Source organism: Ruditapes philippinarum, unplaced genomic scaffold, assembly GCF_026571515.1.
Source record: "Ruditapes philippinarum isolate M1 unplaced genomic scaffold, ASM2657151v2 ctg575_1_1_1_1, whole genome shotgun sequence".
Lineage (NCBI taxonomy): Eukaryota > Metazoa > Mollusca > Bivalvia > Venerida > Veneridae > Ruditapes > Ruditapes philippinarum.
In genome coordinates, this window is record NW_026857358.1 from 515,363 (window position 1) to 577,600 (window position 62,238).

At 32.1% G+C, this 62,238-nt stretch overlaps 1 protein-coding gene across 26 annotated transcripts; it reads left to right on the forward strand.

Annotated features, from left to right (window-relative positions):
- The first annotated feature begins 272 nt into the window (after positions 1-272).
- On the forward strand, positions 273-52,231 carry LOC132749497 (cyclin-dependent kinase-like 4). 26 transcript variants are annotated; one of them, XM_060739262.1, is made up of 16 exons: positions 273-428; positions 8,717-8,920; positions 15,122-15,316; positions 17,458-17,636; positions 18,081-18,193; positions 21,087-21,226; positions 21,659-21,967; positions 24,394-25,058; positions 26,311-26,337; positions 28,109-28,225; positions 32,036-32,095; positions 37,717-37,782; positions 39,598-39,821; positions 40,384-40,487; positions 49,064-49,194; positions 50,623-52,231. In XM_060739262.1, exons 2-16 carry the CDS (start codon positions 8,753-8,755, stop codon positions 50,804-50,806), a joined length of 2,682 nt encoding a protein of 893 aa, XP_060595245.1. In that variant the 5' UTR covers positions 273-428; positions 8,717-8,752; the 3' UTR covers positions 50,807-52,231. The 26 variants fall into 26 exon arrangements, with proteins under 26 accessions (XP_060595245.1, XP_060595250.1, XP_060595268.1 ...); XM_060739267.1 differs by having other exon boundaries at positions 37,717-37,758; XM_060739266.1 differs by having other exon boundaries at positions 303-384.
- The last annotated feature ends 10,007 nt before the right edge of the window (positions 52,232-62,238 follow it).

Here is a 62,238-nt window from a genome sequence, read left to right on the forward strand (position 1 = left end):
GACGGACGGAAGTTCTCACAGGACAGTAATTATGTGGCTACTCTATTGTTCTCTTTTTTGTTCTTTTTAGCCACACAAAAGAAAGTAACCACATAAAAGCATTACTGAATGAATGGCATCAAAGAGAAAGAACAGTTACCTATTGTCCCTCTAGCCACATAATTATTGTCCTGTGAGTGCGGACGGACGCCAGGGGGTATAACATAATATGCCCGAAATTCTTTCGGGCATATAAAAATTATCATTAAATATATTGCGAAGAAGACACCACAGTTAAGGCCCTTTAATATACGCGACGGCAACGATATCTATTTGGGGATGACAGCGATATTTTATTAACATTCGCGCACCTACTCACTCTAAGAATGAGCCATTTCAGGATAAGTAAAAACAACCTTTTGCAGCACTTATAAACTTAAAATACCACTGTGAGTAACAATATTTACATATAAATATAATGATATTGATAAGTTCTTTGTTCGAACTTTACGTTTTAATGAGTTCTCCTATTTCATTTTGTACGACCAATTCATGGAAGAGCAAGATGGCGGACAAAGTTTGTTGTCACTAGATACACGAAAATTTTACCATAGATTTTTCTTTAATGCTTGGATATATAAAGGTGACGTAAAAATTTTATAAATGCAATAATGAATTGATATTCTGGCACTTTTTATCATATAACAGGGGTGAAAAAGAATTGTGTTTTTAGGACATATCTACTTTTTATGAGCCTTGATCCTTCATCTACGGAAAACCTCAACAAGGCTCAATTTATCTGCTTCCTTTCATAATATTATGACACTAAATTGACTAATAAAGTTAGGAAAATGCTACAGTAACAGGTATACCAAAAAGTATATAGAAGAATAATTAAGTAATTGATACATTATTGCCCTTATTTATATTGTCGAACCCACAAATAGAGGAACAGTAACTAGGATGGTACCCTATGGTACCATTGGTCTTATTATTTCCAGCAAATTTACAAATAAAAAGAACTTGTGTTTACCATATGATCAAATTGGGTTTAAGTGTCGCATCTTGACTTTAAAATACACATTTCATTATGAACCGCGTTAAAATGACGTCGTTTTAGAAGGGAAATATGTCTTAGGATGACGTCATTTCGCCGTTGTTATTTAAGTTGTAAGTTCATACGATATTGTAAGAAAATAGTTATGGATGAAATGACTTTAATTTCCATGAACATATATCATATTGAGGTAAACCATTTTAAATATGAAATAATATGGCAGAATATGCAAGAAAAAATATCTTTCATATGTTTGCGGTTCGGATCGGAATATCCGTCCCTCGGGAACCCGCCCATGGGCGGTAACTCGGCAAGCCACGTTACTGCCCAATGGGCGGGTCCCCTCGGGACGGATATTCCGGTCCGAACCGCAACATATGACAGATTAATAATGTCCTGTTTGATTTACAATATCCCCTATACGTTTTGTTTGATTTACAATATTCCCTTAACGTTTTGTTTGATTTATAATTTCCCCTATATGTCCTGTTTGATTTACAATATCCCCTATACGTTTTGTTTGCTTTACAATTTCCTCTATATGTTTTATTTGATTTACAATATCCCGTCCATTCTTGTTATCACCATTACATTTATGATAGTAATATTCATCATTAAAACTGATGTAAATTGATAGAATTTGGATAATTATTATGAATTAAAGAACTTTTCTTCGAAATTAATTGCATTTAAAAGTTAGAGTCAGAAACTGTTGAACCTAAAAAAAAAAAAAAAAATGTTGTGTTGATGTAATGTTGTGTTGATGTAAATCAAATGCTGAAATAAACTTTGAGCAACTAGTACTTCATTAAATATCATCATAAAACATTTGTTTATTTTCTCACTTCTCCCTAAATTTTCAGTCCAAGGTTGTCCCTGGCATTATTTTAAAGTTAAACAAAAGAATCAAGGTGAAATGACTTGACGTTTGGTAGTTGGGAGAAGTTAATTCATGTGCATATATTTCATAACTAACAGCAAATTTGCCATAACAAAAACATACATTTCTTTTCAAATATGTATTTTATAATAATCTTAACATTAAAATAGAAATTAGCATGGTTTACTTGCTTAATAAGTTGTTTTTATGTGTGACCTACACAGCCACGTTCATGTATTTACATTTTCGACTGCACTCTCCAGAGAGAGGCTGGGGTGCAAGATCCCAGATTATGTCTTATCCTGTTGAAAACATGCCTGTTCAATGAAACACAAATGAAAACTGAAAAAATTCATATAAATTTTCAAGAAAAAATGAAAAATGAGAAAGTGTGCGGAACCAGGTCCTGTGCGGAACCGGGTACACTGACTCTAGAGTATGATACCGTGGTATGTAAATGAATGACCCTTTCTGGCTTCAGAAGAATTTATTTAACAGAATAGGATGTCACTGCAGTTTAAGCAGACAACATTCACTTGTCAAAACATGAAATTATCAGTTAAACTGTAAAATATGGGGTAAAATAAAGAAGTATTTTCAACACATGCGGGCAGCTTTGGATTTTCCTATCAATGACAGAAATGTATTTGAAATGAAAATATTTCTTACAATTACTATCCAAATTCAAAAAAGCAGCACTTCCACTTTCACTTTAATGGTGGAAACAGTCAATTGGTGGCGTTCAGAACACATTTTGTGATTACACCAGAGTAAGCAAGGACGCCGTACCGGCGGGGATTACTATATGTAAAGTCTATGGATAGAGCAATGAACTGTTAGGATGTGGGTTAATTGGTGAGATAATCTTTCAACTCCACAGTTGCAAATGTTTGTCTGGATCTGCAGTCATGCCTGACAGGTTTGACATTAATTTGAAAACAAATAGCTGTTGTAAAACTGAAAAATCATCAAGCACGTACGAGGGTTTGAAACAATTACACGTTTTGTTTAGGCCAAAAATCTACCATATGAGTTTGCTAAAGGGTTACCCAAAAAGCAAGACTGTTGGAAGTGGCCTTTACCATTTATAACTTTATTTTTGAAAGGCAATCTTACTCTGTGAAACTTCAGAAAACAAAGTTTAATCCTGATGAGCAGACATGTGATATCCAGAGGGGATCACAAAAATCCAGACATTTCTACCCAAATCCTGATTTTCTCTGTAAAATCAATTTCTATTTCGTCATTGAATAATGCATAATTTAAAAAAAAGCTCATGAAACTCGGTCGGACCTATTTTCAAATATGAGCAGTAGATTTTTACCTTGACACCAGGAATGAAAAATTCCTAATTTCATTGCAAATTTATAAAATTGTCACTTTTTATAGTAAAAACTGATAATATAATGTAGCCAGGGTTAGTTCGTAGTAATTTTTTGATTGATTTAACAAAACATTATCTTATAATTTGATTTTTGAATGGTGATGTACTATGCCAGATCACGGCCAGTAGATAACCCAATCACGTGACTCAACCGAGACATCTTTTTTCTTAGAATTGGTTCGACTCCAGGCCATTCTATTTGAAAGACCCTGCTTTCAGTTAAAAATAAGAACAAGTTTCTTTCAAATTTGACAGTATTGCAGAGATTTGCCACCTCATCGACAGGATAACTGGATTAAGACAGGGGATATTTAAATCTGTTATGATTTATCGCATAAACATAGAATAACATAGATAACATAGATATTCTTACATGTAGCTATTCCTATTATGATAGTTACAACAATTTTGTATCCCAAAGTCATCAAATGCATAGCTTTATAAACTTAAAGAAATAAGGTGGTTTTTTACAAGTTTGATCATCCTTAAGTACAGTTTTAAAAAGGCTTGTTTGTCCCATGAAATGAGAAAAGTTATTCAAACACTTGTTGTCAATTAATCTTGAATATATCGCTGGAAATGTTGACAGTATTGCAGAGATTTACCACCTCATCGACAGGATAACTGGATTAAGACAGGGGATATTTAAATCTGTTATGATTTATCTCAAATATTGACTTTGGCTACAGGAAACTCTTGATAACATTTTCATAAGTAGTCGATACAGTTAAAATAAACTTTGAAAATAGAAGAGTAGTTGCCTTAAACCCTCACGAAGGACCCCCTACCCTAAAGTTACAGACAATTTTATAGTTTCTATGGAGTATTTATTGCTATTGCCTGATCTTGACTTGGATATTATGTTTAATGATTAGGCATTTGAAAATCAGAATATTAAAATCTGCAGGAAATTAAAAAGCAACATCAGAATTGTTTCAGAGCAAAGTTAGGGTTTAGTTGTTTTTAGTATATTTTTATTTGTAAGAGATGAATTATTATACTAGTTTAAGGAAAGTCAAAATTAATTAAATTTTGAGATAAGTGCATGTACTTGAACTGCATGTTTGAATATGCATTGTTTCAGATTTTTACATGGTTTCATCTCCTGTTGAAATAAAATTTTGTGTCTATCTTTGGCAAAGGTATTGAATGTACAATGAAACTATCATGAGTCATGTATTTAACTCTGGTATCATAGTTTGGAGACCTTTCTGTGGTTAAATCGTATACATATACATGCACCGTGCGTTAACTGGAGTGCGGGTATTAGTTACCCGCACTCCAGAGCATGCCCATTGATTGGCACATTTTTGCTGGGGTTTACATATTGTGACGGCAGAGAAAGGGAAAGCGACAGAAATGTCATATTCAGATGTTCGTTCATTGGTTCATTTTTGCCGGGGTTTCATATTGTGACAACAGGGAACGTGCTTTTATGTTTGACTATGATACAAAAGAGAAAGAACACCAAAACACTCGGCAATCTGATTAATACTCGGGGGGCTACGCCTCCGCGTACAAATCAGATAGCCTCGTGTTTCGGTGCTCTTTCTATTACTGGTCAGCACTTTTCTATAGCTTTATGTATATGATGTTTTAGTTTAACACTACCTGCTAGAACCAAAGTTGAGTAGCCTTGGCCCCTAATGCAGTCTGACCAGGCTCTATACAGTTCCTGTTGGTTGACTAACTTTAGATTTTCATCTTAACAACCAAAAAAAATTGATAATGGACAATTTCAGAAATGGATGCTGGGCAATTAAAGAAATTTAGCAAGCCAAGGGTGAAAAAGACAACTAAAACTTTGAAAGTAAAATAAAATGTAAATTTGTAAAATGTTATTTAAAAGTAAGCATAAATCTAACTTAGTAGCAAGAAAAATAGCGAGCTGTTTGGAAATAGTATTTCATGCTTGTCGAAACTATATTACAAGTAAAATATAATGTAAACTTTTGATAGGTGATGAGACATACCAGGAAATTTGAAAATCAGAAAAATTATTCTTACAACCTCCAGGGAGATATAAGTTTATAACTGAATGTACAAGTGGTATTACTAAATGAATGTGCTGCTTTAGAAGATGATAACTGAAGAATGAAAATATATTTACTTTTTTGCAGTGAATTATAGATTTGTGTTTATGATACCTCCATGAACCCCATACATGTATAAATAATAGAATATGATTGGTGTCTTTGAACTAAAGCTTAGACTCTTATTTTATCTCTGAAGTAACTTCATTAACAATTGATTTGACAGTATGATCAAATAGTTTATTAATGAGGTAAAGGCATAGTTTACAGAAAGGCTTGAGAGGTTTAAGTCAACTACTTAACATGCTTAAACTGAAAGTAACTAGCCTTTACCACCAGTCAGCAACATGCTTAAACTGAAAGTAACTAGCCTTTACCACCAGTCAGCCAGCACCGGCAGACTGCCTTGTATGATTCTACTGTTAGTTGACACTTCACTTTAAATGTTTGTCTTGAAATCATCAAATTTACTATTGGACAGTTCCAAAAATAGAAGCTGGACATGTCCATTTATGAAATTCAGCAGGATAATGGTCAATTAATGTGTAAAATTTCTGGTGCAAGTAAACCAGTCTGTTATAATTTATCTACAATGTTGCAGCATGCCCCAGTTAAGTTTGTAGGTGTCTCAAGATTCACTGCAAAATGATCAATGCTATATATAAATTTTAAAATAGATTAATCGAAGATAAATGTTGGCACAATTGTGCGTATTGAATAGCAAATTTTACAAAAGATTGGCTGGATTAAAGTGATATGTAAATAGCTTTAATCTCTGTGCAATGAACTTGTAAACTCGATCGTTACTTGGATAATCATCTATAAATGTTTGATACATGTTTAAATTTTTAATCAAGCTTTTCAAGTGCGTGTCAGCCTAAACTTAATTACCTCTGTTTACAGTGGATGGTGATTTTTTTTTGTATTGTGTAGCATTGGAGAAAAAAATTAGTGAATATTCAGAGAGAATTATAAAAAGCAAGTTTGAATGGTGATTATTTCTTATGGTATAGTGATATAAAAAATATTTGGTGAAAGGATAATTAAGGAAGATTAGGTATATATATGTATAATATAGTTAATTAATTATTTTGTGTTATCTATGAAATTGCAACAAATATAGAAGTACATTCAAAAGAACATGGAAAAAAAGATTAAGAAAATTATTTTTAAAGTATTATATTGTAAGCAGTCCAAATCTTATCGATTGACCATATTACTGCTTGTTTATAACTATGATTTATTTTGTTAAATAAAGCATAGAGTTCTTAACAATGGACAAAAGATTAACCTTTTTTTATAAATTGAATATAAAAATCAATGAATGAATATGAACCACCATTGATAGATATAATTACACGAGAACATGAAGATGTCGTCAACATGAAAAGTGTAGTGATCATATTAACAGGAAAGATCTTATTCTTTAATATTTGTTCAAGATTTATAAACCATATTAATAAAAGGAAAGCAAAATAAAAAAAAACATTCAATATTCCATTTAACTGAGATGAAGGTTTGGCAATTTCAATTAATTTTTTATGATCTTGATTAATTTGTTGTTTTAACCAGTATTGTATAAAAATCATAAAAACAAATCATATTTAAGTGTTAAAATGCATACTAATATTCCATTAGGCATTTTTTATAAAAGTATTTATCAAAACAAATTTTCTAACATACTTTTTTTTTTTAACTTTTAGGAAATGGTGCTAATTATTTGTCTTCTTCCCCATATATGAAATTTTATATATTTTCCCATTAGCTGATGGCACTAGAAATTTCATACTTTCTGACAATACTTCTCAATTATTTTCTTATTTTAGTCATAGATAGAATGTATTGATTACTTTTACAATTAAGTCTCCTACTATTTTATTTATGAAGAGAATCATTCCTGATTAGATACACTGATTGTATGATTTGTTTACAACAAATTTTCACAATAGTCTAAAGTTCTCCCATACATCAGAGAACTGGTCTGAGACAATTTAGTTCTTCCATATTTGTATGACTTATATAATCTGTTCTGGTCAGATAACCATGTATGTATTTGTGCAGTCTGTTAACAGATAAACTGTGTGACAGATTAATTACATGCAATTTCTTTATTGATTGTATTAATCAGTGTTATGGAAATTCTGTATTGTTTTTATTTGTTTGTGTCGTCAGACCAAACAAATAATGGTAGCGATATTTCTGACTCTAATGCTGTTAATTGCAATTGCCGAAAGTAGTCCGCTTTTTTGAAGCGGTTACTTCCCTTTATATGTACACTAACGCCGAAAAATTCAGGGGAGATCACTGCGTAAAGATGGTCAAATGACAGGCGCGTTAATTTTCAAGCAAAATAATTCCCGAATGGTCGAAGATTTCTAATATTGTTTTAATCTTTATAGATATACATGCTTATAGTAAGCACCATGATTATTTACACAAGTGTTAAACAACAGTTAGGGTCGTTACAAACCCTAATTTAGAATAACATGGTTTTCTTCAGGCCGTTAACAATAAAAAATTCACCGTGGCCGAGGGGTTTGCGCGCTCGCTTAGGAAGCGAAAGGTCTGGAGTTCAAATCCCAGTTAATGCAACTCATTTTTTTTTCAAACTGTTTAAGTCAAATAAACATTGGATTGAATATCAGTGTTGCAATTAGTCTTATAGCCAATTTGCTACAATTAAAATGCTGAAAAGCATTGGAGGCACTATACAAAAACAAATTGGTTTAGAATCTCACAACCTTCACCTTTCTGACATTCTAAGACCCAAACAAATTCAGCGCCTTCTTTGCTTTGATTTTTTCATGATGTAGGTTACAAAATTTACAATCATTTTTCCCCCTGATTAATGATGTCATTGATGATAGTAATTATGACATCAGTTGTGATGTCAGTAAACTTAATAATGTCAGTACCTTCATGGCAAAGTGATTAACCTTGCTACCTGTCAATCATTTGCCTTCTTACTGCTGTCAGTTTGAATCCAGTCAGTGACTTTGGACGTGAGGAAGCTATCCAGATAGCTTACATTAAGATCATTGATTGTACTCCAGTTGCTAGCTTGTGCCTGATGCATGTAGGTCCACCTGAGGTCTTTCTCCACCAATAAAGTTGGAAAGTTGCCATACAACCTTAACTGAAAACCCAACAAACAAAAGAGAAAAGAATAAATCAATACTTCTACATGCAGTATAGCTTTCATGAAATTGTTAAAAAAGATATGGATTTTATTTTAGAATACAATATTTTTTAATATTATGTAGGAATACTACATTGTATATGCAAGAAATTTATTATATTTTAAGTAATTTAAAGTTGCGAAAAAACTCACTACAATTTTCCAAAAAGCCAGAAATGAAAATGTTTTACATTATATATTACAGGTAGAGAGGTGTGGGTGAGTGTGAGGTGGTACTAAGATGGAGAAGTACGAGAACCAGGGGCTGGTTGGTGAGGGCAGCTATGGGATGGTGCTCAAATGTCGTCACAAAGATACTGGACAACTTGTGGCAATAAAAAAGTTCTTAGAGAGTGAAGATGACAAAATGGTGAAGAAAATTGCCCTTAGGGAGGTCAGGATGCTCAAGGTGAGAACTTCATAGTTCAAAATTATTAATTGAATTTTTAGTTTTTGTGGCTCACCTGAGCATGTAGTACATGAGTGTGAACTTTTAAGAATGGTCATTTGTTCATATTCTATGGTCCACATTTTGGAATTTACAACACTATAGAGATCACAGTTTTAATTTGATCGCTTAAGAAAAAAACACAATGAAACATTGAATAAATTTGAATACAGGACATTCAAATATTGAAATTAGTCACCGAATCTTTTCAAACTGTTTGTTTCAATAAAATCAAAGGCATTTTGATCAAGTCTGGATGACAATCAGTATATTTAATTTTCTCATAGATAGATAATTCATTTGTCTATTCTCTACTAAGCATGTTACAATCGTTACAGAGGTGACTGATGTTAGGGAGCTTTTACTGATAAATTGTCTGTATTAACACAGTAGATAAACAAAATCACTGTATCCTTCTATTTTATAAGTACCATGTCTTACGAGCCTAAACAATTCAATAACTACCATGTCTTACAGGCCTAAACAATTCAATAAGTACCATGTCTTACGGGCCTAAACAATTCAATAAGTACCATGTCTTACGGGCCTAAACAATTCAATAAGTACCATGTCTTACAGGCCTAAACAATTCAATAAGTACCATGTCTTACAGGCCTAAGCAATTCAATTACTAGTATTTACTACCATGTCTTACAGGCCTAAACAGGTCAATAACTACCATGTCTTACAGGCCTAAACAATTCAATAAGTACCATGTCTTACAAGCCTAAACAATTCAATAACTACCATGTCTTACGGGCCTAAACAATTCAATAAGTACCATGTCTTACAGGCCTAAACAATTCAATAAGTACCATGTCTTACAGGCCTAAGCAATTCAATTACTACCATGTCTTACGGGCCTAAACAGTTCAATAACTACCATGTCTTACGGGCCTAAACAATTCAATAAGTACCATGTCTTACGGGCCTAAACAATTCAATAAGTACCATGTCTTACAGGCCTAAACAATTCAGTAAGTATCATGTCTTACAGGCCTAAACAATTCAATTAGTACCATGTCTTACAGGCCTAAACAATTCAATAAGTACCATGTCTTACAGGCCTAAACAATTCAATAAGAAGTAACATGTCTTACAGGCCTAAACAATTCAATAAGTACAATGTCTTATAAGCCTAAACAATTCAATAAGTACCATGTCTTGCGGGCCTAAACAATTCAATAAGTACCATGTCTTACAAGCCTAAACAATTCAATAAGTACCATGTCTTACAGGCCTAAACAATTCAATAAGTACCATGTCTTACAGGCCTAAACAATTCAATAAGTATCATGTCTTACAGGCCTAAACAATTCAATAAGTACCATGTCTTACAGGCCTAAACAATTCAATACAAACCATGTCTTACAAGCCTAAACAATTCAATAAGTACCATGTCTTACGGGCCTAAACAATTCAATAAGTACCATGTCTTACGGGCCTAAACAATTCAATAAGTACCATGTCTTACAGGCCTAAACAATTCAATAAGTACCATGTCTTACAGGCCTAAACAATTCAATAAGTACCATGTCTTACAGGCCTAAGCAATTCAATTACTAGTATTTACTACCATGTCTTACGGGCCTAAACAGGTCAATAACTACCATGTCTTACGGGCCTAAACAATTCAATAAGTACCATGTCTTACGGGCCTAAACAATTCAATAAGTACCATGTCTTACAGGCCTAAACAATTCAATAAGTATCATGTCTTACAGGCCTAAACAATTCAATAAGTACCATGTCTTACAGGCCTAAACAATTCAATAAGTACCATGTCTTACAGGCCTAAACAATTCAAGAAGTACCATGTCTTACAGGCCTAAACAATTCAATAAGTACCATGTCTTATAAGCCTAAACAATTCAATAAGTACCATGTCTTGCGGCCCTAAACAATTCAATAAGTACCATGTCTTACAGGCCTAAACAATTCAATAAGTATCATGTCTTACAGGCCTAAACAATTCAATAAGTACCATGTCTTACGGGCCTAAACAATTCAATAAGTACCATGTCTTACAAGCCTAAACAATTCAATAAGTACCATGTCTTACGGGCCTAAACAATTCAATAAGTACCATGTCTCACGGGCCTAAACAGTTCAATAACTACCATGTCTTACAGGCCTAAACAATTCAATAAGTACCATGTCTTACAGGCCTAAACAATTCAATAAGTACCATGTCTTACAGGCCTAAACAATTCAATAAGTATCATGTCTTACAGGCCTAACTAATTCAGTAAGTATCATGTCTTACAATCCTAAATAGTTCAATAAGTACCATGTCTTACGGGCTGAAACAATTCAATAAGTACCATGTCTTACAGGCCTAAACAAATCAATAAGTACCATGTCTTACGGGCCTAAACAATTCAATAAGTACCATGTCTTACAAGCCTAAACAATTCAATAAGTACCATGTCTTACCGTTTACGGGCCTAAACAATTCAATAAGTACCATGTCTTACAGGCCTAAACAATTCAATAAGTACCATGTCTCAAATGTTTTGTTACTTCAATCACTGTATCTTACTAAAATACTTGGGAGCCTTTATTTTATAATTTGAAACCTTATTGCGATAACAGGAAATAGACATGTTTATATAATTATTGTGATTTAGAAAAACTGAATACATTTCAGCATTTATTTACAACATGGCTAAATGGGAACCATTCTTTTTAATAGATAATGATATTTAGATTTTTCTTAGACATTTTACCACAAGTAATAACATCAAACACAGAAAAACTAAATATTTCTTTATTCTGCCAGTATCTTAAAGCAGTTGTTTTTCAGTTATACATGTACCTTTTTTCCAACACACCTGGTGTAGAATGATCCATTCTGACAGTATATTTTAGACCTTTTGTGTCTTATTTTAGACCTTTTGACAATTTTAAGCCATAATAATTGGTTCATACTTTTAATTTAGAAAATTGTTTTCTGATTTGAAAGTTCATTCTTTATAGACTAACTTGTGAACGGCTTTCTTTAATCCTGTATTAAGCTGTAAACAATGTTGTTATATTTCTTTCAATAGACGTTTTATAATGGTAACAGGGAAAGTAGTGTATGATTGTAATCCCCCTTAAATGACTGGTAAAGTGCTACTTTTGTTTACTGTTGATGTAATAAGGTGCACTGTTCAGAGTTCACTTCCCTTATAAAGTGTTTTAACAGTAGAAATTACTTAATTTGATATCAACAGAACAAATTGAAATTTAGAAGAAAAAAAAAGATCAGTATTTGGCCTTTGAATGCTGCATTTTTAGCTCACCTGAGCATATGCTCAGGGTGAGCTATTAGGATCACTCTTCGTCCGTCGTCCGTCGTACGTCGTCCGTTGTCCGTTCACACTTTTCAAACGACATCTCCTCTGAAACCATAAGGCAGATCATAATGAAACTTCACAGGGATGTTCCCTGTGTGAAGCCTTAACAAAGTTGTTCAAAAAATTCCATTCCATGCAGAACTCTGGTTGCCATGGCAACCAAAAGAAAAAACTTTAAACATCTTCTTCTAAAAAACCGAAAGAGCTAGAGCTTAGATAGTTGGCATGAAACATCTTCTAGTGAGTGTCTACCAAGATTGTTCAAATAAAAGCCCTGGGGTCAAAATTGGCCCCGCCCCAGGGGGTCATTGATTTTCCCTATATGCATATAGTAAAAACTTAAAAAAATCTTCTTTTAAAGAACCCAAAGAGCTAGACCTAAGATATTAAGCATGAAACATCTTCTAATGAGTGTCTACCAAGATTGTTCAAATAAAAGCCCTGGGGTCAAAATTGGCCCCGCCCCAGGGTGTCATTGATTTTCCCTATATGCATATAGTAAAAACTTTAAAAAATCTTCTGTTAAAGAACCCAAAGACCTAGAGCTAAGATATTTGGCATGAAACATGTTCTATGGATGTCTACCAAGTTTGTTCAAATAAAAACCCTGGGGTCAAAATTGGCCCCGCCCAAGGGGGTCATTGATTTTCCCTATATGCATATAGTAAAAACTTTAAAAAATCTTCTTTTAAAGAACCCAAAAAGCTAGAGCTAAGATATTTAGCATGAAACATCTTCTAATGGATGTCTACCAAGTTTGTTCAAATAAAAACCCTGGGGTCAAAATTGGCCCCGCCCCAGGGGGTCTTTGATTTTCCCTATATGCATATAGTAAAAACTTTAAAAAATCTTCTTTTAAAGAACCCAAAAAGCTAGAGCTAAGATATTTAGCATGAAACAACTTCTAATGAGTGTCTACCAAGTTTGTTCAAATAAAAGCCCTGGGGTCAAAATTGGCCCAGCCCCAGGGGTTATTGATTTTGCCTATATATATAGAGTAAAAACTTTAAAATCCTCTGTTAAAGAACCCAAAGAGCTAGAGCTAAGATATTTAGCATGACACATCTTCTAATAGGTGTCTACCAAATTTGTTCAAATAAAAGCCCTGGGGTCAAAATTGGCCCCGCCCCAGGGGTCATTGATTTTCCCTATATACATAGAGTAAAAACTTCAAAATCTTGTATTAAAGAACCCAAAGAGCTAGAGCTAAGATATTTAGCATGAAACATGTTCTAATGGATGTTTACCAAGTTTGTTCAAATAAAAGCCCTTGGGTCAAAATTGGCCCCGCCCTAGGGGGTCATTGATTTTCCCTATATTGCATATAGTAATTAAAAACTTAGAAATCTTCTTTTAAAGAACCCAAAGAGCTAGAGCTAAGATATTTAGCATGAAACATGTTCTAATGGGTGTCTACCAAGTTTGTTCAAATAAAAGCCCTTGGGTTAAAATTGGCCCTGCCAGGGGAAGGGGGGGCAAAAGTCATTGTTTTTCATTATTTGTGTATAGTAAAAACTTAACATCATGAAACATCTTGTAATGGGTGTCTTCCAAGTTTGTTCAAATAAAAGCCCTTTGGTTTAAACTGGCCCCGCCCTGGGGGCCTATGTTCAGGTGAGTGACCCCAGGGCCATCATGGCCCTCTTGTTTTTTATAAAATAATTATTGTATTTGTTGTAAAAAGGAAAAAAAATGTTGTGTCCATTAAGTATTTTAGATTTAATAAAAATGAGTAACAAAGATGGTAAGTTTGAGAGATTTTTTATTGTAGTAACTCTCGCAGGGTTTGAAAATGAATTACATTATATTAGAATCACCATTTTTTCTTAGTTATTTTCTGCTTTTTATGACAGAACAAAATTTTAATGTCACGTTACCATTTCAAAAAGTATAATAATATGAGCTTATTTTACAATATTGGTACAATACTGAATTCTGTTTGACTCATACACAGCCCTTAAACCTATATTGGATAGGGTGCTATAGAGAAAATACATTAAATTAAAGGAAACGTGAAAAGTCAACTAGGTTTTTGTGAGATATTAAAATATAAATACAGCTGATAATATACTACACTTATTATGCTCCCAGAAATATTTCGGGGGAGCATATAGTTGCCAGTTTGTCCGTCCGTCAGTCCGTCCGTCCGTCCGTACATCCGTCCCATATTCGTATCTGGCCCATAACTTGGTTATTTGAAGTTGGATTTTACAACTATTTCATAGAAATGATCACCATATTGAGATGACGTGTCATGCACAACATTTGAGTTGCTACCTTGAAGGTCAAGGTCACAGCATGACCTTGCAGCAAAATCGTGTCCGGCCCATAACTTTGTTATTTGAAGTGGGATTTTACAACCATTTCATAGAAATGATCACCATATTGAGATGATGTGTCGCACACAAGTTGGTAGATAGATCTACTCAAGTAGAAGTTCAGTGCAAAGAACAGTAACTCTGCATTGCCTAAGTTTGGAATTATCACACTTTGAACTTTGTCTGGGACATAACTCTGAAACTACAAAAGATATACTTTTCTGTGTCCAAATCCAAGTTGGGGAGCATCACCCGGTACAGGCTCTTGTTAATTAATAATATACAGAAAATATTGAGTACAATATGCATTTGATATTGAATTTTTGGACACAATATAGATGGCATTAAATATGGATTTGTAGAAGTTTTTTGGACTGAAAGGCAAAATCATTTGATAAGATTTTATCCATATTGATATATTATAAGACCATATGTTACAAATGCTGGTAAGTCATTGGTTATTTTTATAAAGTTTGAAATAATGATTTTTATCATATTTACAGCAACTGCGACACGACAATCTTGTAAACTTGTTGGAAGTATTTCGGAGGAAGAAAAGATTGTATCTTGTGTTTGAGTTTGTTGATCACACGGTACTTGATGAGTTAGAAAAATGTCCTAATGGTCTCGATGAAACCACTTGCAGGAAAATACTCTGGCAGGTTCTTAAAGGCATAGAATTTTGTCATGCTAATCATGTAAGTATTTCTGTCAGAATGGAATTTTACTATGCTATAAAGTTCATGAAATTCATTTACTATGTTAAGAATGTTTATAGTTAGCACTGTCAGTGTGCAGTCCTTCAGTACAGAACTTATCTTATACAATGTACAATATACCCTGATTGATGAGTCTTGTTGTGCACATTCTTTAATCTTAAAGAAAATCTTCATTAATCTTTGCTGAATGACAATGCTGTCTTTGATATAGCCACACTGGATAGAAAAATAGAAATGTTTATTGCAAACTGACTTATGTTGTCAAATATGACTTATGACTTTATGATATTAGTGACGAATTAATATTTATTTCAAAATATTTTAAAATCAGAATTATCTGTTTACACGACCTCTCTGTTATGGTTGTCAATAGCAGATTTTTTTAAAAGCTTTCACGTATTGTATTACAGGTCTGTATGAAAAGTAAATAGCACTGACAATAACTTTCATTTGGGTTTCACCTTATTGAAAAATTGCTCATGTTATTCTGATAAAATAATTGCTAGTTTTAAATATGAAATTACCACTTTGTGGACCATTCTATTATGTACTGGTTAAGTATCAGGTAGTTTACAAAATCATTTTTCCATTTAAATCCATAAAAGTATTGGTAATATAGATTTCTCTGTATAGAAAATGGATGTATATAAATCATTTTAACAAAAAACATGTACTTTTGGTGAAGTACAAAATAAAAATGAAATGTAAAGCTTAAATTGATGACTTGTTAATGCAGAGACAACACAGACATTTAGTTCCTGTAGTAAAAGACATTCATCATTTCAAAATGAAATGTTTTATAACTTTTCTTATCTTTATATACAGTGCTATATTACAAAACATCTCAATTTGCAGACATCATTTTGTAGGTTTAATGTATGCAGGGTTTATTCAACTAAATATTGCATACATTTCTGGTTTTACAATTAATTATATCTGCTTGACATGGTTAAATAAAAAATAACGTATAAAAAAGATATATGAAATAACCAGTAAAATAGATATATGAAAGAACTATAATAAAAATATGATAAACCCATAAAATGGTTTTTGATTATGAGAAAACATTTCAGGAAGAAAATGATGAATTGGGCAGGTTCTTTGTTTAATCTCTGATGTTTTATTTATATTGATCCATCTTAAAGCGATTTAAGTATCTACTAATGGTTTTAATGGTCTACATGTTCATAATGAGCATGTTAGAGTAATATATAATGTATAATAATGGGACAGACATAGTGTTTGACGTTATTGGCTGCCTGACAATGGGAATATCTATGGTCTTTTGTGGATATCTGTAGTTATCTATGAGCTCGGGTCTGCTCTAATATAATAGGGCAATATGAGATGCCAAGATACAATCTAAAAGTCACAATTATTAATGATTAGCTTTGTTTAAGATATAGACTCCCAAAATAAAGTAAATAGTGGCATTGTTTAGCTGAATATTGTGTTCAGTGAAGAGGTATTTCATACAAAGTGATAACCTGGATACACAGGTTTTCATTCATACACATTTTATGCATTACATGCTTTGATTAATCTTACAGAGCAGTTCTGTTGATGTAATGCTGCTTTAAAACTGACATTTCATGATTGAATCCCAAATCATTAATGTGTAAAACAGTATTTTTGTTAATGAAGATCCAAATTCTGTTGTCAGGAGAGCTTGTTGAAATAATAAATTCTACTGAAATTAAAGAAGTTTCATATTCTGATCTGACAACCCATGATAAAAACAATAACAAAACTTGTAGAAATCTTGCTTGACCTTACATATGTAAGAATATATATATAATATAATAGAGTGGACTCTATGGCAAAAAAAAGTTTAAGTTTCTAAAATCAAAGTCACACCTTGTTGCTGTGGCTCTTAATACATGTATTACAAATAATAATTCATTGTTTAAAACTGTATCTGGTGTTTATTTTTCTAACTTATGTTTTTTTACAAGTGTATGGTAAAGCAAGTAGCATACATTGGGTCATTTGTGATGTTCCTCCATCGCGAATGTTGGAATGTTAAGACTTTTTAAGAGAATATGTAAGATGTGCAACTCAAGTAAATCTGTGTGTATTTTATATGATACCAATAACTAATGTTAATTTTCTGTTTTTAGATTATTCACAGAGACATTAAGCCAGAGAATATTTTAGTCAGTAAGAATGGCGTAGTGAAGTTGTGTGATTTTGGATTTGCACGCACCTTGGCACAGCCTGGTGAGATTTATACAGACTATGTTGCCACTCGCTGGTACAGAGCACCAGAATTACTGGTGGGAGATACTAAATATGGAAAGTAAGATGTTTCTAAAATAAGTATTATATTATAAGAAAGTACCACACCAACACTTTACATTTGAATATGTTTATGTCATGTGTCAACACTTGCTTGGGACCTTCATCAGTACAAAATGACATAATTATATAAAAACAAAGAGAAATGACATCAAATTGTAAAACATATATACATATATTAAGTTATTGTATTATTATGTTAGCCTACATCAGAGCAGCAACGCATAGTAAAATCACATGGGATAAAAAGTCTTCTTCTTTTCGCAAGCAATGTACAAGTTAAAATATATTGGCTCCGAAGAAAGGTACAGTAATCAGAATTAGCAGGTGCTTGTATACACATTTGATTGTAGAGGCTTGCAAGATATGATACAGTGTTTGAGTTTATCCATTGTAAAAATTGAAAACTTACATATGGTAGAAGTACATAGATAATTTGTTACAGAGCTGTAGACATATGGGCTGTGGGATGCCTTCTTGTGGAGATGTTGACAGGGGAACCACTGTTTCCCGGCGACTCAGATATTGATCAGCTCTATCATATTGTTAAAGTATTTGGTAAGATATGAAACTTTCTTATAAATTATCCACCAGAAATGTTGCATTATTTTACTGCTTTCTAATTGAATTGAAACCTTTTTATCCCCCGCCAAAAAATTTCGGCGGAGGATATAGAAATAGTCTCCGTCCGTCCAACCTTCCGTACGTCCGTCCGTCCTTCCGTCCGACATTTTTGTCCGGAGCATATCTCTAAAAGTATTTGAGTTATCAACTTGAAACTTCATAGGTGAATAGACCTCATTGAGGAGGAGTGCAGTGCACAAGAATGATAACTCTACCTTGCATGATTTTTGAGTTATTGCCCTTTGTTATTTTTCAAAATTGATTTTTGTCCAGAGCATAACTCCAAAAGCCTATGAGATATTAACATGAAACTTCATAGGTGCATAGATCTCACTCAGGAGGTGTGCAGTGCACAAGAATGATAACTCTACCTTTCATAATTTTTGAGTTATTGCCCTTTGTTATTTTTCATACCTAATTTTTCACCTGAGTGGAGCATAACTCGAAAAGTGTTTGAGATATCAACATGAAATGTCATAGGTGGATAGATCTTATTGAGGAGGATTGTTGTGCACAAGAATGATAACTCTTCCCTATACAATTTTTGAGTTATTGCCCTTTGTTTTTTTTCATGCTATTTTGTCCAGAGCTTATCTCAAAAAGTATTTGAGGTATCAACTTGAAACTTCATAGGTGGATTGATCTCATTGAGGAGGAGTGCAGTGCTTAAGAATGATAACTCTACCCTGCATTATTTTTGAGTTATGCCCTTTGAGTTATTGCCCTTTGTTATTTTTCAAAATTAATTTTTGTCCAGAGCATAACTCAAAAAGCCTTTGAGATATCAAAATGAAACTTCATAGGTGCATAGATCTCACTCAGGAGGTGTGCACTGCACAAGAATGATAACTCTACCTTTTATAATTTTTTAGTTATTGCCCTTTGTTCTTTTTCATACCTAATTTTTCACCTGAGTGGAGCATAACTCGAAAAGTGTTTGAGATATCAACATGAAAAGTCATAGGTGGATAGATCTTATTGAGGAGGATTGTTGTGCACAAGAATGATAACTCTTCCCTATACAATTTTTGAGTTATTGCCCTTTGTTTTTTTTCATGCTATTTTGTCCAGAGCTTATCTCAAAAAGTATTTGAGGTATCAACTTGAAACTTCATAGGTGGATGGATCTCATTGAGGAGGAGTGCAGTGCTTAAGAATGATAACTCTACCCTGCATTATTTTTTGAGTTATTGCCCTTTGTTATTTTTTTTCAAAATTAAATTTTTGTCCAGAGCATAACTAAAAAAAAAACCTTTGAGATATCAAAATGAAACTTCAATAGGTGCATATATCTCACTCAGGAGGTGTGCACTGCACAAGAATGATAACTCTACCTTTTATAATTTTTGAGTTATTGCCTTTGTTCTTTTTCATACTTAATTTTTCAATTCAATTTTTATCTCAAAAAGTATTTGAGGTATCAACTTGAAACTTCATAGGTGGATAGATTTTACTGAGGAGGGATGCAGCACACAAGAATGATAACCTACCCTGCATTATTTTTCAGTAATTGCCCTTTGTTATTTTCAGCCATCAGTATTCACATAGGTTTCAAATCTGTAATCACTATAGCCATCAGTTTTCATTACCAAAAGACCTCTTAAAATGGAATTATTCCGCTCTACTACATATACATTCTTCCAATGAGCAAACACATTCGGCGGGGGATGGCCATGTTGACATGGCTCTTGTTCAATTTAATTATATGATTTTATTTTAGCTCGACTATTCGAAGAATATGGAGAGCTATTGCAGTCGCATCTGCGTCTGCGTTGGTTACAGTTTTTTGTAAAGTCAAATATCTCAATTATTGCATGAGATATTCAATTGAAACTTACAATACTTATTTATAGTAACAATGTACATCAGATTGACAAGTTGGATAACTCTGCCTACAATATTTACAGAATTATGCCCCTTTTAAACTTAGAAATTTTGGTTAAAATTTTTTCTGAAGTCAAATATCTCAGTTATTGCTTGAGATATTCAATTGAAATTTACAATACTTTTTTATAGTAACAATGTACATCAGTTTGCAAAGTTGCATACTTCTGTCTGCAATATTTGCAGAATTATGCCCCTTTGAAACTTAGAAATTTTGGTTAAAGGTCTTAAGAACTATCAAAGATATTTACTTGAAACTTTACACATGTACTTAGGGTCATGACTGAAGGTCACATCTCAAGATCCATTACTCTGCCATGTATTTTGGCTGAATTATGCTCCCTTTTGTACTAAAAAAATCTCCTTTTCTTGGTTAAGTTTTACATGCAAGTTTTGCATATCTCTGAAACTATTAAAGATACAAACTTGAAACTTCATATGTATATGAATATAGTGGCAACAATTTTCGTAACACAGGTGATAATAATTGAAGTCACAGATGATAAGATAGCGACTTACAGGATAATCTCGGGTTGAACATAAAAAGATTTATTTGTGCATTAAGGATTTTAAAAAAGTGCATGCTGTGTACTGAACATATCTCTTGATTTGTCAATAAGTTATTTAGTTGATTGCCTCAGACTGTTCAAAGTTTCGATTGATCTGATAAAATCAAGAAATAACCCTTGAAATGGGTAAAAAAACGACTCAACTCTCGTATCAGTATAAAAACTCCGGTATCAAAAGAATGTATAAACATTAAAAATCTTTATATAGACTTTTCTAACTGTGTGGGAAATTAAACATTCATTGGTTTCTAAGTATAAAGTAGAGTATAGATTATTTATTATTGAACTGTTGTTTTTTTCTTCTAGTTAATTATTTCTTTTAATTTTGGTTTAATTATGCGTTGAGAATCAATGAATTAATTATCTTTATTCAGGTAATTTAACGGCACGCCACAAAGAAGTGTTCATGAGAAATCCATTATTTGTCGGTATGCGTCTGCCTGAAGTAAGGGAGGTCACTCCACTAGAAAAGAAATTTTCCAGAATGTCCAATTTTTCATTAGCTCTTATAAAGGTATACTGTTATATCTGGTGTGAGTTATTCAATGTTTTATAACAATATTTTGAAATAAGTTAACATAATGTTAACTAGATTTTATGAACTTTATTGTTTAAAGCCCTATCCTTTATAATTGGTATGTGATAAAAAAAATACAACCGTTAAGGCGTTTGTATGTGGTAAAGAAAACCAATAGTTTTATGTGTTACAAATACCAACTTTTTAGTGTTACACTGGCAGACATTGTAAGTATGGATCAAAGAAAACTTATTTCAAGATAATCAAGATAATTTGGGTGACAATTCAGTTTGACAGTTTGAGGTCCATAAATAACATGAATTTACGAAAATTTCTTGAATTAATTTGATTGACTGTTGTTGGTAATGGTTTATGGCTTTTGATTTATTGGTAAATCTTGATTGTCACAGATCTTTTACTTATTTTCAGGACTGTTTGAAATTAGACCCTGATGATCGGCCAACATGTTCACAACTTCTGAAACATGAATTTTTCACGAGGGACGGTTTTGCTCAAAAGTTTTCACATGATTTGAAAGCTAAGTTAACAAAGGAACAAGAGAAAAATGCATTGTTAAACTCTATAGTTCATGATGATGATAAGGAAGGGGCTGATAGTAATAAAACTACAACAAAGAAAAAGAAAAAACTTCCTCTAATGAAAAAGGATTCTAAAGCCGATACTGACCACAATAAAAGTCTTAGTAAAGATGGCAATAAAGCTAGTACTAAAGATGTGGTAAGGATAAGATTATATTTTAATTACTGTAAAACAAGTCTCTTAAGGCCGGTCTTAAAAGTTAAGAAGTGGACTTCTATTTCTATACACAAGTGGTCAAGATTGTTATATCTGAGTCAATCTGACTAAAGTTCAGATCTACCTATTTCTGTTATGTAGATCTGATTACGACCGTATATGTTTCGCCTCCTTTATAATTCAGATTTCCCAAGAAAAAGCTATTTTAAGCCATGCAATCAAATCTGTTTTTACATAGGCATTAGAAGAAGTAACAAAATACCGTTATCCTTGGAAGTTAAACAAATTGTTGATTTTTGTTAGAAAAAAGAATGTTTGAAGTAATATTTAACAAATTAAATTGAAATAATAGAGTCAATTTTTTAATTGGCAAGATTGTTTTGCCAGTTTACCTGTCGGCTTTATGGACAACGGCAAGTTTGCTCTCGAAATCGTGACAATTTCCTACTCAGTTTTCCCAGGGTTAAAATTAGAAACCACATCACTTTCAAAATTATTAAAACTCGCCGATGATTGGCTATGTGAAAGATTACCAAAAATAACTACGTAATTGGTCACTGTTAGATCTAAAAGGGGAGCGTTATTTAGAGCTAATTTTAATCAGATTGTATCTGAGTTATGTTACTCTAACCCACTTGCACTTTATAACTATAACTAAAATTTTTATGTGAGAAAGCTATATGCCTAGCTTACATAATGTCTATGGCTCTACTTTGATATGGATTCCAGCCTGTAATAATGTGTCATGATGTACTTGGTGGTCTTCCTCCACCAGCAGAAGCCATAAACACCTTATGTCCAGTGGTTACAGAGATTTTCATGGTGAAATGTTTTGTCCTTTGAATAAGAAAACATATCTCTGTAGCTTATCATACCCTTACATTTATATGACAGACAGACAGATACTGGTGGTATGATAGCTTAGGCAATAGAAAATAAATAACTAGATTCTCATCCAAATTTTGGAAAAAAATGGGGCGGGTGGGTGGATTTTATTTTCCATTTTTTATTTTCCATTCTCGGTCTGGAAATTACATGCGAGGAGGTCAATATTTGGGAATTAGTTCTATCATAAGCTATTTAACTGCTAATATTATGTGTATGTAAAATATATAGATTCAGATTGAGAATAGAAGCAACATGATAATATATCTTAATTGTTATGATCTGTTTTATTGAACCTTTCATATTCTGACATCAAACAAATTGATGTTTGGACAAAATAATAACCAAATACATACATGTATTGTTACAAAATAAGACTTTTTTCTGGAGTGAAGTCTGTTAAAAATTAATTAATCAACAAATGAAGCTACACAAAAAGAAAGTTCTATTTATTTATCACATAGCAAAAATGATAACATATAACCTATTGAAAATTTGGCAAAGAAAGTACAGAGATTTACCTATTAAAAATTGGCATCGCGAAAATATGTGACAAATGAAAAAAATGTCTGTTTCCTGCACAACCATTCACAATTCTAGTTGTTGTTGATTTTGATTTTATCAGATTAAATATTTTATGATTATTCATTCTCTATTTTAAAAAGGTATTGTAAAAAATAAATCCAAATTTGAAATTTACGGCAAAATTTACCGATGTTGTTTATGAAGAAATTAGCTCACAGCTGTTTATCTGACTTTTCCAAAATTGGTCTTCTGTGGGTCAATACCTTTACAGTTCTTTAACAAATTTTGATTTCACTGTCAAAACTGGTTATCTTTAGCTCTTTAAAATTTTATTAGGACCCAAGGATTGGCAGTAAGATTATCTCGGATAGCATGATCCAAATTTTTTTCAGCCAGGACAGAGACCGACAGACTTTCGGCCATCATGCACTTATCCTCGGCATTTGTACACGTAAATCAAATGTTAAGTTCTAGACATAAACTATTTTTTCTTTTTTTCTTTCTTCTGTTTTTCCTTTCTTCTTTTTTTTTTTTTTTTTTTGAAAACAAAAATCATTCGGGCGGAGCAATTTTTGTCGGGCGTGCGGGGATGAGAATCTGGGAATTTATTTTATATTGCCTTATAAGAATTAATATAAAAATAATCAGTGGTTGAAAGTTTTAAACTTATGTTTGACTGTATATTAGGTAGGCGCTATATCAAGCAATCAAAAGTTAGAATTTCTCATAATATAGCTAAAGTCATCAAATTTTAGTAAAAATTTGATTATAATCATAAATGGTGAAATGAAAATACATTTCTTACCAATGATTTGATCAATAACCATTCTTCTTTACAGACAGATATGGAGTGTGGAATCAAAGATTCTAAGATTTCAAATCATTAAATTTGTTTAAGAAAAAAATTAATTGATCTATCATCATTTCAATTCTAATCTATTTTATCTCCCTTGTGGATGTACTTATCAAAATATTTTATTTATCATTTCTATTTCTAGGAGTCAAAAAATAGTTCAGAGGACAAATCAAAACGAAAAGTGGCAGATCCCCCAGATAAAGGTGGTAGTAAGAAAACTCCACCCACCACTACTGTCACTCCAAATAAGGACAATCATTCTGATGCTAAAAATAAAACTAACACTAGTAATACACCAGTAGATAGTTCACAAGACAAAGGTCATAGAACAGATAAGATAGACAAAAGTGATAAACATGAAAAAGTAGATGTTAAAGTTTTTAAACCACATAAAGGTGATATAAAACACGAAAAGGCAGAAATTAAAACAAAAGAAAGAAACTCTGGAGAAAAGAATGACCACAAAGTGGAAAAGGACAAAGTTAAACCTGAAAAATCAGAGAAAAGTGATAGAGAAAAAGATTCAGAGTCTAGATCTGACAGTAGATTAGAAAACAGTATTGATAGAGTAGATAGAGCTAAGGGTACCGAGTCTAAGACAGAATACAGTAAAGAAAAGGGTGATATTAAACAGGAGAAAGAGAAGCGTGATAAATTGGAGAAGTTAGAGGCAGAGAAGGATGAGAATCATGAGCAGGAGAACACTGTATCATATAAAGATTCATCGTATATTCCACCTATACATCAGTCAGGATATAACCTACAGAATTCCAATACCACAACGCCATCTATACCATCTCTAAGCAGGTATATTATCTAAATAACATCACTCTTTACGTTTTACAATCTTATTTTGTTATTCAGTGTCAGTATGTTATGAGTTCTGCTTGTTTTGTTTTATTCTTCTTGAAGTATACAGTGCCATATTTATATAAAGATTAATTTGATACCTGTCCTCATCACTTTAATACAGGTTATTTTCTGTTTCACTAAAAATTAATGATTTATGTGATTAATGGAACAATTGAATTGAAATGTCATTATAGATAGATTGATATTAAAACACAATTCATGTGCTGAAAAGGAGTTAACCTTCTAGAGATCACATACACTGTATTTGACTTAAATGGGGGCTAAATTATTTTTCTAGTACCAAAATAATTGTAGATTTGGTTAATGAATTTATCATAAGTACAACAATATGCATGATCTCCTGCAATATTATAGGACATATTCCAAAAAAGACTTCAAACTATGAATACAGTTTAAAAGATCAACTGTTAAAATTTTACTATGAAACTTGTTTTCTAGCTTTTATCAGCATGAAAACTTGCATTGAATGTTGTCAGACTCAGAAAAAAGGTTACATTTCAACAGTCAGTATGATTGAAATAAGGTGAGAGATGGTGCACTTTGTGATCATAGCCTTGTAATATTTGGCACTGATCAAGTAAAGAGGGAATACACTAAAACTTATACATAATTTTTTTCTTGTTATGTTGTTGTTGTGATGTGTTTGTTGTTGTTGTTGTCGTTACTTTTATGTTTTGAAGTGTTTGGTGTGTAGAAACCTTGTCTTGCTTTGTTTTGTTATGTTTTATTAAGATATGTGATTGATTGAACTTATTTTTAGACACACATTATGTGCAGGAGTGTATTATGATGTAGTTTGTACATTAAAAAGGAATATTTTCTTTGAAAAAGACTGGAATTCTTACTTTTGGAATAATGCATACTGTTGTTGTAAAGAGTAATTGATCTACAGTGGTCAGTCTGCAACCAGTATTAATTGATTCCACTTTATTGAATCATGGAGTTCTTCTTTTAATAAATATTTGACATTAAATTAATTATGAATTTTGTTGTTTAATTTTGTTTCATTTGTAAATTTTCAAAGAAAATGTTCCTTACCTTATCTTGATATCATGAATATGTTTAAATGTAATATATTTATGTATTATAATGTAACAGGAGATTTCAACTGCCAAATATCTTCAAAAGCTGTAAGATGTAGTTTTTACATTAATTATTCATTTATTTCTCCTTTTTTTATTCTCAGAATATCAATCATTTTAAACAACGCCAGGTGAATACTATAGATTTTTTTTTATTTATTTTTTATATTCTTTTTCAAAGATATATTGTTGCTCTTATACTAATAACACAACACACCTGATCAAGCATATAGGTGGGTGGTGAATGGTGATTAGTAATGCAATGAAACTTTTTAGTCCACAGGTTAAGAGTTTGATTCTTTGCCCAAGCACTATATATTTCAGAAATCTTCTTATTAAAGGTCATTAATTCTGTAAATAAACCTGGTCATAATTGCTAGAGGTCAGTTAGCTTAGTATACTTATTATATAAATGTATGATATACTGTACATGTATATAGTATTACTTTACTACTACGACCAATAATGATTTGTCTATGTTTGCACTGAAGACCCAGGCCACTCAGCACATCCATACAGTCTGACTGTTGTCTGTCCAATTTTATCATTTTTATATTGAAATCCCCAAACAGTACACTGAACCATTCCAAATTTATAGGAGGACAAGTCCATTACTTAAACCCAGCAAGATAAGGGTTAAAAACAAGAGCAAACTTGAAGCAAATTTCAACAGACATGTCTGATATGGATCAATTTTGTCAACTGTTACCATTTTTATATACCTGTACATGCTAAATCTTATACCCACCACCAAGCCACCCATCTACATTTAAGTGTTTTAAGTGCCTTTCAAAATTTGTCATATACATCAGAGCAATAATGTATTACATGTAATATTTATTGTGGGGGAAATGGGTCATTTATTTATTATTTAACATTTCATCCCATAATCTCAGCAAAATACCATTTCTCATTACATTATAAAGTAGTAGTTGTCCTATCTTGTAATTATAGAATTAGCATCTTACTAAATCATTAGTTGTTAATGTGAGAAGTGAATCTTTGTCGCATCATATAATATAGTTAATGTATATTATATATATGAATAATAATCTTAACTAGGAAATATAGGATTTAATTTGTGTTGTCAATTTCAAAAAAAATATAATTATCTTCTTCAGTGGTACAAGCTTTTTGTAGGGCAAATTTAATATAATTCTATACAAAATAACTCTTTTTATAATATTATATTAATTACAAAGCTAGAAACAACTGAAAATAGAAAAAATAATGTGATGAGCAATGTTAATGTGGTGTTATGATGTCTTATGTATAAAAGACCTGTCAAGAGTGAAAGATATACTGGTTGGTCACTTTAAGTTCTAGAAGGTTAAAGAATAACAGAAAGAAATGTTAAATTGTTTTATTATATTGAAAACAAGCAACATCATGTGATAAAGATATTGTTTGCAAAATACAGTCTTAAAATGTAACAACCTGTACGATACAAACTTCTTAAATGGTAACATTATATAATACTGGTAAAATACCTGTTTTCTTGAAAAATCTGCACCAAATTTCTTGTCACTCTTTTATCATGTAACATAGTTTGTTAGTTTTGCAAACAATAGACTAAATAAAGTAAAAGACTAAATAAGTAGTCAAAAGAAAAATAACTTTGATGAAATCAGTTGATATAAAGTATATTATTGTGAATATATATCTAAAAAAAATTTAAAAAAATAGTTATCAATAATTTTGTCACAACACAAAAAGGTTGACTTAACTAGTTAAGTACAAAGTCATAGTCATGTTCATTACTCTATTTGAAAAATATTTTTATTGTTTTTACATTCATTATTAATCATTAAAATCATTTAAGAACAAACATCTTGCAAACATGATCAATGAGCTATTAAACATGATATATTTAAAGTGAATGCATGCTGATTAATTTTCCAGTCCTAATATGGTAGCGAACCATTCCCCCCATATATTTGCTCCTCCTGTAAACAACATGGCTGCCATGCAGAGCCCGCGGGCAAACATTAGTTATACTCCCGGGGCAATGCCTATGAGGTAAGATCATGTACAAAATATAACCACACTGTATCGTCTCTTGTCCTTCAGACTGCAATTCTATATACAACAATTTTATACATGCAGAAAAAAAACAAGGGCTCTTAATTAAGGGTTTTAATTCCATTTTCTGAGGTACAGATGCTGGAAATATTTGTTTCCCAACATATGTTTATAAAAACCAGTCATGCTTTGAGAATTGGAATCAAGAAGTGATTAAATTCACCAAATTTTAAATTTAAAGTTAGTTCATGGGGTGTTGCCCTTAAGTGACACATAGGCAGTGTTTCGTTCAATCCCTTAGTCAACTTTAATTATAGAAAACATGTTTTGTTTGTTTAAAAAGTCAGCATTACAAAATCATTCTATTTCTTTCTAATGATCCAGTAAGATAAGTTTCTGTTTATTCAGATGTTATTTGTGAGGCAAAAGTGAAAACCTATGCCATTTATATGGTAGGATAAAGGGCAAAATGGGGAATATGTAGAATTGTGGTCCGCTATATTTATCGTCCTGTATTTTATTTTCTTCAACTAAAACTCCAAAGCTTATCTAAAAATTTATCAATATGTAATCATGCTTCTAAACATCCTTTGTTCTCCAAGAAATATAATATTTTTAGATAATATTGTCACATTGTATTTTGTATTAGCACAATGTTAAATTATATTTTATGTGTTTTTATAATACATGTATCTTGTGCATATAACCCTTTTTTGCTAACTTTTTCTTATATATACAAAATAAAACCAATTGTAAATCAGAACAAATTATTCACAGGAATGATGACAATGATGATGAAATACAGCAATGTTGTAATCTAGTCTGTACAAACTATAACAATTGTAATTCCAGTCTTTATAACATTGATGTGAAATTACAACATTTTTGTAATTCCAGTCTGAATAACATTGATGGGCAAATTACAGCATTCTTTTACATGTGGTTAATTCCAGTAAAGACAAACCATATTCCAGTCTTAATGAAGTTGATGGGCAAATTATGACATTGTAACTAAAGTTTCCATGATGTGAATGAACAAATTACCACATTTTTGTAATTCATAAAAGATTTCAATGGAAACATAGCAACATTGTTATCAATGATGTTAATAGGCAAATTATGACATTGTAATCCCAATCTCAATGACATTTATGGACAAATTATGGCATTGTAATCTCAATCTCAATGACAATTATGGACAAATAATGACATTGTAATCCCAATCTCAATGACATTTATGGACAAATTATGACATTGTTATCCCAATCTCAATGACATTTATGGACAAATTATGGCATTGTAATCCCAATCTCAATGACATTTATGGACAAATTATGACATTGTAATCCCAATCTCAATGACATTTATGGACAAATTATGACATTGTTATCCCAATCTCAATGACATTTATGGACAAATTATGACATTGTTATCCCAATCTCAATGACATTTATGGACAAATTATGACATTGTTATCCCAATCTCAATGACATTTATGGACAAATTATGACATTGCTAAAATTCAAGTTTCAATGACATTTATGGACAAATTATGACATTGTTTAAATTTCAGTCTCATTGACATTTTGGATAAACTCAAGTTTTTAAAGATGTTAAGTAAAAGAAAGAGCATCGAAACACGAGGCTATCTGATTTATACAAGCCAAGTATAAATCAGATTGCCAAGTGTTTTGATGTTCTTTCTCTTTTGTATCATAGTCAAACATAAAAACACGTTTCCTGATACCACAATATGAAACCCCACAAAAAAGTAATCAATGAACGAGCATCTGAATATGATATTTCCATTGCAATCCGTTTCTCTGTCGTCACAAAATGTAAACCCCGGACAAAATGAACCAATCAATGGGCATGCTCTGGAGTGCTGGTAACTAATTCCTGCACTCCAGTTAACGCATTGTGCATGTATATGTATATGATTTAACTCTGTCACATTTTCAACAGAAATGTCCGCGAACTATGATACAATCGACAAGTTAAGGCACTGTTATAACTCAAGTCTCAGACAAGTGAATGTACTTGTACAATGATCATAACAAACTAGTAACAACCCCTGTTTTGAATGATCTGACAAATTAACAATATGACTGTTGTAATTTACCATTTGACATAGGACTTCCCATTTGCTCATGTAGAAAAAGTGAAAACTTGTGTATATAATTGTATTAAATTACTATTATTTGTTTGTTGTTTCAGCTAGCATTTAGATATCCTATTTATTTTTTCATGAAAGTAAGAAAGATTTTAGTTATTGAAGATGAACTGATAGTAAATGTTTGTTGTTTGACGAAGTGGTTGATGATTGGATGCCATTTTTCACCAGATCCTTTTTATTGCACTTAGAAATATATGAATATATAACAACAGAAATCATTCAGAAGGTTTGGTACTGATATATTGTATCAGGATAGAGATAGCCAACATTTAACTGTCAGCCTATATCTTATATCATCTTTCATGATTGAATCACATTAAGGCTTCCTAATGCTTTATTAAAAAATAATTCAGATTGATTTTTTATGCCCCCACAAGGTGGGAGCATATAGCGTTGCACTTGTCCGTCCGTCCGTACGTCTGTCTGTCCGTACGTCCCGAAATCTTGTGAACGCAACTCCTCTTAAACCGGATGGCAGATTTTGCTTAAACTTACAGGGAAGAACAACCTTAATGTGTAGATGGTAGTAAAGGAAGGAATTTTTGCTGCGATCAAATTTAACAGAATTATAGCCCTTTGTTAATTTTTTCACTCTATACCATATAGAAATTTTGTGAACGCAACTCCTCTTAAACCGGATGGCAGATTTTGCTTAAACTTACAGGGAAGAACAACCTTAATGTGTAGATGGTAGTAAAGGAAGGAATTTTTGCTGCGATCAAATTTAACAGAATTATGGCCCTTTGTTAATTTTTTCACTATATACCATAAAGAAATTTTGTGAACGCAACTCCTCTTAAACCGGATGGCAGATTTTGCTTAAACTTCCAGGGATGAACAACCTTAATGTGTAGATGGTAGTAAAGGAAGGAATTTTTGCTGTGACCAAATTTTACAGAATTATGGCCCTTTGTTGATTTTTAGTTTTCAACTTGTGGCACATGTAGTCTAAAAAATATTTGACCTAGAATCATAAGATTGACAGAACAGTGGCGTGTGGGGGCATCAGTGTCCTATGGACACATTTCTAGTTTCTCTTTATTTTAAGATCATTAGAATTTGACAGCCAGTCACTAGAAGCAGATTATTATACTTGATTTTGTTTTGATGTACTGAATAAGTATTACATGCTTTAGCAGTATAATTTATTTGAGCTTTATGGTATACTTGTTGGCGTATGTACATGTATAATCCTAAAACACAGAGACACTGTGGTATCATCAAAAATGTGGTAATGTAACACCTGTCTGTGGCATTAAATGGTGGAGATCTACTTTGTAAAGTATAAATGATGTCAGATATTTTTATTTATGCTACATTTTAGCAAAATTTAAGTTGATTTTCTGAAGAAAATAAGGATTATTATTTAGAATAATGATTAGTTTGTGCTTCATGGCTTTTTCTAGCCATTTACTGCTACAAGTTTGTGTTACATGTACTTTATTATTGGAGATACAAAGGTATGTATGATATAAAATGATACAATCAGATTGGTGAAGAATGTCTCAATTTTTATTATCGTCTTTTTTCTGAAATATGTTTCCATGTATAACTCAGGTGAGGGATGTAAGGTTATAATAGTCGTTTTATTCTCACTTTAATGTAGCCATATTTGTATCATTTTCAAACAGTTCTAGAAAACATCAAAGTAGCTTCGACATTGGAAAGATATCACCGTTCAAGAATAATCAGTAAGCTAGCAGTTGAAATGTTTCACATGCTGTGATCACTGACAATCCTCATTTTTTATATATATATATATAGAACACTAATTATGACATACAGTGTAGTGGGTGTCTTCTACCTAACACAGTTCAGACTTTAACAGAAATCAGAACAACCAAAGAAATCTCTGCAGAATTCATGCAAAAACTTGTTTCCTGACTTGTCATATTTCAATAATTTCCAAGCAAAGATAAGTCTTGCCTTAAGAATAATGATGTTGAACTTGTTACAAAAACCGAAAAATTTCAGAAAACCAAACTTTTTGCAAGTGATGTTCAGTTTTCTGAAGTTTCACTATAGTTTAAGTTATAGTACTTACAGGAAAGATTAGTCTTTGCTTGGTTTAACTATTGATAACAATGAAATCTTGCAAAAGAAAAAGCATATTCATTCAGTAGTAAAGGTCACGTGCATATTGATTTATATTGATTTAGGAAAATGTTGATTTAAGATATGGTTTGCATTTCATACAGATAAAACTGGTGAGACAGAAGAAACTTTGTAATGTACTTATTATATAATGACAAGGGTAATAATATTATACAACAAATTCTGTTTCACTACAGAAAGTGTGACCTTTGCTTGAATATGACCTTTTTTCAATTTATAAAGGTTTTCCTTGAAATAAGACTTTATAGTTATGTTTATAATACACTGTACATCAAAATTCATAAGTTCATAAAATTTAAAAATAAAAATGATATCAGACAAGGAAGTCAGGAATCACTTGTATGGTCTGCAGTTTCTAAAATGTTAATTTTTACTGGTGATTGGGATGTTATCCAGAGAGGTTATTTCTTAAATTCTTTGTTTTCTGTACCTTAATTATTCATATTTTGTTTATTGTTAACTACTTTATTATATAGATATAGGGGAAAACACTCACATTGATAATTTGTTCAATGATAATGCTGGATCAGTGTTAATGAATTACTTATTATAATTAAAGCCAGAAAGATTCAGCTAGACCTCAAGCTTGGTAAGTTATTGAGTAAACAGAAAGCACAGTCTGGTGTGAGAGTGAATGTTACCATGGTAACCAGTCTGAGACACTACAATATGACCTTGACCTGATGTGATTTTGCACAAAGATTATTCAGCCTAGTCCTTACTGTCTTGATGCAACCTCTGAATTCTAACAAGACTTGTAATCCTTTTTCCTTTTATGAATGAATTTGAAAGGGTGTACAAAAAAACAATCATTTTGAAATGAATGTCAAATAAAACAAAAACATCTAACAGAAACTTAAACTATATGAACATTTATAGTCAAACTTATGTTGAAACTATTGGAAATGAATTATTTATAAGTTTGACCTTTGTTGACAGGTGGTTTCTTAAAACAAATTATTTTGCATTGAAACTATACATTAAAAAAAGCCTTTTGTTTGGGTGATATTAACTTCTGGTTTGAATGTATATGTATTTAAAAACTTATCAATAAAAATGTTCTTTTTTAACATTTTAGCATTCAAAATAATTCAGTCATAAAAGGTAGATATTATTTGAAAAAGGAAAAAAGCTATCATTTTAAAATATATATTTTGCTTTTTTTTTATCTGTTTTAGCTCTCTTTTCAGAATTTACTATTTACACTAAGCATGCTTTAAGGTCTGCTGATATATCTCTTATGTTAGGAAATATATACAGTATATAAAAGAAATATTTCTATAACTTTTCCAGTGTTTTCGAGTGGCAGGTATATTAAAGCTTGTAATTGCTTAATCATTTTTTGAATATATTTATATACTTTGCATAGTTATAAATGTAGTTTGTGGTTTAAGGGTTGATACTAGTATAAATACGGGTAGATAATTGAAATGTTATCAGTGAGTTTTATTTAAGCACACTAATGTTTCTCTGTATGCTAGCGATTATGATAATTGTATTGCCTGTAGGTGTCACCAGTATAGTGCTGGGTCAGTGCCTGTAGGTGTCACCAGTATAGTGCTGGGTCAGTGCCTGTAGGTGTCACCAGTATAGTGCTGGGTCAGATGATAATTGTATTGCCTGTAGGTGTCACCAGTATAGTGCTGGGTCAGTCTGAACATCAGTACAGCTTCACACACTGTTCTGTCCAAGCCTATTATATAGTTGGGTGAAAGAGTTCAAGTTTAAAAGAGCTGCTATGACTTTTTTTTATAGATCTATAAATACATGTATATACAAACAGTCTATAGGTAATCTGTGATTAGAATAGGTTATTTTATTTTGGCCTGTTATGAGTGACAGAATAATTGCAACATCTGTTTATCTGTCTAGCATAGCTGTTAAGGTTTATAACAAAAATATTTCTTTGTTCAGCTTGTTCACTGTAAAAAAATTTACATGTACTGTAAGATTGATAAAAGTTCATACCATTGGAATAAACTGTTATCATTTCAGACTGGATCACAATTCAGTAATCCCGGTTAAGATACATTTACTATCTTTGCTCAAGCTATAAATTGAGGGATTCCTTAATATTTTGGCCTATGTATGTCGAAATATTTTGTTTTGTAATATTGCTTATACAATGAGAGTATTTCTTGTACAATATGACATACATATAGATAATCTTCATAATGAAACCAGAAATGGACTAGGTATTAAAAGGTCAAGGTCATTTGATACGATATGTTTGTGTATTTTATAACTTAATGGCAAGAGTGTAAGAATGATGATGAGTGGTAACACTCATGTCCCTACCACACGGTCAAGGTCACACTTATAGTTTGAAGGTATTCTCACAAGAAAAGGGTGAAGGTACACATTCGTGTCCTAACTCTAACTTAGTGATGCATTGAAGGATTTCAAAATAACTTGGCGAAAATGTCTACCACATCCAGACGATATGTCCCGTTTAAGACCCATGTCATTACCTGAAAGGTCAAGGTCACATTTAGAGGTTAAAGATACACCACTTACACAACATTTATGTCTGGACTGTAACTTCTGTCATGCATTGAAGGATTTTAAATTAATTGTCATAAATGTCTACCACATCAAGATGACTTGTCGCATCCAAGACCCATGTCCCTACCTCCAAGGTCAAGGTGGTAAGTTTGCTTTGAATAGTAAATCATTGAACAAGAATAATATAAGCAGTTAGTTACTTTTATTCTCTTTTCTTTTCATAGAACCTTTCTGCAATACTTACAAAACTTTTTGGGGGGCATTTGTCTTTTTTATGTAACAGCTCTTGTTCAAACTTTAAATTATGTTTGAAAGGATAGTGCGGAGAGTAATGGTTTATATATTAGTTTTTCTTGAAGTGCTTAAAAATGTAAGAAAAAGTAGAATATGTAGAAGAAAAGACATGGTGGTGGTAATTTGCTGAATTAGGTCCCTCCTTTTCCAGCAAGAGCTTTTTATATACCTGTTTTGGTAGCTCTGTTTTTTTACAGATTTTTTGTTAATAGTGAACTGTTGTACTTTTACTAGTAAAGTTTTTCAATAGAAGGAATCTGGACCTGGAAACATAGGTAATTTCTATACTGGCTGAGGTCAAGATCAATCAGTTATTAATTATTCGAGACAAAAAATGTGATAAACATAGAAAAAAACAATAAGTGAAGGAAACATTCACTCACTATTATAGAATGGATTTTAGTTTTAATTTAACTCTTAACCTATGGAATTTATGATGCTTTTGACCATTCAAAATTTAAGGGCTTTCAATATCAAAATATACAAATTAATCTCCCAGTATAGAGCTTAGTCAGACTGCACAGATATGATGACTGGTCTGGCTCAATATTGGTACCAGGTTATAAGTGTACAAAGTCATGGGTTATTTTTAATTGATCACTCATTTTACCTTGTTGTGTCATTACTTAAATCATATTGAAAATTTGACTTCAGATTGTAAAACCTTTCAAAACCTGAGAACAAGTTCTAAACTTTGAAAAATAGTATAATGCAAAAAAATAAATAAATGTCTCCAGACAAGAAAAATGTTGTTGTCTTTGCATTTCACCTTTACATTTTATAAACAAGTCTTTAGTTTTAGCAAGGTCAGTCGTAACATAAGGAAGGTAACCTTCATTAAACTGTGACCTAGAATTATGATCTTCATAATGATTATGTTTGTAACCAGGTTTTCAACGAAACCTTGTTATTGTAATGCCGAAGTCAACTTTTGGTTTCCGCCCCATAACTTCAACGCCAAATTTTGTGAATGGATAGCTTGTATCAAGAGGCAGTTTGGGATTGCTAGCCAGGGGTCTGTGATTAAGGTCAAGGTCGCTGTTACTAAAAGTAGAAATTTAGTTTTGCTCCATAACATTTGTTTGCTTTGGCCTGTCAACACCAAACTGGGTGTGTGGGTAGCTTATATCAAGAGGCAGCTTGAGATTGCTACCCAGGTGTCAGTGGTCAAGGTCATTGTTACTAAAAATAGAAATTCAGTTTCCACTCAATAACTTAAGTTTGCTTTAGTCTATTGATGCAAAATTTAGTATGTTGGTAGCTTATATCAAGAGGCAGCTTAGGATTGCTAGCCAGGTGTCTGTGATTAAGGTCAAGCTCACTGTTACTAAAAATAGAAATTCAGTTTCTGCTCCACAACTTGAGTTTGCTTTGGCCTGTCCACACCAAACTGGGTGTGTGGGTAGCTTATATCAAGAGGCAGCTTGGGATTGCTACCCAGATGTCAGTGGTCAAGGTCATTGTTACTAAAAATAGAAATTCAATTTCCGCTAAATAACTTGAGTTTGCTAAGGCAGCTTAGGATTTCAACCCAGTTGTTTGTGATCAAGGTCACTGTTACTGGAAATAGAAATTCAGTTTCTGTTCAACAACTTGAGTTTGCTTTGGCCTATTGATGCCAAACTTTGCATACTTGTAACTTATATCAAGAGGAAGCTTGGAATTTTTACCCAGGTGTCTGTGATCAAGGTCAAGGTCACTGTTGCTAAAAATAGAAATTCAGTTTCGGCTCAATAACTTGAGTTTTCTTTAAGCTATTGACGCCAAATCAAGAGGTAGATTGGGGTTGCTACCCAGGTGTCAGATATCAAGGTCAAGGTCAATGTTGCTAAAAAATAGAAATTCATTATCTGCTCAATAACTTGAGTTAGCTGTTGACAGCAAATTTGGTGTGTGGGTAGCTTATATCAGAACGCAACTTGGGACTGCTACCCAGATGTCTCTGATGAAGGTCAATGTTGATGCTGTTAAAAATAGAAATTCAGTCTCCGCATAATAGCTTGAGTTTGCTTAGACCTATTGACACCAAATTTAGTATGTGGGTTGCTTATATCCATGTATCTGTGAACAAGGTTAAGGTCAATGTTGTTAAAAAAAAATTCAGTTTTCATGTAATTACTTGTATTTGCTTTGACCTTTTGACACCAAACTTGCTGTGTGGCAGGTTGGGATTGCCACTTAGTTGTCTTGGAGCGAGGTCATGGTCACTTGCTTACAATAGAATTTTCAGCTTCTACTGAATAACACCAGTGCACTTTGACCTATTGATTCCTGTCACATCAATACATTGTCGTTGAAAACCTGGTTTATCGCATTGGGAAGCTTCTCGTTAAAACTAATATTGAAATGTGAATCACTGATACTTTGGATAATAAACAGAATTTTCTCATGTTTGTAGGACCTCGTCATTCCGATCTCCTGATGGAAAACCCCATTCCTGGCAAGCATACTGGAATTTTTCTAAGTACTAATCACACTTAATGTGATTGAGATTTGTCAACTCGTGCATTTTGTGTGCTTCTTTAACCAGTGTGCAAATTTTTGGCTTTTTTAATGCTTTCGGTGAAATGAAAAATCAGCTTTTATATCTATTTATAAATTTTTCAATATTTTCAATGTCTGTATAAAAAGATGCATGCTATTTCGAATTTCACTTGTTATTGGGATTAATTCAATAACCAGTAAAGCAAGTTTTTTATTAATTTGAATAAGACTGTATTTTGTTTGTACTTTAACAAATAATGTGTTAATTATGCATGTGACATGAAATGGATGGTGTTTTAACAAAATGGAGCGCATGGCAAAATAATGCAGAATGGCAAAATCTACACCAAATAATTGTTCTTGAAATACTTATTGAAGGTTCAATATTTTACAATTATATATTGTACATAAACTCATGTGACTAGTTAGGTGTAATATCTGGACCTGTTACACTTTGACCTCGATAGTTTAATTTATAACACAGATATCATGATAATTATGACACCATTAATACTATTGATATCTGTTCTTATTACTGTTTCTATAATGCTGTTTTTAGCAGATTTGTTTCATGTGTTTAATTGTAGGTGATGGAACATAAATTATACTAAATACATCTTCAAACTACTAAATTATTAAATTTGGTTGTATTTCAAATTGTTACTAGCAGTGAATGAGTTAAATATATTACAGTGTTATCACAAATAAGTAATGAAGATATCAAAGACAATTATAAATTTTATTATTATAAGTATGAGAATCATTATAATTAATGCTTGCAGTTATATTTGTAAAGTTATTCATTAAATATCCCCCACATACGCTGAGGAATTTTCCCATTATACACTGTAGTGCCTGTGAATTTATTTATTATTTAAAATTTAGATCTGCCAGATACATGGAAATTGAAGAAGGTCAGGGTCACTTGATTTTGAATCTGATCAGCAAAGCCAAATACTTGATTTTCAAATATTTTTTTTATTATTATTATTTTTAAACTTTAGATTGCAAGTAATTGTTCATTCTTACCTTTGCTATTAGTATAAGTGATAGGCCAGTCTGACCACAATCTTGTTTTTGGCTGCTCATTTTCATTATTTTAATACTGAAATTCCACCGACTAACATTGAACTGTTCCAAATTCAAAGCAGGACAAGTCCATTATAAAAGTTCAGCGGGACATGGGCATCTGTATCAAATGAATTAGGTTACTATAGTTAGATCCCTATACCACCTTTTTAAGGTATCTTGTAACATACTTGCAATACAATCAATGTGAAAAATGATAGATAACTTCTTACCTGGCAAAAAATTCCTAGATGTGATGTCAAAATGTCAATTAGAAAGTTTAAGATGCATTTTGAATAAGCTTTGATCATACAAATAAAATCTACCTTCAAAAATCAACAAATTTGCATATTTTAAAGAAGTACAGGTTTCATTTCCTACCAAGATGTTTTTGAGTGTTAAAAAAGAATATTATCTAGAGGAATATATTGATTGTGACACTAAACAACAGAGGACATGGAGTCATGTTGTATTATACAGGTGTTTTATATTTACATATCTTAATGTAAATGCCAAATTCTGTTAAAGAAATTTTAATCACAAAAAGATAAAAAGATGAAAAGTATTCTTTAAACATAAATTTTATATGCTTTCCATTGTTTTTTGTTGTCTATTTATCATATTTTATTGTAAAACTTATATATTGTTTACCAGTCAATGAAAAAAAAATCCTTTGACCACTTAGCAAGAAAAGATTTTAAATTAATTATCAATTTTTCTGTTGCAGGGTCAATGATAAAATGTCTAAGAAGCAGTCTAACTTCAAGTCAAAGAATACTCCAAACCACCACAGTGTTTTGATCAGTCCTCAGCCCTTGCAGTCAGAGAAAAGCCACCTTCATGATAAGTCACTTGAAAAATTACGCACACAGAAAAGGGAGACAACTATGTTTGAAACAATGAGAAGGGATAAGGAAATGATTAGTTTCCCTGAAGTGAGAGGAGCAGAAGGTTTGTACATGATACAAAAACATTGGTTCAAGATAAATTGTATTAGACAAATATTTGATTTGATATTTAAAGGTATTGTACATGGGTCATAGATGTTTAAAGGTAATCTTTACTTTAGTTGACTTACTGAGTCACATTCTTTCACAGAATTAGATCAGTAGAAAATATACCCTTGTATTATTCAGATATTCTAGCTATCTCATTACTTCTAGTTCTATTTTCTCTAGATGGCTTTAGATTAATGAAGGAATCCTATGCTTATTATTGTGCAAAACATTCAAAGAAATATTTTGAAAGCATTTCTGGATTGAAAGTGTGAAAATTTCTCCTGTTTGTTTAGTATAGTGATAAAAACAAATTATATGGGATTCCTGCATTAAATATTTATAAAATGATGAAATAATCTAATTCCTTTCTATGATATAACCTAGATTTATTTCTGCCAGCAGAGTAGCCTTTCTTTAGATGAACCATTTAAAAGATATGATGTTTCCATGGGAACTAATGTAGATATATGATAAACTAATGAAGCTAACAGTGTCCACTAATCCCTTGTTTGCAGCCGCTCCTCAGAAATCCAAGACGAAGTTGCCAACAAACCAGAGGTCGAATATCGCTACCATTCCACATATAACAAATATAGACCCTTTCCCAAGTAGTAGTCAGGTAAGCCAATTAATTCCATTCTGCTGTGTTACCATGTTTAGACGTTTAAGTTTACAGCAGATCCTTAACATTTCATTGCAAATTTCTTTTCCCTTTATGCCTTCTTCATGATAAGTTTCTATCCCTGTATTATAATTATACCTTCTTCATTGTATGATTTCATTTCCTTCAGCCTGTCTGATTATTTATAACAAATTTACCCAGACTAATCCTCATGGTGTAAACATGCAATGGATCCATTGTCACTTTTTCTTCATATTTAAACAATTGCGTTTATTTGGGATTACAAATCCCACCCTGTAAATTTTTTTTCTTAGTGTAAAAAAATATTACCTTTTTATTAAACATCCAGAGGAAGCACTTTAAGAACAGTCTTTATTCATGCTGAACTCCCAGAAACCTCAAACTGGAAAATTGAAAAAGAATTTCTCTGTTATAAGTTATACATATTGTCATTAGGAAGTAACAGTTATTAAAATAGGAAAGAAATCAAGAAAAAAAACATTTAACCCAAGAATGGTTTGCTCACTGACATGAAAAATTATTTTCTAAGATGACAGTTGTCTTATTTCTGGTTTAAGTTTTAATGAAGGCTGTTTCAAAAGCGTTTTTTCAGATATTTTGTAGAATTATATGATAGAATTCCTCAATTTTACATTCCATATTTTGTATATTATCAATCAGTCAATTTTCCCATCTCTTCAAAATTCTCGTGGTTTTGTTGCAGTAAGTATACACTTAACTTGTTATGTAAGTATAACACATTATCATCACAAAATTTACAACTTCAGAGAAATGTTGTCTGTCTGTAAAATATCATTTTGCAATCACTGACAAAATAGTTGTTTTATACTACACTATATGTATATGATGTACATGTATATTATTGATTGCTGGAACCAAAAGTGATCAGCCTTTGCCATCAGTATAAAGTATAAGAATCTTACACTGGCTGCCGGTACAGACCGAAATATCTCGCTCGAGAGTAACTGTTAACGGCGGTAAACAGACTCTGCCGATTTTCCGCTAAACAGTTACCCGTGAGCTAGTTATTCCCGTCTGTACCAGCAGCCGGTATTTGATTCTTTTTCTTGCATATAACATATCAATTATTTGTAGAACAGAAATTATGAAAACTGATATTCTCATTACGCACTTTTTCTTATAGTAGCGTATCAACTTCATTCATAACAATAAAATGACGTCATCCTAAGAACGCAAATCATTCATAAAAGGCGCGTGGCAATGACATCATTTAGAGCACGCGACTTGTCTTACACAGGGGGTGTAAGACAGAGTTTTCTAGCACCGGTGTAAACAGTAGATAATCCTGTCTGAGATGCAAGAATTAGGTCATTCTGCACATCATTCTCTTCAGTCTGATCAGCTGTTCAGGCTCTGTACTATTGGTAGCTCATTTTTTTTTTTTTTTTTTTTTTTTTTTTTAAGTTCTTCATACTTGGCCACAACAACCCTTGGGACAAGTCCTTCAAGAAGATCAAACTAAACTTGACCTTTATTCATTAATAACCTTGACCTCAAGGTCAAATGTCTAAATTTTGCTTGAGTTCTGCTATTAGTGGCTATAACTTTGTTATGCCCCCACTTCGAAGAAGAGGGGGTATATTGCTTTGCACTTGTCGGTCCGTCCCTTCCGTCGGTCCGTCCGGTCCGTCGGTCCGTAGACCAAATGGTTTCCGAGTGATAACTAAAAAACCCTTAGGCCTAGGAACTTCAAACTTGGTATGGTGATTGGTCATGACCAGTAGATGATCCCTATTGATTTTGGGGTCAAGGGGTCAAAGGTCAAGGTCACATTGACCTTGTATGTTAAAACGGTTTCCGATCAATAACTGAAGAACGCTTAGGCCTAGGAACTTCAAACTCGGTATGGTGATTGGTCATGACCAGCAGATGACCCCTATTGATTTTGGGGTCAAGGGGTCAAAGGTCAAGGTAGGTAAAAACGGTTTCCGATCAATAACTAAAGAACGCTTAGGCCTAGGAACTTCAAACTTGGTATGGTGATTGGTCATGACCAGCAGATGACCCCTATTGATTTTGGGTCAAGGGGTCAAAGGTCAAGGTCACATTGACCTTGTAGGTAAAAACGGTTTCCGATCAATAACTAAAGAACGCTTAGGCCTAGGAACTTCAAACTTGGTATGGTGATTGGTCATGACCAGCAGATGACCCCTATTGATTATGGGGTCAAGGGGTCAAAGGTCAAGGTCACATTGACCTTGTAGGTAAAAACGGTTTCCGATCAATAACTAAATAACGCTTAGGCCTAGGAACTTCAAACTTGGTATGGTGATTGGTCATGACCAGCAGATGACCCCTATTGATTTTGGGGTCAAGGGGTCAAAGGTCAAGGTCACATTGACCTTGTAGGTAAAAACGGTTTCCGGTCAATAACTAAAGAACCCTTAGGCCTAGGAACTTCAAACTTGGTATGATGATTGGTCATGACCAGTAGATGACCCCTATTGATTTTGGGGTCAAGGGTCAATGTCATTGTGACCTTGTACTTAATGACCGTTTCTAACCAATAACTCAACAACTCAAGTTGCCTTGGTTGATATTTTTATGTGCTTTTGGTATACACATTTGAAGGTCTTATTTAATATAACAACTTGGCTGTCATTAATGAGGCCTATGTGATTCATAAAATTTATGTATATATTATTTGGTAAGATTTTTAATAACTTTAATTGCTGCACACAACCTATGGGGTCACAATAATTATTACCTTGTGACTAGTCATGACCAGTAGATACTAGATAACCCGTATTAATTGCTTGTTCACTGGGTCAGAAGTCATGCATAATAACCTGATCACATGACAAATTGGCTGCCGATAGGGGGCATACATGTTTTACAAACATATCTTGTTATTTTTGAATGGATTGTCTTTAAACTTAAACACAACTATCTTAGATTAAGTTTGAAGACAATCCATTCAAAATAACAAAGTAAAAGATTCTTTTAGAATAGACCTTCAAGTTAGCTAGAAAAACCTTGAACTTCACTCATAAATGACCTTGACCTTGAAAGTCAAATTATTGAAATTATCTTTTTTTTGCTGTAACTGGTTAAGACACAACATTCTTTGGGATAATATCTTTATTAAACGCAAATTATAGCATAAAATTGACTATTTTCCCCTCTTTTGCCCATGTTTTAACGGGACCAAAACCATATGTTAACAGAGTCACGCATTCTTGTTATAGCCCGCTTTTGCCTATGCGCAATACATATAAAATATTAAAAAAATTTTGAAAATGTACAACAATTTGACCTTTTTGCCAAAAGAGTCATGTGCTCTTGTTATTGACATCATGTTTTTTAAGGGCTTTATCGCAGCAACCAAGTACCTAGCCGGAAATACTGCGAATAGACATTGCTGTTAATCTTGGTTGTTGCTCCTTGTAAGAAAAGTCAACCGAAATAAAAAACTAAAAATATCTTCTTATAGAAAAGCGAAAGAGCTAGAGCTTAAAAATTTGGCATGAAACATCATCTAGTCAGTGTCTACCAAGTTTGTTCAAATAAATGCCCTGGGGTCAAAATTGGCCCCGCTGGGGGGGGGGGGGGTCATTGATTTTCCTTATTTGTAAATAGTAAAAACTTAAAAATTCTTCTTTTAAAAAACCCAAATAGCTGGACTCAGGTTAGATATTAAGCATGAGTTTGTTCAAATAAAAGCCCTTGGGTAAAAATTGGCCCCAACCCAGGGGGTCATTTTTTCCCCCCTTTATGTATATAGTAAAAACTTAAAAAACCTTCTTTTAAAAAACCCAAAGAGCTAGAGGTAAGATATTTAGCATGAAACATCTTCTAATGGGTGTCTACCAAGTTTGTTCAAATAATGGCCCTTTGGTTTAAATTAGCCCGGCCCCAGAGGTCATTGATTTTCCTTATATGTGTATAGTAAAAACTTAAAAAATCTTCTTATAAAGAACCCAAAGAGCAAGAGTTTAGATACTTAGCATAAAAGGTCTTCTAGTGAATGTCTACCATGTTTGTTCAAATAAAAGCCCTGGGGTCAAAATTGGGGGGGGGGGGTCATTGTTTTTCCCTATATGTCTATAGTAAAAACTTAAAAAATCTTCTTATAAAAACCCCAAAGAGCTAGATCTTAGATATTTATCATGAAACATGTTCTAATGGGTGTCTACCAAGTTTGTTCAAATAAAAGCCCCTGGTTTAAAATTGGCCTTGGCCCAGGGGCCTATATACAGGTGAGCCATTTTCTGAGGGTCATGTTTTGTCTTTGGTAGAGTATTTTTAAAAAGATTTCTTGAGTTAATATATCTCTAATGTTAAGCTTTGTTAAATCAATTTAAATTCGACATTTTGTTCGGCTCTGAGCATTTGTATTTCCCAAGTTGTTGGCCTCGGAAAAATAAAACTCAAACTGTTTCCACAAGGATTACATATATTTGTTTTGTATTAAATAAACATCATAAATCTGGATTAAAATTTTATGCTTTAATATCACCAACGCACGTTTATTTCCTGTTATAAAGTCTGCAGAGTTCCTCGTAACTGTTGGAGCCATCGCCCTAATGGGCTCAGGCACCAACTGTTACTCGGGACTCTGCAGACATTATAACCGAAAAACGTGCATTAACCCTATATTGACCTTGGCTCATTCATGATCTTGACCTTGAAGGTTAAATTATTGAATTTTCACTGATTTTGCTGTAATTGACTGTAACTTGGTAATTATTTAATGGTTTATCTTCATACTTGTACAAAACAACCTTTTGGACAAGACCTTCTAAAAAGTTGAACTGACCTTGAGCATTAAATGACCTTGACTGTCAGGGTCAAATAATTTAATTTTTGTTAAATTATTATAATTTTGTTTAAGTATTTAACTACAAATTTGACTTATACTTGGAGGAAACAAGACTTGCTACCAAACAAATATATTGAATAATTTAAATGTGAGCTTGACCTTTGTTTTTTCTATAACAGACTGTAATGTAACTTTGTTATTGGTCCCTACTGGTTTAACCAGAGGGAACTTAAGGTTTACACACCGTTTGTCCACAAAAACTGGATCCTGTGATAATGCTAAAAGTACTTAAAATATTTGTATGAAACTTGAAATATTATGGTAGATGGCAGTCTGAAGATTTTGCACGTCTTTACATTTTCTTCCTATGTTGAAAATTTTGATTGCTATGGCAACAAGTAGACTTATAATATGGCAAATATAACAATATTTGGGATAAATAAAAAAAGTCCTGAAAATATTGTTATGAAACTTGAAATATGGATACTTAAGATGACAGTATGGAGATTATGCATGTCAAATTTCTTAATGTATCTACTTCAAACTTCAAATTTATGTTTCTTATCATCACCCACATCATATGTGGCAATGTTCATAATTCTAGCACCTATATTATCAGCATTAAAATTCTTGAACTTTTCATGAAAAAAATGTTGTTTGTTTTCTATAACTTCTTTATTTTTTAAGGTATCTGCTTCAAACTCCAAGTATATGTTCCTTATTATATCTTAAAGCATTTGTGAGAAGATTCAATACTATTTCAAGAATTATGTCCCCCTTGAACTTTTTTTTTCTAGACAATTTTTTTCTTCATTTTTTAGCTCAACTATTCGATAAGAATAAGTAGAGCTATTGTAGTCACCCGAGCGTCGGCGCCAGTGTCAGCGTCGGCGTCTGCGTCGGCGTAACCACTTATGTTAAAGTCTTTGTAATAGTTCAAATATTTTCAAAGTCCATTGACATATGGCTTTGAAACTTTGCACACTTGTTCACCATCATGACCCCAACCTGTAGACAGGAGGAGGTAACTCTATCAAGCATTTTGACAGAATTATGCCCCCTTTTCCACTCGACTTAGAATTTATGTTAAAGTTTTTGTAATAGTTCAAATATTTTCAAAGTCCATTGACATATGGCTTTGAAACTTTGCACACTTGTTCACCATCATGACCCCAACCTGTAAACAGGAGGAGGTAACTGTATCAAGCATTTTTTTTTACTATCAAGCACTAAGAATAGTCGAGCGTTGCTGTCCTACCGACAGCTCTTGTTAAAGGTCATAATAATATGACAAGGTTTATAAATCTAGTGTCCATATTTCCAGATGAATTTTGATAATGATATCCACTAAAACTTCAAATGAACTGTTCCAAATTCAAAGCGGGCTAAATCCATTACAAAGACATTACACAAATTTAGCAGATTAAATGCTTTATAATTATGTTGATAAAAAAGTGTTAATGGCAACACATTTTAGGATAAATTTTTTGGAGGGAGAGGGGTATTTTGTCCAGTCTGTTTGTCTGCGAACAACTTGGTAGAAGCAATCATCTGAGATGGATGGGAGAACATTTGTCTTAAAATGACCCCAATATTAAGATATCAAAATATGATCAATCTGTGTCTTCATTAGACCTTATTACTCACTTATATTTTTTTTATAATTCTCATATCTCTTTTGTAATCAAAACCTACAGTCCAACCCCAATTATTCGACAATCCTTTATTCAAATACCCGGCATTATCCAAAATAGATCGGCGGTCCCGTTTTTATCTCTATATAAATCAATATAAATACGAACGTATTATTCGAAATGCATTATCCGAATACCTCCTATTTTTTGAAGTAAAATTTCGGTCCCGATTATACAATTATGAAAGAATTTCACACCTATTATTCGAAGCCAGACTAATTGGCGCAGATCCACTCGCTGACCGGTCGACTTGTGAAAAAATATCAACAGTCATGCATGTATTTAGACAATCAGGCTTTGCACAAAACGATACATAATGTAGAATAAAATGCAAGTACTTATGTCTTCAATGCCAGTAAAACAATTTTTAAGCATCTCTTCTTTAATTTTTATTTTTCTCAATTGATTGCAGGAAGCAAGTTTGTTGTAAATGGTAGTTTTGCTATGATTGGCCAAAGTGAAGTAGTTTTCGTCTATCAAAATATTTCGATTTCGATTATTCGAACCCATTGATTATTCGAAGTAAATTTTCAGTCCCAGGCACTTCAAATAAATGGGGTTGGACTGTATGTAAAAATTGTTGTTAATACAATAGTCTTAAGCAAATTGGTCATACTATGTCCATTATTAATTAAAAAGGCTTTTACCTTGAATATATGCAGAATAGTGGACTAAACCCTGGAGCGCTGGAATAATATTTGGCTAAGGTTTTGTGTTCAGCTTTTCTCATAAACCATTGGAAGTATTTTCTTGTTACTTCACATAACTAAGATAGATATGTGGTATTACATTCCATATAAATTTTACAGGGTCCCTTTTTATAAGACTTGAAAAACTTCTTCTTTGATATAACAAAAATCTGGAAAAAGTGTGATCCCTCAGAGGCATGAATCACAACAAAAGTACATAAAAACTGTAAACTCTGTTTGATTGAGTCTGTACATGAGGGATAATTAAAAAGTGCAACATCCCTGATGCCCCTTAGCACTCCCTTGAGCGTAACTCAATTTTCGACATTAATAGTGCTGGCATCAAAGATCCCGAAGGACCAGAAAAATATAACAACAGTAAAGTGAAGTATGGGGCAACTTTTTACGGCTGCCTCACATCACTAGACACCTGCTGTTGTGAATACTTAGACATTTTGAATCTCCTTTTCCATTTATAGAGTTGAGCAATATAGGTCCATTTTGACATCTTGTTTTATATTCATTGTATGTTCTTCATAGTTGTTACATGTTGTTAAGCTTTTGATGACTTAATGTTGTCAGCACATTACAACCTTTGTAGACCTTTACATGACACAGGTCTATAGGTGGAAGATACAAAATGTAAACCTTATTGCAATCATAATAATCATATGAATAGGTCTTTGTGTCATATCTACATATTAAAGCTCAAAGGGTCATTCTAAAAATGCATTGACACATGATGTCATGTTTAAATATGACCTTTTTGAGGTGAAGGTCATTTACAAAAATTATACATGTATTTATTTTGGATCTTGTCTAATTAAAAAGCTTTAATGAATCAAATGAAAGCTAATAGGCAGAAGTAGAATTTAGAATACAGATTATTTATAAATATACAGTTGATTTTAGTGTACTTAGTATTCTGTATTATTGTGAATTATGTAAAAAATATGGTTGGAAAGGTCATTTTGTAATGAACTAGCTTCTAAAGGATATAAATGATGAAAAAATTACAGCCTTGAAAAGACAAAAGACATAAGATATGCATGTTTGCAAGTAAGTTGAGATAATTGTCTTTTAAAGCCCATGAAAGATTTTAATTCCTGCCTTAGGTGTTCAGATGACATGCAGAAAACGACATGCCGGTATGTGTACTCAGCGTCATATAGTAACCCAAAGAGGAATAAGTTAATGTAATCTTTCCTAACATTAAAACAACTGATGTCTTTGTATTGTGATAAGCATTGTATTTACAAACTAATGATGTTACAAACAAGGGATGCTACAATATCTGTGTTACTTCTTTATTTGGGTGTTTTAAAAAGAGAGGAAAGGAGCTCTACACATTTTAAAAGTTTATAAAATTCGAGGTTATTGACCTAGTTTCAGCCTCGTAGTCATAGTTCAAGGTCAAGTTCACGTCCTATGGTTTACAGATATGTTGATGCACGTTCTCGTCTTTGGTACAACAGTAACCGACGCTACACATGTCCGCCACGCCAGAACACTCAGGTGTTGGTAACCATACTCACTTAATGAATTGCATGATGTTGATTAGGTGCTTTATTGCTTAAAAAATTAGTAGAAGTAAATTAAAAAACAGTGTATCAGTTATGTGGCTTCTGAGTTATTAGATGACTGAAAAACAATTAATTTTATGTATGGAAGTATTTAGCTTTTGTCTGTATCTCATACACATAGTATAGATAATATGGAATATTATGGTTACTATAGTTGTAGTTATAGAAAAACTTCTCTCTTGTAACCTGCTGAAACATCGGCATAAATATGATGATATAATAATCATAAATAAACTCTTAATATGGCACTTGTATATGCATGCATTATAGTGAAAATAGATTTTGTTCACTACTCAAAATTCTACATCCTCAATGTCACTCATGTTCACTTACTATTTAAAGGTTGAAAATTGTGTGAATGTTAATAAGTCTCTTAATACCCCAAAGTTCACAGCCATAGAAAACTTGGTTGGAAAATTTTACAAGAACATATTGATTTTAGGTATAATCTTGCTTTAGCATTAGAGTAACAAGATATTTGTAACATTTGTTGAAATACAAAAATAACATTTTCTTCTTAATTTTTTCATAATTATGGAAATAAGCTATTAATAAAAAGTAATGTGAGAATTGTCACATTTTCATCCATTTATTGACATACTTCACTGATTATAAATACTATTGATCATCATATATTGCATGATAATGGCTTTCTGATTTTCTGTGACTTTTGTATCTAATTGTGACAGAAGCATGTTACAAATATAGGAAATAACTAATCACCAAATTATCACTAATGCCATCCTAACAATTATAAACATGTAAACATTGAAATTTACAAATGATATTCTTGTATTAGCCATAAAGCTTATTCTTTTTATGCCAACATACCCTGAAAATAATTTAGACATGTGACAGAAAAAAATTCATGAAAGTAAACAAGGTGTAAAGTGCCTCTGTACTCTGAATTACTTTCAATATTGTATCAATTAAATATGGTATTTACAAGTATGACAATAACATTGTTATGATTATTGTTCATAATTATGGTTTTTATTTTAATGACTGATGCTTAAAGTATTAAATTCAATTTTACTGCAGAATTTCAATATTTTCATTTGTTTTAAGGTGGGATGTATGGCTTTAACTTTAAGATGAAGATTGTGAATTGTTAAAATGAATTAATTACTTTTGAAATTATAAGAAATTGTACTGACTTTTACTACCATATTGTTGGAACTGATATGAGGGTGAAGCTTCATGGTGTATAGTGATGAATTTAAAATACAGTGATCGATTTAACAATATATTGTGACATATTGTTTTTCTTTCATAAACCTAATTTTTATAGAAAATTGTTCCAAGTGATCTTTAAATTTCAATCCTTTGGTCTGGTACTTAAATCTGTAAGTATATTTTCAGGTGGAAACTCACAGTTCAGAAAAAAACAGCGAGAGCAACTTACCCTCAGTATGATGTCCCGTCTGCTTCCTCCAAATCATCGGCGGGAGTTACCTTGACAACAACTCAGGGGCAAATAACTTCTGATAACAGTGAAGTTGGTCCAACATTTGTCGGGCCAACTATTACAATGATCAAATTCTAAACAAAAAGGTGCTTTCGGAGAATTAGTCAGGTGATTGTTTCTATATTGTGAGCATTTATCAACAAAAAGAAAATCAGGTGAAGTGACGTCTGCAAAGTTGAAGGTCATGGGAGGTTTAATTATTTACATTGAGATAATCAATTGTGTAATCCTTGTTTTTGTTTAAGCTTGATATGTTATTTTAATTAAAACCCTGAATTTGAATTTAAGCAAAATTTGTCAAAATCCATGATTACAGTAAATACTTATATAAAACTTACGGATTTACAACCAAGTTAAGGGGTATAAAACTTACGGATTTACAACCAAGTTAAGGGGAAAGGGAAGTCAATATTTTAAAGAATTAGTGCAGCATTGAGGAAAATAAATAAAAAGCATTTAAATAATTTCCCTGAATAATTCCCACCATTTCAAAACTTAAAATTAGTATTTATGCTACAACAGAATTGATGTGTGTTTTGCCTATGTTGATTGCTATATTTTTGTAGATAAGAATAATGGCATTTACTTTCCTTAGATAAAATTTTGGAAAGATTCTTTCCTGTCCAGTTTTGCATTTCTATTCTTCTCTTCTTTATATATTACCAAAATATACATGTATATACACAGGGTTTATATTTAACAAAATACAAACAAAATAACAGTATTGTAGAATTCACAAAGTGCAATCAGTAGATAAAATATCATTTGTAAATGTTTGTGTAGATAACAGCAAGACTTTTTTAAAAAAGGAAATGAGACAGTGAAAATAAAGTTTGCCTCTAAGAGGTTGATGCATGCACAAATTACTCATAAATACTATATATTTATCAACTAAACGTTTTGTCTTTGTAAATTCATCTCGAATAGTTGGCAAGAATTTCTCTTGAAAAAATTTCATTTCTATTTTTGGCATGCAATATGGTGTCATGAATTTGAATGGGCAAACATTTAAATATATCATATTTAGATGTATCTATTTTAAACAATGTATTCATGTATCTGTGAGTATACATGTATAATCAACATAACTGTGCCTTCATAACCATCATGTGATATTTGTAAATACATTTATGATAATCATTATATGTTATATGTAAGTTAATATGACAAATATGCAAGACATCAACTGTTAGCCTGCTAGCTGGAACCCAGTGATTAGCCTTATACTCTTCATGGTTCTATATACGCTATCCCTTCATTTTTCTTATAGAACTGTTCCAAATTTAAAGCAGGGCAAATCATTAATAATTTCAACAGGTTAAATGTTAAAATTGACAAGACCAGTCTAAAAATATAAGATTGGTTAGATTGATTTAGCCAATCAGATGTGTTCCATATATAGACTGGACTATGTTTTCAAGTTTTATGATAATAAGTTGAAATAAATAGACAAGCTACACACACAAACATTCAGTAATTATTTATTTTATGATAATTAGTTGAGCACTTAAACAGTGCTAATATTATGAAGCACTGAACCAGTCTCTCTTGTAACAATATGGTAAATAAAGAAATGATTTGGCATATAAACTGTTTTGAGCAAACACGTTTTGAGAAATGTGCATTTATATAGTCTTTTTAATTCATTAGCTCTCCAAATTAATTTTCTAAACAAGAAATTTAACATGGTAATTTGTTAAAACACAATCTTGATATAATGATAATATTCTGAGTGAAAAATACTCTTTCATTTATATCATTTCTTTGTTTACAGTGGTAAGTCTGCAATTTAGAAAAGTTTAATGTTGTTTATGTAAACAGATTTATTTATCAAATGTTTAAAGATACACACTGTACATGAGAATTATATTTACATACAGATTTAAGTGAATATTATTTTTACACAAAAAAATACAGTATTTTATCAGTGTAATTTGACTACATATGATTTTGTTCCTTATTAAATACTCAGTAAAGTATATGTATAGTATATATAAAGTTAACATATTAAACATGTGCCAAACTTAAGGACTGATGGTGAAGCTAAGGGTAGTTTGATGAGTGATTTGAACAAATAATGACCTCGATGCATGAATGCTGTATCTGTATAGTACTTCAAAACCAGATAAAAAAAAACATACCCTCAAACACCTATATCTAATCTACACTCATATGGTGTTATATTGTAAAGAAATATTTATTTTTTATTATTTTTTTTTTGTTACTTTATTATTTACTTTTTTTTTTTCAATACAATGCATTTTTTCTAATACTGCATTTGCTTTAAAGGAAAAAGCTTAATTTTGGGATTTCTGTAGTTTCAAGATATACAGTCAAACTGTATTTGTTTTAACATATTTTGTTCTTTACTGAATATAAGATTTTTAAATTCAGTTTCCAAACCCACATTGTGGAAGACTGTTGTCTCTTTGGTTATATTCAGGTGCCTATTTGTATCTGTCTCCAAAAAAGCTTGAATAACTATTAAAATGTTAGTGTGACTTTGAACAACAGTATATCTTTTGACCATTGCCATGTGATGAGACCAGTTGTAACCTTTATGTTATCTCACAGTTGCTTACAAAATAGGAATTGAGTTGTTGTTTTTTTATTTTAAAGCAGCATGCCTCCTTATTTCTGCTAATTTTCATGAAAATTTTGAAAATGAATTAAAAACTAAAATATTTTCAAGTGAACAAAAAAAGTAACTTTTTCGTCACAAACAGCTCTTTCTAAACTATGAAATAAATGCCAATATATGCAATAAAGTGCTTACTGGTTAGTCACACAGTAGAACTAAGGTGATCAACCCTGCAAAATCAGTCATTCGTTGCATGAAACATGAACATTATTTCTTGAAAAGTAAGTATTTTTACTTTTCTTAAAATTTTAGTACATTTTTATTAAAGTTGATTTTCATATAATGGGTCATATAACCTGTCAAATATCTATATATCTTAAACTTTGGTATTAACTATAAAAATTATTTTAAATATACACAGCTATGTATCACACTACTGATGGTGTATTGTATTTTCGAAATGATTGCTAAAATTTGAATATGTGTATTTCTTCAACAATTCTTTTGTTATTTGATTTTATGTAGTTTTCTGTAAACAGGAAATGCATGTAATTGACTCTTGTAAAATAATCTCTATTTATTTCTTCAGTTGTTTACAGTCTGTACATTATTGTTCTAAACATACTTTTCAATGGATCATGTCAGTATCTGTTATAAATGTAAAAGAGTAGAGATTAAGTTATATTGTATTTTGGATCAGCTCGTTTTGTTTTTTATTGCTCATTTTCAGGTGGATTTATCTAAACCTGCTTAAAACTAAAATCACTAGCATTAAGATACCACATTAGTATATAGCAAGGCCAGTCTGTACATCTGTGCTATCTGACCAGGCTATATAATTATTGTTGGTAGCTAAATATTTGTACTCTGATATTGAAATCCCTTATACTTTGAATGGACTTTCCCATATACAAAGCCAAGCAAATCTATTAAAGGGCAAATGCATTAAAGGGCAAATCTGTTAAAGGGTAAATCTGTTAGAGATGTTAAGCAGGTTTAGGGTAAAGTAAGGTTGTTTTCCAACTTTTGCCAGTTTCAACACAAGGAAATAATTTTTGATGAAGATAAATTACTTGCAAGATTGATGTATTGTTATAATTATGATTCTCACTAGAATCACTGTTAGAATTCAATTCCAAGACAACTAAAATGACTCATTATTGCATTTCAGTAGAATGTCTGTTTTACTAGAAACAGTTAAAACATTGCAATGGACTTTTCTGTGATACCATGCAATGATTGGTTTTTAGCTCAACTATTTGAAGAATATGGAGAGCTATTGCAGTCGCCCCGGCGTCGGCGTCTGCGTTGGTTAAAGTTTTTTGTAAAGTCAAATATCTCAATTATTGCTTGAGATATTCAATTGAAACTTACAATACTTATTTGTAGTAACAACATACATCAGATTGACAAGTTGGATAAATCTGCCTACAATATTTACAGAATTATGCCCCTTTTTAACTTAGAAATTTTGGTTAAAGTTTTTTGTAAAGTCAAATATCTCTATAATTGCTTGACATATTCAATTGAAATTTACAATTGCTTTTTATAGTAACAATGTACATCTGTTTGCAAAATTGCATAACCGTTTCTGCAATATTTGCAGAATTATGCCCTTTGAAACTTAGAAAGTTTGGTTAAAGGTTAAAGGTCTTAAAAACTTTCAAAGATATTTACTTGAAACTTTACACATGTACTTAGGGTCATAATTGAAGGTCACATCCCAAGATTCATAACTCTGCCATGTATTTTGACTGAATTATACTCCCTTTTGTAATAAAAAAATCTCCTTTTCTTGGTTAAGTTTAACATGCAAGTTTTGCATATCTCAAGATACAAACTTGAAACTTCATTGTAGGACACTGACCAAGATCAATAATTCTATATTGCATTTATGCTGATTTTCTCCCCTTTTTCAACTTAGAAATTCATGGTAAAGTTTTGCTTGTAAGCTGTTATCTCCATAACTACTGAAGGGTTTGTGCCTTTTTTGGGACAGTTTTATGCATTCATAATAATAAAGCAGTGATTTACTTGATAAAACATCTTAATACCTTTTCGGTCAATTTTATGTATTCATAGGTAAGCATTATTATACTCAATAAAACACCCTTGTGACAACTTTTTCGAATAGTCTAGCCTTTCTGTCCTCCGACAGTTCTTGTTAATACTGTGATACATGGAATTCTTCCCACAAAATTGTTTGTGAACATTTGTACATTTATTACATTTATGATGTGTTTTTTATGACATTTACATGTAGGATTAAAAGATTATAGTTACCAATGTAATAATCATCTATATGTGTTAAAAGAGATTCAGGCCAGGGTAAGTTAAACAGTAAATTATGCCAAAAAAGCATGATAATCCAGATTCTGTATGATTTATAAGTTTGAGTATATTTTACTTGTTGTTTCTTAAAACATATTTATATGTTAAGAAATCTTAATAGTATATCAAAATAGTATATTGCTACTAGCATTTGTATTCATGGCATGGTTTCTGACTCCATGAATGGATAATTTTATAAAATAAACATGTTGACCAACCTAAAAATTAACCTCTGCCATTGGTTAACAAATTTCAAATCTACCAATCAAATGATAAAATTTCAAAATTTTCTCTTTCCTGACTGACACCAGTCCAGCTTGAGAAAATGACAAAGAAACCTTAAATCAAAGTTTTGATGTTACTTAAAATGAAATCATTTTGTTTTATAAAAAAGGTGGATATATTTAAAGTTTTGTTTGTAAAAATACACACTTGAAAATAGTCAATTGTTAAAGCATTAGGAAATCATTTTAACCAAGCCATTCTTATTATCAATAAAAAATTAATTATAAAGAGAAAGATGCTTGAAATTCAAAACATGTTCTCTCTTTTGTTAATTTGGGTAATAGTGTTTTGATTTACAAATTAATGATATCATGTTGGAGAATAGCAATGTTCTCTTGCTTTCATATTTACCGTTGTATTATTAATAATTTCCAAATTTTGTTTTAAATTTCTCTTTTAGTATTATGTATATTTGTTGTTCATTATTTTATTTTGTAAATGTTTGAATGCTCAAATTTCAATAGAATGTACCATAATTTATTGTTATATTGTCAATAGACATGTTATGAAGCATTCAACCTTTGTTGTTTTCATTATTCCGTTTACTATGAAAGTATGTATTGAAAGTCAAATATTAATGGTGTGTTATTGTACATAATTAAATTCCCATTTCATGGAAAAGTTAACATGTTGTATAAGTATAAAGATTATTGTGAAAAATTTACTAGTACTTAACAGTATTTCATGTTTAAATTAGTATTTATAAGCTGCCAGCACAAGAGTGCAGTTTTTGTCATAGAACTTTAAAGAAAATCTCCTGAGGTCCCAAAGCCTTGAAAGAAGGTTTAAAATTCTTGGACATGTAAAAGGTTAAAATATGAAAACAATAATAAAGAAATATACTAAAAATCAAATTGAAAATCAGTTATATTAAGGGCGATTCTTAGACCGATTTGAGTTAAAAGCATTTAAACACTTATTTTTAGGTATTTTTGCTCATTTTGGCAAAACAGAGTAGGAGAAGAGATTATTGGTATAGACCTACATCAAATCTTAGTTTAAAAAAAAAATATATATCCAGTCCCTTCATGTCAAAGAATGTGCCTTTAACATACTAGTGTTACTTCTATAGACTACTAAAGCCAGGCAAGCATACACATCTGTGCAGTTCAAACATACCATACTGATGGCTGATTGTAATGAAATTATGTTTAAGACAAATATGGTGGAATTTGTGAAAAACTCATTTTTGCCCCCAAAAATCTTTGCAAATAACTGATTTTGCTTTAATAGCGAGTATGTGACCCAATGTTGTCAATGACGGCACCGTCATTGCATACTCCTTATCAGGTTTCTTACTCTGGACAGTGTGTGGATAGTATTCCACTCATCAACAACGGGCGGCACCAAGCTCCTGGGTGCTTCTTGGCTGGACCCTGACAGGCTAAAAATACGGGCCTTTGTAGCTTCAATTCCATACATGCCTAATGGAATTAAGATCTGGGGATTGGGGCTAGCCAGTCCAAATGAGTAATACCCTGTTTTTTCCAAGTACTCTTGGACGACATTTAGCTGTATTATCATCCATTAAAATGAACCCATTACCAATTGCACCAGCATACAACCTTACCTGGGTGTTGAGGATCTCATCTCGATACCGCTGGGCAGTCAATGTGCCTCTGTGGAGGACAAAGAGGTCAGTACGTCCATCCCAGCTGATTCCAATCCAGACCATTATTGATTCGCTGCCATAGCGGTCGTGTTCCACAATGTTTGCTGTATGAAGTCGTTCCTCTGACCTTCGCCATACTCTAGCATGCCTATTTGTGTAGTCAAGGCAGTACCTTGACTCATTGGTGAAGAGGACAGGCCGCCAGTCAATCCTGCTCCCACCAACATGGTCCATTGCCCAATCATATCAGTGCCGGCAGTGGTCTCTAGACAGCAGGATTGGTATACATGGTCTTCTCAAGCGCAGACCATTTTCATGCAAACGTGTACATATGGTCTGAAGTACATATGGTCTGCCACCACCATGTCGTCTAACAGGTGTACCATGCTGTTGGAACCTCGCCCAGGCTCGGTGATAACCGTATGGTCCACACCAAACACCTTGCCAACCTCACAATGTCGAGGCCCTTGCTCCACCATACCAACTGCCCGCCACAACTCTGCTCCTGATAAATGCCTTCTAACATATGCATTTGCAATTATTCAATCTTAAATGTTTTAATATTTCAATGGAAAATGAAGAATGAACACCCTACACATTATGGTACTTGTATTCTGTGTCTAATAAAGAATATCAAAATAGAGGGTCACCTTGCTTGTACTACTTGCACATGGAAATGGCCTCTCATTCAAGGATATGTATACACAGGGTACACTCTCTACACAGGGTACACTCTCGAAACATTACTACACAACTTACAATGTAAATATCATAACATTATATGATGTAGAATTCATGATGCTCTGTGGGAAACTTGGTGCTTAGCAAACTTTGAGTAGTATACATTTCTAAATAGCCATTTTAAATAAAACGAGAAAGGTAAAAAAACAACAAAAATTTCTACCAAGAGCCAAATATCAATTGTATTGTAAGTTTTTAATCAACCAAACATGAATGTATATATAATAATCCTGGTAATTCTGAAATGCCATCATAATCCACAGGTGTGTCTATCATGTCTATTATTTTAAGATGGTCTTGTTAAAACTAAAGCCATATCTTAGTACAGTTATTTCCCTTTTATAAAACTAATCAGATAAACTTACTTTATAAGTACACACAAAAATCTGTAATACAATGATGTATTGAAGAGAATCTGGTTTGATTAAAGTGATTCTATGTACATTTTGTTTAGAGCTTTGATAATTATATATACATGGTTAGTTAGCAATGCCAAATAAATCAGAATTAACATTTGAACTATCTTTGTTCCTGGTCTAAATTTGATAATTTGAACAAAAATGTGCATACTTGCTTGAATGCTAAAGTTGTAATACTTAATAACATACATTGAATGAATGACCAAAATGACATTAAATAATGAAACTTTAATGTCATTATATTCCTAAAGGATGTCCTTAATAAGGGCTATAAGAGCTATTATACTTGACATTGCTCAGTTTTGTGGGCTTTTGACATTAATGACATTAATATAAGTAAAGACACTAAATTCATTTGTTAACTTAAAAAGAGTATAAAAGCTTTATGTTATGAAACTTTTATAAAAGTTGCCAACATTAACATTATATTGTTTCCATTAACTTATGGTGAATTCTGGAAAGAGTTGTGATATAGAATGTCTCTATTATTTAACACACGTAAACAGAATAATTAAATTGTTCCTAAAGAAAATACTATGCTGCAGTTTTATTCCTTTAGCAATAATTTCATGCATCCACCATTCATTTTTAAGACAATTTACACCTGAATTTCTTTCATACAAGCACTTTTTCAAAATTCAAACCTTTATATTTGCAGCGTATACATGTATTAAACTTTATACCATTTAATACTAAAAAGCTAAGTGATTTGATCATAGGGCAGGGATATAAGTGTGACAAATTTCCTTGTTTAGTTTTTATTTATTTTGTGGGACTGCAGATTACATTTAAAACACTTTTGTTGCGTAGAAAGACAACTGTTCTCAATGTCTATTTTATTGTTTCAATAAATACAGTTATATTGCAGAATATTGTTGTTTTACTGTTTGAATGAAAGCGGTCAAATTATCCCCAGTAGGGTAGTTATATTTATTTTTACTCAGAACTAAGTGGTTTGTTACATTAAACTTTTCCTTATTTATAGTGCCTAGAGTCTTGAAATTTATTAATAAAAAAAGGCTGACTTTGCACATTGAGGCTTGGTTTTTATGATAAATCAAACAAGAAGGCAATGTCACTAAATGTCTATCATCTAGATATATAACATGAAAATGTAGTACATGTATACAGTAGCGTCTAGGACATAGATGCTGCCATTATATTATATGAGAATGTATGTACAGTACTATGTAGGACACAGATACTGCCACCATATATTATATTTGAATGTATGTACAGTACTATGTAGGACACAGATGCTGCCACTGTATATCATATTAGAATGTATGTACAGTACTATGTAGGACACAGATGCTGCCACTATATATGAGAATGTATGTACAGTACTGTGTAGGACACAGATGCTGCCACCATATATTATATAAGAATGTATGAACAGTACTATGTAGGACACAGATGCTGCCACTGTATAGTCTATAAGAATGTATGTACAGTACTATGTAGGACACAGATGCTGCCACTATATATTATATAAGAATGTATGAACAGTACTATGTAGGACACAGATGCTGCCACTGTATATCATATTAGAATGTATGAACAGAACTATGTAGGACACAGATGCTGCCACTGTATATTATACTGTATTCCTAGAAAAGATTTCGCGCATTTTAAGTTAGCGGTTTTCGCGGTAGGCATGATTCCGCGAATCTTTATAGCCGCGAATATGTCACTTATAACAAATCCGCGAACATTTCTAGCTTCAGCTAAAAATAACATAAAAAGTGTAGAATATTTATTATAATCTACTTACACAAAAAAAATAACATATAAACACAGGTGCTATAGAAATGTGTAAAGAATAATTTATGTATGTTATTGATACTAGTTTGCACGCTGAAAAAGAAAATATCAATTATTAGTAATTATCATGCTTATTGACATTATTTGCTAGTCACAGCGTTGACAAACGCATTTACAGTTTGCGACAATGACTTGGATTTTATTTGCTTGGAGTAGGTGTAATCCTTTGTTAAAAGTACAAAGGCGATAAAGTGCTACATTGATAAACAGCGGTTATGTTGTTATAATGAAAGCGATGTACAGTCCGATAATGTGTAAAAAAAATACGTATCGACATTTTGAAGATAAAGTCATTTAGGATAATGAAGAAAGGTAAGGAAATATGAAAATGTTCACGGAACAACCGTCCTTGTTCAACTAGTCAATAGATGAAATGTATAAAGTAACGTTGCGCTTTAGGCGCGGCTTGTCAAAAAAAATAAAATAATTAAAAGCACAGGTAATGATATGCATCAAAAACATAGCCTCCAAAAGCTGTAATTTAGGCCGTAGCGACTTAACATTCGCGAATTCGCAGTTACTACATATCCGCGAAAGTTTGTCTCCGCGAAAATGCCAACGTTGTGAAAAACGCGAAATATTGTATCCGCGAACATTTCTAGGAATACAGTATAAGAATGTATGAACAGTACTATGTAGGACACAGATGCTGCCACTATATATTAAATAAGAATGTATGAACAGAACTATGTAGGACACAGATGCTGCCACTGTATATCATATTAGAATGTATGAACAGAACTATGTAGGACACAGATGCTGCCACTGTATATCATATAAGAATGTATGTACAGTATTATGTAGGACACAGATGCTGCCACTATATATCATATAAGAATGTATGTACAGTACTTTGTAGGACACAGATGCTGCCACTGTATATTATATAAGAATATATGTACAGTACTATGTAGGACACAGATGCTGCCACTGTATATTATATAAGAATGATTGTACAGTACTATGTAGGACACAGATGCTGCCACTATATATTATATAAGAATGTATGTACAGTACTATGTAGGACACAGATGCTGCCACTATATATTCTATAAGAATGTATGTACAGTACTATGTAGGACACAGATGCTGCCACCATGTATTCTATAAGAATGTATGTACAGTACTATGTAGCGCACAGATGCTACCACTATATATTATATAAGAATGTATGTAGGACACAGATTCTGCCACTATGTATTCTATAAGAATGTATGTACAGTATTATATAGGGCACAGATGCTGCCACTATATATTATATAAGAATGTATGTACAGTATTATGTAGGACACAGATGCTGCCACCATGTATCATATAAGAATGTATGTACAGTACTATGTAGCGCACAGATGATGCCACTATATATTATATAAGAATGTATGTACAGTTCTATGTAGGACACAGATGCTGCCACTATGTATTATATTTGAATATATGTACAGTACTATGTAGGATACAGATGTTGCCACTATATAAAATATAAGAATGTATGTACAGTACTATGTAGGACAAAGATGCTGCCACTGTATATCATATAAGAATATATGTACAGTACTATGTAGGACACAGATGCTGCCACCATATATTATATAAGAATATATGTACAGTACTATGTAGGACACAGATGCTGCCACTATATATCATATAAGAATGTATGTACAGTATTATGTAGGACACAGATGCTGCCACTATGTATCATATTTGAATATATGTACAG

Coding starts and splice junctions, on each gene's coding strand:
- LOC132749497 (XM_060739262.1), top strand. CDS start 8,753: ATGGAGAAGTACGAGAACCAGGGGCTGGTTGGTGAGGGCAGCTATGGG. Junction 21,227..21,658: donor TTTCATTAGCTCTTATAAAG/GTATACTGTTAT, acceptor ACTTATTTTCAG/GACTGTTTGAAATTAGACCC. Junction 49,195..50,622: donor CCACGCCAGAACACTCAGGT/GTTGGTAACCAT, acceptor GTATATTTTCAG/GTGGAAACTCACAGTTCAGA.